This window comes from Lolium perenne, chromosome 2 (genome assembly GCF_019359855.2).
Source record: "Lolium perenne isolate Kyuss_39 chromosome 2, Kyuss_2.0, whole genome shotgun sequence".
NCBI classification, from domain to species: domain Eukaryota; kingdom Viridiplantae; phylum Streptophyta; class Magnoliopsida; order Poales; family Poaceae; genus Lolium; species Lolium perenne.
The window spans coordinates 297,111,503-297,182,350 of record NC_067245.2 but is presented as its reverse complement, the minus strand read 5'-3'; the positions used below and the strand labels follow the sequence as shown (position 1 = coordinate 297,182,350).

Sequence of the window (70,848 nt, the reverse complement as noted above, 5' to 3'; positions counted from 1 at the left end):
CGAGGCTATTAAACTCTATGATCTGAATGAGAAACAACATGTGTTCCCTGTTTATTTACACTGACCAAACAAGACAGAAAAGGAGACTTACTAGGTTCCAACAATTCGATGGGTAAGGGCTTGCAGTTGGTATTCACCGAAAATTCTAGCCATGCCAAAGTCAGATATCTTGGGGTTGAAACCATCATCAAGCAGAACATTGCTCGCTTTGAGATCCCTATGGATGATTTTTAGCCTAGAATCTTGATGAAGGTACAGTATTCCTTTCCCAATTCCCTGAATAATATTGTACCGCAGTTTCCAACTCAACAATGGTCTTTTAGTTTCATCTAATAAAGTTTCCATGAAAGGATCAAGATGTCAGCCAAAAAATTCAGTTACTAGTTTACTGCTAAAAGATTCACACTGTTCCAATCGCAAGAACCAAATCTGAACTTACCAAAAATAAATGAGTCAAGGCTGTTGTTAGGCATGTACTCATACACCAGCATCTTCTCTTCTCCATGAACACAGCAACCAAAAAGCCTAACCAAGTTTCGGTGCTGCAATTTGGATAGAACAGTGACCTCATTCTTGAACTCTTCCAAACCCTGACTAGAGCTGTTTGACAGCCTCTTGATAGCAATCTCTTGGCCATCTGGTAATCTCCCCTAGAAGTATTATCAACTATGCTGGTCAAGTGGCAATCTAGATGCATAACAAAAATCGATTCAGAGCTTAATAATATTCCTAGAACAGGATAAAAAGTTTAAATGACCCCACCTTGTAAACTGGACCGAATCCACCAGCCCCAAGCTTGTCGTTGAAATTATTTGTCGCCAAAAGAACCGTGCTGAACTCAATTAAAGGTGAGCTCAGAAATTCCCCTTTCAATGCATCAGTTTCAAATATGTTCTCATCTGCATATGGTCTAGCTTCTTCAATGACCCTTGCTGGTCCTTGAATTCTCCTTGTGACTGCAGTTTGGTGAAACGATTAAGGAGAAAAATAACTAGTCATTTATCCAAATTAAACTGTCAATTATTGATCAGAAACTACTACCACGGAAACGAAGCTGATATACGACGAGGTTTTGTGGAATCTCAACCTAGGATTGTCATACCGTGAACAACAGCATACTTTGGAAACTTATAAAACAGTTTGATATGGGGAACTGATAGTTTTGGCTGTTCATTTCAAAATTGAGAATGGACAAAGATAACATATCAAAAAAAGATCAGGTAAAGAAAAATGATTCAGATGCAGCCAAGAAAGAAGTTAGGACCCATTGAATCACCTATTTGCTTTATGATGTACTTCTTCAGGTGTCGAACTATGCAGAAAATCATGATGTGAATTGGAAAGTCAGCACCCTACACTGAATCAATTTGGTTCTTATACTTCGCACAATACAAATCAGAGATGAGATAGCGCGTTTTTTGCAAGCCGGTGCATTGCCATTTTGACAATGCAGTTTTCAACGGAAGCATTCAGTCAACAAGATGGAGATAAGGTGACGATTAAAAAATTGTAAGCCCCGTATGATTCTGCACGAATTGTGATATCATAATAGCCTATTGCTTCGTTGACATTTCCAATCTTCCATCTGGTCCAAATTCTTGGAGAGCTCAGCACTTGTTTATGATAATAAGATTTGACTATTGCGAGGTGTCACTGCCTGTCCATGACACCTGCAAATTTACGGTTTCTGAAGACGTGCATAAGAAGAGAGGGTTGGATGCCAGTGGTTGGTTCAGAAGAATATTACAGTGACATACATACGCAACCAACTAACATGGAACAACTTGGATCACTCTAGTCAAACTTATACTGCGTATATATATAATTATATATCGCAGCATTATGGCAAATCCTTGTGACCCTTCGCTGTAACGAAACGGCATGTCAAAACTGCCCGATCCCTAATGGCATAATGCAGGGATCGACCATCGATGTATGTATGAATAAGGGTATGACTGAAATGGGACTAAAATTAGAGAAACCATCCGCGTATTAGCTTCGCTCTTTATATCAGACTGTAGAAGAAGAAGAAGAAGAAGAAGAAAATTGAGCACACAGGGTGGTTACGGACTTACAAATCTGCCCGTGCTTGCAGGCTGCTGCCTGTGCTTGGAATGCCTCTCCAGTGGGGGATTCGAATCACCGAGTGGGCAAAGTATTGTCACTTGCTTACGGCGGGTTCCTCCTGTCTATCACCGGCGAGATACTCGCCGCCTCCGCGGGGTGTCAGTCGGTCGCCGGCTCGCCGCCGCCCACCCTCGAGCACGGCGAGCTGCGTAGCTGGGTTGGAGAACACAGCCCGAGAAGGTTGACTAGTCTAGCGGGCCAAGTCTTTATACGGCCCAGAGAGGCTTGATCCATTGATCCTGTGCGTACAGCCCAGAGACTCGAAAAGAGCCGGAACATAAGACAACCATTTTTACAAATCACTTCAATGAATCATTCTACTCCACACTGGCATCCTTCATGGTTCATTCCAAACTAATTAAATTTTCTACCCAAGATAACTTTTTCTTAAAGCTGCATATGTTGACCAAGCGGTGGTTACAATATACATCAAAGCCCCTACAAGTCAACAATTTTTTTTTTGGATAAGGATTGAACTTTTACAAAAGAAACCTTGGAAAAAATTGGTAACAAGCAATCGGGTGCTCCCAACTCTGCACCGCTTCTGATGGAACTCGTTAGGGGAGTGCTGGGCGTCCCCCGGGGGATTAGAAATCTAATCCCCCGGGTCCCCAACCGTCCGATCAACAGATCTGAGACGTTTTCGGCCGTCAGATCAAACCAACCAGCCCTCTCTCCCACTTTTGCTACCATGATGCACCAAAGTAGCAAAAAACGGTTCAATTGTAGCAAACTCTATTTTCACCTAAAACACACAGACCTCGCCGGAATCTCGCCGGAGACTCGCCGGAGTCTCGCCGGAGATGTCGCTGAAGACCGACCAGAAACCTCACCGGGGACTTAGTAGCAAATAATATATGCTATAGTAGCAAAAACACACAAAGATTGTAGCAACCTTTTTTTGTTATTGTAGCAAAAGCAACCTCGTCGGAGACTCGCCGGAGACCCGCCGGAGAATTTGTAGCAGAAAAATATACTATTGTAGCAAACACCTATAACAAAAATAGCAAATCCTAATTTCAATGGATTCTCGCCGGAGAGATTGTAGCAACAAAATAGAATATTGTAGCGAAACCACAAAACCAAAGTAGCAATTAAAATATTGGTATGTAGCAAAGACCTACTCGTGGAAATGAAATCCACAAAAGCGATGCTGCAAAAAAGGTTGTAGCAAACAAATTGTTCGATATTAGCATAACCGCTGAACAATTGTAGCGAAAAAAATAAAAATCCTATGGCGAGGGGAGAGGTTCCCGTTGACCAGCGATGAGGGCAGGGCGTGGGGAGCTCCTTCAAACGTGATGGGCACACGCCTGGGGTAGCGGGATCCCTGACCGGAGATCGAGTGGGCGTCGCCTCCTTGGATGGCGCTGCGGGCGGCGCGGGAGGAGAGGAGGAGGGAGGCCACCATGGATAGAGCTCGGGGCGGCGCGGGAGAGGAGGAGGGCCGGGGATGGCCGCGCCGGATGCCCGCCGGCGCGAGGTGGGCGGCGCCGGGAGCGGAGGCGCATCCTTGGGGAGCTTCCGCAGCCCATGGAGGCGGAGGCCGGCGGCGGTAGGTCAGCTTCCGCGACTCGCGTAGGCGGAGGCCGGCGGCGGTAGGCGAGCTCGCGTCTGGTCGTGGAGGCGGAGGCCGACGCCCCGCGGCAGGAGCTCGTGCGTCGGGAGGTGGAGGTCCAGGAAGGAAGACGACGGGAGAACGTTGCGATAGGATAAGATTTGGGTGGTTGGGGACGTGAGCTGGTGTCGTGGTGGGCCTTTTTTTTCTTTCACGCGTGGTACACGGAGGAGCCGGGGGATCAGAACGCTGTTCCCCCGGGGGAACCTCAGCCTTTTCCTTTTTTTTTGGCACAAACATCATGTTTGTTTGTCCTGAATTGTAGGTCCACCGAGTGCCACGTCGACAAATACAGCATGCTCCGGTCAGCGGTGACCGTATGTGAGCATGCAACTTGTATTCGGTGACCGTAACTTGGTATTCTCTGAGTACAGTGACATAACTGAACCCCATCGACAAGTTGGAGTACTTGCCATGCATTTTACTCAATATATGGATAGCCATAATTTTGGTTGAGGATTTGCTTGACCATGATTTGGACAACATTGGTTAGAAAAACAATCAATGAAGTCGCATCCACATGCGGAAAAAGTTGGCAACTGTCCAAGCATAACCATTTTTGGGGTTATGATAAAAATAAGCGGTAGGGTGCACTTTAGGCGGTATCCAAAAATACACATGCATCTTTAAAATAACTAGAAAAAATGACGAGCCACAAAGGTAATATATCAGGGTACACTGCAACTAAATTTATCACGCAAGTATAAATCTCCAAACCCAGCGAAAATTTGTCTCTCAGACGTACCAACACAGTCTACAGACTACAGTAAAATTACATAACGACAGAGGATGACAGTCTGGAGGCACAAAAATGAATTCTTCGCATTTCACCAGTCACGGGTGTTGTGTTTTAAAGCTTCTGAATCAGTCATCACCGAAAGTGATCTTCTTCCCTGCGAAAGGAACAAATGTATAGTAAGACTGGTGGTTCTGGCAACAAAAGACAACTGGAGCAATTTGCTATTTCATGAAAGCGGGAAGTTACCTGTACTAGCTGTAAGACCACTCTGCCTCTGAGGTGCACCACCCCGACCACGCCCTCTGTCACTACGGCCGCCCCTGTCACCTCGGCCAAAGGATCTGCCACGTCCGCGCCCATCACTACGGCCCCTCATAGATCCTGATCTTCCTCCTCTTCCATCACCACGGGCCCTGCCAGATCTTCCTCTGCTGCTACTAACAGCACCATCTCTGTTATCTGGTTTAGGCTTCGCTTCGTCGACAAACAAGCTGAAGCCACCAAGGTCAGATCCGCTCAGCTCCATGGCTTTCGACAAGGAACTGTTATCACTGAATATCATGTACGCTATCCTGTACAACAGAACCAAGCAGCCAAGAGTCACTGACAAGAGCGAGAACAGGGAGTAAATGCACTTTCATATAACAGAGCCAACTTACCCTTTGCTTGCACCAGTATCATAGTCCTTTGGAATTGAAACTCTTGTGATCTCTCCACATGAACTAAAATGTTTCTGAAGTGAACTTCGGATCTGGTGATATAAATAGTTAGTATAATACAGAAGGCATGGATGTCACACTTAAGTACCAAGAAAAAAATGCTTAGCACTTCTAATTACCTGATCCTCCCCAAGAGATGAATCAAACCCTCTAATAAAGGCAGTACTGTTAGAGCTTTGACCAGGCTTCTTGAAAGAATTGTTGTCCCTCCTGAACATTGAAAAATTAGGCTCGACAATGATTATCATATTCTTATCCAAGCAATTTTCAGGAAGATAATCACACAGACAGTGGGATAGAAAATCACCCGCTGCCAGGAGTAAACGCGCCTCGCTCTTGAGCAAAATTAAGCCTGACAGGCCGCCCCATCAAATCATGGCCATTTAATTCACATGCCTATCAGGTTCAGAACATGGTAACCAAATATAACTTAGATGGCAATTAAATGCTTGCTCCACGGATCAGCTGGTCTATAGATGACCAAGAAACGTAATAAGTACCTTCTGAGCAGCTTCAGTTGTAGCAAATTCAACATGCGCGAAGCCCTTGGATTTCCCATCTTCAAAGGCCGCAACACGAATATCAATAACTTCACCTGCCTCCTGAAAAAATTGCTTCCTGCGGGGTGTGGAACAAAATAGGTCAAGAACAACATCTCTCAGAAAAGTACAAAAAATGACATCTCACGAACTTACACTTGTTCCTTGTCCACATTGTACGACAAATTCCCAACAAAAACGGTCTTTGATGCAGTAGTAGCTTGACTACTCCTGGCAGGAGTTTTTGGCTGCAACACATAAAATTAAGAATGAAGTCAAATATCTATCAAACGAGAGAAAGCTTAGAACAACATAAATATACTCGAATCATACTTCATTCTGAGCGGATTTTTTCACTGATACTGATTGGTCATTTTCCTCATCACTACCGGAGCTTTCTTCAGAACTGTCATCATCACCACTGCTTTCTTTCTTGGCAACCTTAGAGGCTGGCTTGGCAATACCAGACGAATCCTGCAGAGAGAATAAGAAATGTGATATCAATAAAATCTTCAGAAGAAAAAACAAACACCAAAAAATAAGCACCTTAAGTTTCTTTTGTGGAGGCTCGTCATCACTCTCATCAGAACTATCATCAGAATCATCCTTGGACTGCAAAAGATTTTTCTGCTGAATTACAACAAGATCTGATGTACACAAGACAATGCTTTCAAGAAAATAAAGTTTTTAAGAATGTGTACATGTCCATTGTTTTTCTCTGTTGCCAAAGGTCTCTTCGCAGGGATAGTAGGTTTTGCTGGCTGCAAAAACATTGGATAGGAGTTTTAAACATTGAACAACAAAAAGGTGGCCAAATAAGCAAGTAGCAGGAAACTTACTACATCAGAATCTGATTCTGAGTCAGAATCCGAGCTACCACTAGATTCCTTCTTTTCACAAACAACAGCCTTGGAAGATCCAACTATTTTAGCATTGGTGTCCTGGACATAGCATAGCAAGTATCCACATTAGAAAGATACTCGATCTGTTCTAAAGTAAGTGTCGACCATTTATCTAGATAAAGATGTATCTACAACTAAAAGGTGTCTAGATACACCTGAAACTAGACAAAATTGTGACACTTATTTCAGAACAGAGGTAGTAGCATGGGTAACAAGATTTTGCTGACCACAAAACAGTGGAGAAGAAATACGAATGTTACACAACAGAAAGTTACCAAGAGAAAACAAGTCCCAGAACACTTACTTCATCAGAATCTGAGTCAGTATCTGAGCTATTGCTAGATTCTTCGTTCTTTTTAGCAACAACAGCCTTGGTATCCTGCAAGTAGATCGAAAATGTAAGAACATTATAAAGACTAAGAATGATGATGCCTCAATCTTAAATAAATAGTACTGTAAATGATTACCTCATCCTCAGAGTCAGCTTCAGAATCAGAACTATCACTGGATTCTTCCATTCTCTTGGCGACTGGCTCTTTAGTGGGCATATCCTACATAAAATTTAAGTTAGCGCTAAGAACTAATGACGGCTAAGAACAATGCTTGAGCATAATCCACATAATCCATAAGTTCAGGGAAATGGAGGTAGTGAGTATTCACATCTTATGAATTGGCAAGAATATGCTTACCTCATCTGATGAATCATCAGAATCACTTTCAGAGTTGTCTGAGTCCTTGTTTTTCTTCTGTACAGCGGAAACTGAAGAATTCTCCACTCGAGTAGCTGGCTTCTGAAAACAAATGAACAGTCAAATAAGGCAAAAGGATGTTAGAAAGACTGTGAATGATGAGGCTTCTATTTCGAAATCAGCAAAGTGATTACCTCATCCTCAGAGTCTGAACTTTCAGAATCAGAGCTTTCACTGGATTCCTCCATCCTCTTGGCTACTGCTGGCGCTTTAATGGGCATATCCTGCAGACATTGTTACACTCCGGACTAAGAAAATATTGATGAAGACAACTATGCATGCTCCAGAAAATTATGATCAGGAAATCAGGAGAACGGAGAATATGAGTATTAGAGATGTAAACTGACACGTATACGAGATGGTGTAGTACACCACTCGTATACGGGTCCAACTCTGTATTGCCCTGCGAGGGGCTATTCCTCGCTAATATTAACACGAACCCGGTGGACCGAAAGGTCACACCGTTCCACCCAAAAATAATCGACGAACCCGGTGGACCGAAAGGTCACACCGTTCCACCCAAAAATAATCGACGTTAACATGGTATCAGGAGCCCGTCCTCTTCCAATCGTCTAGCCGTCGCCGTCGACACCTCCCTCGTCGGCCTCAAGGATCAGACTTCGGATCGCCAGATCGATCCCACCAGGACGCTGCTCTTCTTCCCCTCGTTCAATTCCCGTCGTTTTTTTTTTTTTTTTCGATCCAACATCTTCGTTCAGCTCCCGCTGTCTCTGTCGCCGGTGACGTTTTCACCGTCGACGCCAGGACCAAACACCTCCGTTCGTAAGATCGGTCACACCAGCACGTAGATCTCATCCTCCTTTACCAATTCCCCAACTTCCCTTCCCCTCCAAACCCATACTCTAAATCGCCCACAAATCTGATCGAGTTCCCGTCCAACTTCTCGATGGCCTCGTCCTCGACCGCTTCTGGCATGGGTGCTGTTGGGGCCCCTCCGGCAATCAAGCTGACTCGTGAAAATTTCCTCTCCTGGCAAGCTCAAGTGCTGCCTACGCTTCGCGGTGCCAGGGTTATGGGTCTCCTTGAGGGAACAGATGTGGCTCCGCCCGAGATGCTTGATGCTGAGGATGAAAACAAGAAGAAGATCTCGGTTCCTAATCCTGCCTACGACACTTGGATCACTCGGGACCAGCAGGTGGTTAGCTACCTCGTGAATTCTCTCTCCGAGGATATCCTCTCCACCGTCTATGGCCTTGTTCATGCCGCTGAAGTCTGGAGCTCTCTTCATGCGCTTTATTCCTCTCAGTCCAAGTCGCGGGTCTCCACTCTTCGTGGCGCCCTCACCAACACGAAGAAGGCAGACATGACCGCCCAACAATACATCACCAAGATGAAAGGATACGCCTCTGAACTTGCTGCTGCCGGGAAGACGGTCGATGATGATGAACTCAAGGATTACATTCTGAATGGCCTTGATGGCTCGTTCAATAACCTAGTCGCTGCCATCAACGCTGTTCCGTCCACCACCCTTAACGACATGTGCTCTCAGCTGCTTTCCTGCGAGAATCGTGATGCCATGCTACAATCCACCGGCCAAGCTACTGGGAGTTTTACTTCTTCTGTTAACGCTGCCTCTCGCCGTCCTCCTACCTATGGAGTTGCACCTCCACGCCCACCACCACCTCAGCCATACATGCCCCCTACACCAACCTATCAGCCCCCATACATGTCTCCTACTCCCACCTACCAGCCACCATACATGCCTCCTACACCATACCAGCCACCATACATGCCTCCTACACCATATCAGCAGCCGTACATGCCTCCCCAATACCCGCAGCAGCCGACATATCCTCAATACCCGCAGCAGTACATGCCTCCCCAACCATACCAACAGCCATATATGCCCCCACCAATGCGCCAGCCTCCCCCACCGCAGCGCCCGCCACCTCCTCCACAAAACCGTGGACCACCTAAGCCGGAGCAGCAGCGTCGGCCCAAGGGAGGGCGCGGGAAGAAGGATCGTGTGGCCACGCCTTGGCAAGAGGGAGTTTTCTGTCAGATATGTAAGAAGGAAGGACATCAAGCTGGTGATTGTTGGTGGCGCTATGGTGATGATGATGATGAGGACACCACCAAAGGCGCCTATGGGGTAGACACAAATTGGTACATTGATACTGGAGCGACAAATCATGTGACTGGACAACTCAACAAGCTCCACATTCATGAGCCTTATCAGGGACGTGATCAAGTTCACAATGCTAGTGGACAAGGTATGGATATTGCACATATTGGTCATTCAGTTTTGCACACCCCAAATAGTTCTATTCAACTTCGCAACATTTTACATGTTCCTGATGCTTCCATGAATTTACTTTCTGCTCATAAAATTGTTCTAGACAACAACACATTTATGGAAATTCACCCATTCTTTTTCTTGATTAAGGATCAGGCAACGAAGCAAGTCGTGTTTAAAGGTCCTTGTCATGGTGGTTTATATCCTCTAGTTCCAGTTCCGTCGGAGTCTTCCAAGCATGCACTCGTCACCATCAAGCCTTCATCCTCCACATGGCATCGTCGTCTAGGGCATCCATCATCCTTTATAGTTCAGCAGATACTTAGGAAGCATAATCTTTCATATTCCCCAGAAATAAATCCTTACATATGTGATCCATGCCAACAGGCCAAGAGTCATCAGCTACCATATCCTGTCTCTACTAGTGTTTCCACAGTTCCTTTGGAACAAATTTTTTCTGATGTATGGGGTCCAGCTCCTCTCTCTATAGGCAAACATGCATATTATGTAAGCTTCATTGATGATTTCAGTAAATTTACTTGGATATATTTGCTTAGGAAGCGTTCTGAGGTGTTTCAAGTGTTTCTTGATTTCCAACAATATGTTGAGCGCCAATTTGGTAGAAAGATTCTCACCATGCAAACTGATTGGGGTGGTGAATATGAGAAATTAAATGGCTTTTTTCAACGTGTAGGCATTGTTCATCATGTGTCATGCCCCCATGCTCATCAACAAAATGGCTCTGCTGAACGCAAACACCGTCACATTGTTGAAGTAGGCCTTGCTCTACTCGCTAATGCTTCCATGCCTCTTAAATATTGGGATGATGCTTTTCTCACAGCCACTTTTCTCATTAATTTGCTTCCTACAAAAGTTCTCAATTTTGAGACTCCCAGTGAAAAACTCCTTCAGGTCAAACCCAACTATGAGCCTCTACGTATTTTTGGTTGTGCTTGTTGGCCCAACCTTCGTCCATACAACAAACACAAACTTTCTTTTCGTTCCAAACGTTGTGTTTTTCTTGGCTATAGTCCTCGTCATAAAGGAGTCAAATGTCTAGATATCACCAGTGGTCGTGTTTATGTCTCTCGTGATGTTGTGTTCGATGAGCATGTATTCACGTATACGAGATGGTGTAGTACACCACTCGTATACGGGTCCAACTCTGTATTGCCCTGCGAGGGGCTATTCCTCGCTAATATTAACACGAACCCGGTGGACCGAAAGGTCACACCGTTCCACCCAAAAATAATCGACGAACCCGGTGGACCGAAAGGTCACACCGTTCCACCCAAAAATAATCGACGTTAACAATGAGGACAAGCCCAACAAGTACTACTACCCCACATAGAGATGTGAAGGTATAAAATATGCTTGCTAACCTATCCTGAGAATTGATATCAACAGTTATTTGTACCATGTTCATATCAATAGATGCTTATGTCTTCTACCTGACTGTACAGTTTCGTAAAGAAAAGACATACAGTGTGTCCAAGATAAAATAAACAAAAACCAGGTCTCTCAAAAGAAATTTTTGAGATCGGTTTTTCTAACACAGGCCACCAAAATTGTATTTTTTCAACAAAACTTTACATTTGCTCATGGAACATGGACATAAACTTGTGTAATCTATTTTTGATATTATTTTCACAATTATAACACACTTGTTTTTAAACTCAAGATACAATAAACTCAAGATTTTAGAGCCAGGTTCAACTCTGAATTTTCGTTAATTTGAGATAAAATAAACTCAAGATACATTTTCCTTCAGCATACAAGAACAAGTCAAAGAAAATGTAGTGCTTTTAGTGCTCAAAATAATAATGCATTGTTGTGGACATCAAGAGAACCTATTTCATATCACATCTGCAAAAGGTCCATCAAGAGAAACAAACGACCAACGTATACAACATCTAACAGTGTAAGCTTGAACTTAACATATAATGAGTCAAGAAACAAGAAATGAAGACCATGCTTAAAAATGGAAATGCGATGTTGGCAAAAGAAAAGAAAGAAGGATTATGAAGATGTCTTGGAAACAGCACTCACTTCATCAGAGCTGCTGTCAGAGCTGCTGCTGTCGGACTCCACATTCTTTGAAGCTGCAGCAGGCTTTGCAGGTTCCTCGTCAGAACTGCTATCTTCACTGCTATCAGAGCTAGACTCCTGTTTAGCAGATTGTGCAGCCGTCTTTGGTTGGGCCGTCACCTGAACAGATTTATTCAGAAGGAAATGAAAAATGGAAGAAAAACGCATGCAGATTATGTAGAACAAGAGAAGGAACAATTATGAACATGTCATGAAAAAAACCGCTCACTTCATCATCCTCATCAGAGTCGCTGTCAGAGCTGCTGCTGTCAGACTCAGCAAGTGCAACAGGTCTCTTTGAAGAAGCAGCAGGCTTTTTTGCAGGTTTCTCATCGGAGCTACTGTCATCACTGCTGTCAGAGCTGGATTCTTGCTTAGCAGATTGTGCAGCCTTCTTCGGTTGGACCATCACCTGGAAAGATTTGTTCAGGAAGTTGATTTCAGAGGGTAGTGGAAATATATGCCTGTTTTACAATAATAACACAAAATAGAGCTCCGTAATGAATGCAAATAAGTACATTCAAACCAAATAATATTTGTAGTATCACAATTAAATAATGCAGCCTTCAAGTACACAATGGCATTTTATTATGTAGAAGAAGAGAAGGAACAATTATGAACATGTCATGAAAACAAACGCTCACTTCATCATCCTCATCAGAGTCGCTGTCAGAGCTGCTGCTGTCAGACTCAGCAACTGCAACAGGTCTCCTTGAAGAAGCAGCAGGCTTTGCAGGTTCCTCATCGGAGCTGCTGTCATCACTGCTGTCAGAGCTGGACTCTTGCTTAGCAGATTGTGCAGCCTTCTTCGGTTGGACCATCACCTGGAAAGATTTATTCAGGAAGTTAATTTCAGAGTGTAGTGGAAATATATGCCTCTTTTACAATAATGACACAAAATAGAGCTCCTCAATGAATGCAAATAAGTACATTCGAACCAAATAATATTATTTGCAGTATCACAATTAAATAATACGGCCTTCAAGTGCACAATGGCATTTTATTATTTATAATTAATCAAAATAGGCCAAAGAGAAGAGAACATGGGAAGCACCTCCTCCTCGGACTCTGAAGAATCCTCATCAGAACTGCTGCTCTCGGCCTTCTTTGGAGGGGGCTGCTTCTTGAGATCATTCTTCACCGGCATGAGCTGAGGTGCAGTTTTTCGTTTCTTGGCAGCCTTCTCAATGTCATCTTCCGCATTTCTCTTGCCTACAAATTGAGATTAAAAAAAGGACTTTGGCACCACAGAACTATGTTACATAGAAACCACGAGACATGTGTTACTCAAAATTACCAGATTTTCCAGCTACGGCCGACACAGCGGCAGGTTCAACCTTGACAGCAGACTTCTTGCTCAACTTAACCATAGTATTTATTGTCTGAGCTCTACAAAAGGAGATGAGCATCAACTTAAGAGCAAAGGAAAATACAGCACACCGGTTCTTAACTACACACGGGAAAACAATTTACCTACGCAAGCTACTCAATTCCTCATGGTACTTTTTCATCACACCAAGGATAGCCCCTTGTACCAACAACTACGCATAAACTCAACACAGTATAACGAAACAGAACAAAACAAACAATGGGTAATGCTAACTCAATGGCTAAGCAAAACCAGGGCATACTCTCAAGCTGAACTCTGCCTGGTTGATACTTGCAAATGATTCTCTATCACCTCGAGGCTAAACCTAAAATTCGGAAGAGTCGTCATAAAATACAACGATTCTAACTGCCGAAGTCGCGGCAAACACAACACCACCGCTACCAGGCACAATCGGTGCAATTACAAACTCGATTACACTACAATCGCTAGCACTAAATCAACAACAGTACAGCAATACATGTCAAAAAAAACAGTTCAGCAATACAGCACATCACTTCTTATGTACGGGAAAACAATTTATCTATGCAAAGCTACTCCAGGATATCCCATCGATACCAACAACTACACTAAAACAATATATCCATGAAAGCTACTCCAGGATAGCCCATTGATACCAAGAGCTACACATGAACACAACGCAGCATAGCGAAAGAGGACAAAACGACCCAATGTGTGCTACTAATCCAACAATGGCTAACCAAAGGGCGTACTATCAAATGCTGAACTCTGCCCGCTTGACACTTGCAGTGATTTTCTGTCACCTAGAGGCTAAATCCAAAATTCGGAGAGTTGCCATAAAACACAACGATTCTAACTGCCTAAGTCGCAGCAAACACAAGACCAGCGCCGTCAGGTACAATCGATGCAATTACGAACTCGATTACACTAGAGCGCTACGGCCAAAGCAACCACTCCCTCGAATTCGGGGTTGTCGAACCAAACGCGCCCAGGGCTCACCGATCAAGCGCCAGGACAACAGCTACGAACAGTACAGCGAGCATCGAACTCGACGAACCGCCGAGGGGAAACCCCGCAAGGACAAACGAGGGGGGAGAGGGGCGGCTCACCGGCGGCAGGAGGGGGTGGCGGCGGCGGCGGCGAGGAACCCTAGTTCCCGAATCGAGTAGGGTTTTGGGGAGGGTTTGGGCGGAAGACGGCGGCGGCGGCTCGGTGTTTATAGGGACGGCGCCGCACCGCAGGTGTCCTAATTGAGTTGAGGGCTCTCTCCGGCCGCGAGATATGCGATTTTCTCGTTTTGCCTCGCCTGCTTTGCCTGTTTTTTCTTGGCCCGCCCGTTTGCTTGGTTTGGGGATGGGATATGGAAAAACGTTGAATCCTGGGGTGTGATTTGTAAAAGGGACTTGATTTTCTTATTTGTGGGCCTCATTCGGCGTTGATTTTCTTATTTGTGAGCCTCATTCGGCGGCCCAACACGAGTCGAATGACCCAGACTCGTTTAAAATAGCATAGCATAGCTAGAGGATCCGCGCTAAATTTTACTAATTTTGCTCGTTGTTTGCGAACTAGTATCGCCGCTAAAATAGTGCGCCATTTTTTTCAGGCAAGTTCCTTTCACTTTTTCGTGGTGGTGAACTACAATCTGTTAGTTTCATTTCTAAATCAAACGATAATATCACTAATGCTAATAATTTTTAACAAATAATTTATACAATGTTGTTGCCTTGTGAAATGATTCTTCATTTGTTCTAGTAAAATTATTTATTTTTAGGCTATACTTAGTACAATATTTTAAAAATGCTATTTAAAATATACCACACTATTAGCACGATATAGCGTTCATAGCGTTTGAAGAAGACTGACCCTATTTCATTTAGCACGCTATTTTAAACCTTGCTTGAGGGCACCCGTTTGCTTTTGTTCTTGTTATCTAAGAGCATCTCTAGCAAACATCGCATCGGACCCCATCCGCATAATAACCGCTGTTTTCGGTTTTGGACGAAAAAAATGACCAGTTCAGACACTGCATCGGACTTCCATACTAAAAAAAAATCCGGGCCATCCAGTTTCCGCGCCGCGGAAACCCCAAGTTCCTGGGCTGGCGAGGCTATGCAAGCGCGAACCCCATCTTCTCCCCCGCGTTGGCGCGAAGGAACATTCAGCTCCTCCCTATCACGCTTCCATCCCACCAATCGCACCCGATTCCGCCGTCTCTACCCATCTCCAGCCACCGCAGCGGCGCGCTCGCACCGAGATGGAAGCCGTCAACCCGCCGATGTTCGCGGGCTAGGCCACGCCACGCGGATTGATTCCACCCACCGCAACCGAATCTAGCGCCGCCGCAGCAGCCGCCACCGAGGGGCTCGTGGTCGACACCCCGCAACAAGCTGCCCTCCCCAACAGCAAGCGGAAGCGGCTAGGGCAGCACGTCGTCGCCGCCCCTCCCGCACCCGATGTCCCTCCCGCTCCGACCAAGTGGGTGAAGCAGTCGGGCAACAAGCCGCCGGCGCGGAAGAAGCCGACGCCGAAGAAGCCAGCCGCAGCCAAGATGGCGCCGTTGACAGCGATGGCGAAGGCGCCGTCGGCGTCGGCTGCTGCGCACAAGGTGATCGACGAAAGTCCCGCCGTTTATGTTGCGTCGGAGTCGTACGTTGACATGCTCAACGACGCGTCCGTCGACATCGATTCACCACCGTTTGCGGATTACGGCGACTACAACAATGGCTTGGAGGAGGGACTCGAGGGCGATGAGTTTGGGGAAGAACATGACACCGACGGTGTTGAGGAAGATGAATTGGAGGAGATAGAAGAGGGGGCATTCAATGGGGCGGTGGCCAAGGCGAAGGGCGGTGCGATCAGGTCCGGCAACTACACCGAATTTGAGGATGTGATCTTAATCAGGGCTTGGGAGGCGGTTTCGACAGATGTCGTGACCGGTACCGATCAAACCGGCAAGAGGTATTGGCAACGCTTCGAGGACAAGTTCTTCCAATTGATGTCACCTCTCTTCTACTCCAACCCACTCCTACCGTTCAATCCAAGGTCGATGGGATAGCATCAAGACGACATGCAGCCGGTGGGCCGGTTGCATTGAGGGCGTGAGGAACTCGCCACCGAGCGGCACCAACGTCGGTGTTTGGGATGCTATCGCGCAAACAAGGTACAGGGAAATGCCCAATTTGAAGGGCAAGCCATTTACATTCTGTCATTGCTATACCCTTCTTGAGCACAATCTGGAATGGAAGTTGAGGGAGCAAGAAGCACCACCACCAAGGCATAAACTTGTCGAGTTGGAGGATGTGGAAGAGGATGATGTGCTTGAGAGAAAGAAGAACAAGAAGAGGCCGGATGGAGAAAAGATGACCAAGGACAAGATCAAGAAACAAGGAGAGGCCAAAACATTGTCTCTCAAGATCGATGTTATGGTCAAATCCAAAGAATTGTCGATGATGAAAACTTTAGAGGCAAAGAAGGAGATGATGGGGACGAAAAACAAGGAGAAGGAGGCAAAATGGAGCATGCTCCGGGAGGATGCAAAGCGCAAGGCCGACATCGAGAAGAGGAGAGCACGCGCCGAGGAGAACCGGGCCATTGCGGACCTCATCGCGAAGGAGAATGCGAGATGATGAACCCGACTGAGATAGATGAGGCCCGTCTTGAATGGTGGAATCTTGTGAAGACGGATATCTTGGCGCGAAGGAGGGAAGCTGCACGCGCTGCCATGAATGCCCGAGGTGATGATTCTACGGCGAGCGGTGGCGGCCATGTCGTCGGCAACCGACGGTGATGCTTGATCATTCTCATCCTTGATGATGTGATGTTTGATCCTCTTTTGATGATGTGTTTCATATATGATTGAGTATCTATTTACATGATTACGTTGCTATATTTGAGAATTATCGAATTATTTGCATAAACCATGTGTTTCTAGTTTTGTTTGCGGGCTAGAAAACCGTCGCGCAGCCTAGACGGTTTGGAGTGGACTACATACGCGTATTTGGGGTTTACGGTTTGGGGTGTCTGCTAGAGATGAATATAGACCATAAAAGATGTACTGTACTCCGTATCATATTTAAGAAAGACAAAAAAAAAATAACTTCTACTACAACGTAAGTAGGCCGATACAAGAAACACAAACACCTGCCTTCGTCGAGTCATCACCCAACAGCACAAACGTAGTTGCAAAACTTGCAATTGGGTGAGCATTGCCTGGTGCCACCTGGGACGGCACCGGCACGACTGGCTAAGCTAGCCCGCTCGGCGCTCGCACGGCCACACTGTTCTTGGTTGACCGGTGGAAAATTACCGGAGCCCGGGTCTGAGGGACAAGCCAGGCTTGTCACCCTCGAGAAAGGAACGGACGAGGTTTCCCTGCTCCACGGCTATATAAAACGCGGCGCCCTCCTCCCCCTCGATCACACCCCCTCCCGTCTATTTTCATCTCCACTTCTCCTGGTGGTCGCGGCTTCCTTCCCCTTCGATCTCTTCACCTCGTTCCCGGCGGCCGGCCGGGAAGTCGTCGGAATCCTTCGTGCTCGCGCGGGCTAGCTAGCTCTCGCCATGGCAGCGTCGACGGTACCTTCTACTCCTTTCTGACGTGCATTTGCTACGACTGGTTGTCCTGTTTGTTGTTGATGCGGTTCCCCTGACGTTTCTGATCGATGATTCGATGCTCGCAGAACAAGGGCCGGCCGCTACCAAAATTCGGGGAGTGGGACGTGAAGAACCCGGCGACGGCCGACGGCTTCACCGTCATATTCCAGAAGGCCCGCGACAACAAGAAGACCACCGGCGGCCCCGGGCAGTCCGGCATCCCGCCGGCATTCAGGAACGGCAACGGTTACGGCTCCGGCTCCGGCTCCCCGTACAAAACCGGCAACAGCTACCCGTACTCGAGGGTGGCATCGCCCAAACGTGTCAAGGTACCTACGTTGCCTACAGACATGCGGCCATGGTAAGAATTTCGCAGTTGTGTGCGCTTTTGTCTGACGGAAGAATATCTTTTATCTGCAGAAGAAGTGGTTCTTCTGCGGCAGCTTCTGATTGTATCGAACGCCAGGGCTAGCTGCTACTGTTGGTGAAAGAGATATGAAACCGTGCCACGCCAGAACCAGAAGCGCATATTCGATGGGAGGCCGGGGTGAAAGTTTTGGCAATCGGGTGGCGTTTTTGCTCCCGCTCGATCACCGCATTTGATGTGCAGAGCATCATCAATGAATGATGATTATGTATGACTCATTTCTGTCGAATAAAACTACCTGTAAATTGTGTCCCTTTTAGTCTGATGCAAATGTTCATGCTGACCATCGCTATCATTCATTCATCACCACCGCCACCTTCGCAAGTTTCATTCAGGTGCATATTTGAATTCGTAGTAATTATGAAATCCAACAGTTCGAACAGGCTCGTAAAGTAATAGGTACTTGGGAAAACAAACAAAAAATGGTATTCATAGTATTACACATGAGAATATATCTCCTGAAATCCGAGTCAAAATTTTAGTACTAACATCACCACCTAGAGAAATGAACAAGTATCAAGACCAGATATCACCAATAATCAGTTATTTACCGGACACGATCCAAGCAGAGACCAACTTCGTGTTTGCAGGAAGAAAGAGATATCTACTGTTAGGTATTCTGCATCATATGTAGCCAACAGATCGAGTACAGTGACCAACAGAAGTAAGACAAGCTTGAGCGGCTCGACAAGACCATGTTTGCATCTTTGGGTGCATGGCAGCGCCATCAAATGCAAATTGTATCAAAACATCAGCCCCTGGGGTGTTCAAACGAGAATGGTCTCACCCGTTCCCCCAAGCACCTGCACTGCACACCCATGATCATATGCCATCCAGGCATCCGGCATCATGAGAACAAAACTGTGCTATACTGCTACCCTCGGATCCACTTCATTTCCCTAGCTTTCATTATGTTCGTGCTTCTGTTCAGCCAAGGGACATTCCAGATTAGAGTTTCCATCACCTGGTTCAGAATGGCCTCCAGAACTAGCATCCGATGAATCTGGTGATATCTTTTCTACTGTGGTCTGGAGAACCGAGGATTCAACCAAATTCACACTTCCTTGTTCTTCTCCTAATTGTGTTGTGCCGGACATAACTCCACCGGTGGCATCCATAGCCTTCTCGTCTCCTGCCTCACAATTTACAACAGCAGTATTCACCAACACCTCAGCAGGTTCAGCATCTTCCTCTGTCCATTCAACAGACTCAGGTGGACTCTCTTTTACATCTGGGGTTGGCGGTCTGATGTCATCTTCCAGCTTATCAATGGGGCCATTTGTCAATACTGCATGACCAGTCTCTTCATTTAAGTCTCTGTCAGAACCAGCTAACAGTGGATCCAAACCTTTTGTGACATCTATAGGTTCACCAAGAATGACCTCATCCATATCCTCATCCACATTTGGTGACGGTAACTCCAAATTCGCGGAAAGGGAAGCTTCTGGGCCATCATTCAGTGCTTTGTCCTCATCAAACGCAAACCAGTTCGAGTTTGTAAAAAGGGAGCCCCTGCAAAGCATATTCTTCATCAGCCAGTTGTTGCAGACATCAAACAAAATGTACATACGAAAATAAATAATCAAATTGTATGGACAAGGAAAATACCTGTCATGATCATCACCAAAGCGAATATTGGAGATAACTACTTCAGCCGCTTCATCATCAAAATACACATCCTACAAAGGATAGTAACAATCAATACACAAACAACCACATTACATGTCCCGGAAATACAAATATCACCATGTTTGTACAGTATATAATGGTGCATGAACTTAAGAAAACAAAGCTGAACATACCTCATCATCTCGCTCTTGTGATACTTGAGCCTGCATATATAACCCACACATAAGTTATTAACCAAATAAATCTGAACACTGTATCCACTGTTTAAGCCATAATCATAATAGAAGATTATTATGCTCTAGAGATCTAATACATAGATTTGGCATTTTACAAGGTAGTAAATGTTAGGAATCAATATTTCTGCATATATATTTAGACAGAGATGTGTTGTGTGCATCTTCGGATGCAAAGGCCACAGAATAGTCCTGTTCTATTATCTAATAAAATACATATGCAAGAACTGATTCATTTACAGATCAGACGAGTTTGAAAGATCTAAACAAAATATAATAGATGGAAAATCCAGGAGCAAGTACAACTGTTTTACAACTGGTTAGCTATATACCTTGATAGAAGAGTGACATGCAAAAAGGAAATACTGACACTGGTAAAAAATAAAAGTAAAATACTGACCTCATCATCAACATCCTCATTACTGTGAATACCGTATTTAAATGCCTGGCTCAGATTGCTAGCAAGCGCAGCCACATCATAGTCCCTGTCTCGGAAGTCTTCATCATCGCTGTCCCTACCTCGATCCTGCAGTGATGTCGGTCGGCTATGACCAAAGAAATGTTTCAGCACATGACTTTTTCCCCATGGAAGAATGCAGGACATTTAACAAAGAGATAAGTTAAGCAAGTGGATAAAGTATGGACTCTGGAATACATAAATCACATTCTTAAAGCGATCATACTGCCTTGAATCATTTTCATTCAACAGAGCAAAGCATTATGATTTATAAGGAAGCAACATGAACAAAAAGAGAGCTCAACTAGGAACATACTATCAATACAGAAAAGCATAGACTAACAGTACAGAAGATGATTTCATGAGACGGAGTCAAATGATACTTACCCACAAGCCCATTGGTAAACATTTTCTACCGCATTACGCTTTGTTAGAATGCTAGAGTGCCACTCGCCCCAACCAGAGTTTTGCTGCAACCCAATCAAATACATAAAAGTTCAATGTAATGGCTTCAACCAAAGTTCAATGCGGAAATATAATAGGAATCAGGCCAACAAACAAGGAAATTTTGCAAGACATTATTACATGTCTACCATACTATCAGTGCACTAGGGGCCCATTAGATAATTAGCAAGGGACTAGTAACAAATCCAGTAGCATGTGAGAAAGGGTAATAGTAGCAAAATTTTGGTCTAGATAACAAAACAAATTAAACCTGCAAATGTGATTGGATTGTGCTGTCGCTGTTGGCCAGCTGAATGAGCTTGTTGGCTATGCGTGTAATATGCCCAACAAATCCATTCCTTGGTGGAATTTTTCCCTCTGCAGATAGCGTACGCTGCAAGGAGGGTAACAAGTGAATATATCAGTCGGAAAAGTAGACCTATCAGCCAGTTGGGAGTATATCAAAGACGAGACATTATTTGGTACCTTTGTTAAATCTACTGACAGCGCAGAGTTCTTCTCGGCTTCCAAAATTCTTGTAACTAGTTTACATTCGTCAAGAACATGTGCAATCAGCTGATCCTGCTTACTCTCTAAACAGGAAACAATTATGTTCTCCACATGATGATGCAAAAAGTTGTTGAAAGGGTACCTGATGATAAATACTTTGTCAGCTCTTTAACAAGTTTATGTGAAGCAAAGCTTGCAGTGTCTAACTTACTCAAAAAATAGATCTATAACATGCTTGATTGCTCCTAGGTGGATCAAACGCATTTCAGCAACTTCACTGCCAATCGACAGTAGGACAGAGATGAACTCAACAATCTGCAAAAGAACAATAACTGCCATCAATTATAACAAAGGAAGTAGAATTTACCTGAACACAAATTGCAGAACAAGGAGACAAATAACAACAATGCTTTGCATACATATCTCAATACTTGAGATTCTTCCGGTAAAAACAAAACAGTCAACTGTACCTCAAAATTCTGCCAAGACTATTAGACAAATTTCACTAATAGGTTTCGTGCGCTCCACCCATGTTAATTTCAGGACTAGTTCAAATAAGTAAATCTGATCAAAATTAATTACCACATACCTTCAAGCGATGCTTTCCAAGAGGAGGCTGTAAGCTGCCATATGTTGTCGGCAGTATAGCTTCAGCAGATGAAACATCCAGCAGCTTCAACAAATCACCTGAAAATTATGAGCACAAATTTAGAAATTTTGAGGATAATATACTTGGAGCATTGGTTTCTAACAACCGGTAAATATGGGCAGTGCCAGCACTTCATAGTTAATACTTAACAGAACCAAGTGTATGAAGAATGAACAGAAATAATCATGTAGGATTTAATTCAACAGATAACAGTATTCATGTTACTTCAGAGATGTATAAAACACTTTCTCTAAATAAGAGATATAAATCCTTGAATATGTGTATCATTTCCTATTTATTTTTCACTGTGGATTATGGAAGATACAAAATGTAAAACTGGCAGAAAATCATGAAGACCTAAATAACTGTAGCTAGAGTGTCTCTCCATGTGAAAAGATGTATAGACCACTAACCAAGGCTATCCAGCATGCCGTTGACTGTTTCTGGACTTGCAGTGACTAATGTTCCATGACTTAACTGACTACGGAAAGCTTGGTAGGACGCCGATACAAGTCTCTTAGGATCTAACAAAGATATGCACACTGACAATGAGTGGACCAGCACTGATTTAGGTCTTGAATCTTCAAAGGCATGATGAAACAATCTCCCCACAAAACTGCAAATGTGATGTAAAGAAGAAAAGAAGACAGAGATGGGTCAATACCAATTTGAAACGATAAAAGCCCTGAGACAACATATTCAACATTACAATGTAAGAGTGCACAAATCAAAAGCACCTAGGACTGGAAATTTTCGTAGCAAGTGCTGGAGGGGCATATCTAGTCACTGCACAAAGGATTTCAGCAGCATTTGCATGAACCTCAGCAGAATCCTGTAAAGAAAATTAAAAGGAGTCAGGTTGACAATAAAAGCATAAACCACAAAATCCCAAGAACAATGAAAAATTTCAACAGAAGAGACATAGCCACAATTCATACATGCTTTGTGAAAAAATATTGTGCCACCTTATACTTTGTGAGGATGTAACTACAGAACGATGCAACTGAATATCATTGCAGCATACATGGACATAGCCTGGTGGTTCACCATCTTAAATTCGTATGGGTAAAGAAGAGCAACTACTCAAGAAACATGTGGATGTGAAGCAGAAACTAGAAGGCAAGACTAACATCTGAAGGTGATTATGTATTTCTAAAGAGGACTTCACTAGCCAAGCCTAAGTAATGGATGAGAGGAGATAAACCCAAGTCAATAGCTAGTCAATCATGTGGCATCAGACAAACATAATGTATGTCAGTGTTATGTAGAACTCTGCGCAAGTTTCTTGCTAGAAAAAGACGATTCAAATTTCAGATAATTCACAAATGGTGCCTTTGGAGAATAATGCATTTTGGCTAATTAATTAACATCCAAAAGGCAGGCTTTCCAGGACACGCCTTTGCTAACAGAGTAACATGGTGTGGATAAGTATCAGCATAGACAAATTTGAAATAGTTTGAAAATTGAATAAACAGCGCAAGTGAGCGAATGACATGGTTAGATGCTAAAAGTAGTGTTTAGTTCTTACAGATGAGCTGAACTTGTCAACAATCATCTCAAGGACTTGTATGTCATCTAACCATTGCATGGAATCTGCATAACTTGTATACATAGTTTCATCAGCGCCGATTAAGCGAATTAACACCTGCATTACAGACCAACATACTATCAAATTATCTGGTACGGTTCAGTTAACTTACTGCAAAAAGTCACAATTTTCAAAATATTAATGAGGACCAGGGCTCCTTTTTGAGTCAGAACCACAGATAGATGGTAGAATGCAATTAAATTTGTCCTCAAAACTAACCTCCATGATAGAAGTGATCCCAATAAGATCGACAAGTTGGCTAACTATTTCAGGGTGGCCCTGCAGGAGGAATACAATAGCACGCAAAAATTTAAATGTTAGAATGAAATGCACACAAACAGAAAACCAATTACATGGATACTCTGCACACACAACTTTTAAATAAATACGCATGTAACAAGGAACTGGCAGAAATGGGTTAAACATATATAAACCTTGAGCGCTCGTAAACCTGAGATGGATATTTAAGTCATTTACAAGTATAGTTTTTGTTCCCAGTAATGGACTAGTGTTTGATTCTATAATTATCCGCTAAGTTGATGATTCTGGTATTAGTTGACTACCCCATATTTGAGCTTTTTAATACTATGGTACATACCACATATATGTAAGGTACATGAATGGCTGAAGCGGGAAATCTCTGTATCAAACAAATTATGGAAGACCAAAATAGGAGATGGCAAATAAAAGCAAAACTACACAAACCTGTACATAATTCATAAGTGGGAGTGTCTTTCTCAGCATCAAGCAAATAACCACCTGCAGCGCAGTATGTCAGGCTCAAAATCAGGGCATTGCCAATTAATCAGCCAAGAGAGACCAAACTTTTCCAGGAGCTAAGGATTGCATAAAAGTACCTTGCCAAAGTAGCCAGCCAATAAAGTCCCATGAGGATGGTCAGGCTTCAGGAAGGAGAAGAGTAAATTCATAAGCTGCGCAGAGAGCATAACTCATCAGTTGCAAAGAAAAAATACACCATACTATGGTAATACTGTTGCATCAACAAAAAAGCTAAAGCTAAATGTAAAACATACATCTTCATCCTCCACTAATGTCTTCAAGATGACATCCACTTCGCATATGAATATTTCACAAGCTATAAAAGGAAACCTGCAAACCAGGCACTGATGGTGGTGAGCAAAGTCCATGGTAGGACACAACACAAAACGTTTCATTTACCTAAATATCCTCTTCTTTTCAGCATCTTCAGGTGTCTCTTCCACAATGTAGCGGAGCAGTAACTCCACTTGAACTTTGTCTCGTAAACTACAACATCCAGAATGAACTTGTATTTATTATCAAATAATTTATTGCTCTCATAATTCTAATATCTTAAATATATATGATTTTCTGTTAAGGACATTCCGTTTTCTGGTGCATAAGCATTATAAGGAGGTCCAGGTAACAAAGATGTGGACAGTGAAATTAAAGGGCAAAACTCAATGTGGTAACATTTAGAGATGATTATATACCAGTCGAATTTAATACAAACTCAAGTAGAAACTTTGAGACAAGTTAAACACATATATTTAGGTACAGAAAACATGCACAGCAGTCATAATAAATTAATAAGTCCATATATATGCAAAGTTAAAACAATATCAGCAAATGAAGAGGTTCCAACGAAATCCAAAGCTCAAGAGAAATGAGAAAAAGAACACAAAGAAGTGTTCAGGAAGAGAAGTAGTACAAATTAATTAGTCTGGTGTTAAGTGCTTTGCACTCCTGGATTATTTCATCCTCATCTAGAAGGTCTTCCAACTTAAAATTTTCCTTGTCTAAAATAGTATCCACCTGAAAGAATCGGCAAGATGTCCATTATTAAATCAAAATTCAAAACTGTCACCTACACAGTACATATTCGAAAGTGCAAGCACTCACTGGTGATGCGGCAGAGAGTCCAGGTACGTGCCAAAACATCTTCAATGACAATTCCGTAAGTATCCAGCACGGTCAAGATCTCACAAACCAAGCAGATTTAATACTCCGATTTCCACTTTGCAGACTGATTCATGCCCAGAGTATTGAGAACAGACCCTGAAATAGCTGACCGTGAGACGTCAGTCGGTAAAAGATCAACCACATGAAGAAGAGTCAGCTTTCGTATTAATCATGCATCATTTGTCCACTACGATCAACCCACGAATTCCAGTGAAAATTAGTATCAGTGTTGCTACAGAATGTGTACATCCGCCTATATTTTTGGAAAATCATAATGCTTCAATCAACACATAGAAAAGGGCAAGAGCACAAAATGAAAACACGGACTGAAAAGGCCACCAAACATTCCCTGTAAGCACAACCTCGAAATACCAGGAAAACTAAAACCCCTGAAGAGAAGAAAGCCTCCCCAAAAATAAACATGATGTTTGTATTGAGCACCAACTACTACTCAAAAACACCCACCTCAACATACAAAATGCATTCCCCAGATGTACAGCATCCGAATCCTCAACATATATGCATCACAAAATGCGTTCCCCAAACGCCCACTCTCCAAATCCTCAGACAGCCGCACCTAGAGAGCCACGACCAAGACAGCAATCATCCCCCAGAATCACACGGATGCTCCTCAGAGTAGAAAAGCGAACCACGGAACCTGGAACCGATCGCATCAAATTCGGAAGCGCATCAACTCGGCACAAACAGATACACCCCCCGAACTACCCGCTTGCTTCCCAGTCCCCATCCGCAAAGGCAGCCTAAACCGCTTCAGTAAAAAAAAAAGGGGGGCAAAGCAATCCTACGAGCTTCCAGCTCCACAAGCACCAACTCCCGCAAAGCGAGGCAGCTAGTAAAGCGATGACGGGCGGGCGGGCTGACTGATTGACTGACACAACAACGCCACAGCCGCGCCCACCCACTCGGACATGACATGACACGCGGTAAAGCTAGCGCACAAACGCGGACGATGTCGTCATCCCCCAACTAGCTTCCAGTCAGGCAGACCAGCTCGCCCTCCGACGCATCGAATCGAGCCCGCGGCCAGATACAGCACGGCGCGGAGTGGTAGTTCAGACTTCAGACTACAGGGCCAGCAGCGGCATGGATAGGATTCTCACCGGATGTCGACGGAGTCGCGGCGGAGATTCCAGCGCGAGCGAGAGCAGCCGGTCCTCCTCGTCGTGGCGGCGGCGGCGGCTGACGAAAAGGGGATACAGCAGCGGGCGAGCGAGCGAGGCGCGGGCTCTCACGCGATCCGAAGCTTTTAGAGGAGCTCCGTGGATCCGCGCGCGAATCCCCGAAACCCTGGATGGAATTGGGCAATCGCGAGATGAGGAGTGGGAGGAGGAGACGACGGGTGGGGTGGGGAAGAGGGCGAGGGCGAGGGCGAGGGTTCGATCGCGAGAGAGACTTTGCGGAGAATAATAATGTAGTACTAACCTTTTTTTTTCCCTCTCGCTTCGTCTCGATGCGGCATGGGGAGCTGGACTCGGGGAGTCTCCGCCCGGCCGTGCGGGTATATGCGCCCGTCTCGCTGCCGCGTGGGTCCGGACAAGTTCCGGTCCCAGCGGACAGTCACCGTGCGGTAGATTCCTTGGTGCCGCCGGAGGTTTTTGGGCGGGTGAGGTGCGGTACAGTCACTCGTGCCTCGGTCCTTTAAAACGCAGGTTCGTGGCTGACGGGTGGGTCCGTGTACCTGGTGGGAACCACGGCACAGTGTAACTGCCGGTGGTGCGCGCGGTGCGTGGCTGGAGATCCGTGACGTGGCACGTGGGGCTGGCAGTGGGCGGAGAGCTCGTACCGGCGCGGGCGTCCCCGTCCAGAGCGGAAAGGCTGTAGTCCTCGTCACTCTCTGCCGGTGGGTCCAGGCGAGCGCGGGGTCCACGTGTCCGTGGGCCGTCGCACTGGCAGAGCATGGAGATTCGATCTCGGCGGATTCCGCAACGCTACAGACACTCGTTTGGCGTACGGGCAGCAGTGCCTGCCCAACCCGGGCTGCTCCGACCGACTTTTTCTCCACACACTGCCAAGGTGGGGCCACGAGTTTTGGGCCCCAGTGAGCAGCTGGTCACGCGAGTTGTACGGCCGTGTTCAGGTGTTGGTGCATCTGGGAGGCAACTCGGGGGCCACCGGTCACTGGGATAGCAACGGCTAGAACGATTTTTTTTTTTCAAAACGAATAAATTATAGTTTTACCGATTGGGCATGAAGATTTGAACTTTGATTTAATCTAAGAGACTGCTTGATTCGTCTGCTACGTGTGTTAAGTACAATCTCGATGATTCAGATGGTTCTTTGTGTAGGAGTATGTAAAAGTTGATGTGTATGTGGACACGGCCGGTTGGATGCGTGTTGCTCCAAGGTTGAAAAAATCATAATTGCCACTTCATTTGCCCTCTTGTTTACTCAACGGGTACCTATCGGTTTATTGTAGTTCGCCAGGTGTGACGTGCGCCTCCGTGGAGGTATAAATTTCCACATAGTAAATTGTCCCAACACCCCTTACATATGTACTAGTTTAAATAAAAATATATCATTGTTTCTTTGTTGACTGGACTATTCTCGCAAAATTAATAGTTGCACCAAACTCAACTAGAATATCAAGTTCAAGACATTGGAATACATACAATTTATTTCTATCGCACGTGTAAAGTTATTTGGAATCAATGGGAATATATGTCATCTAGACCTTGTTTAGATCATGGCCGCCATTTTTGCATGCTCTTGTCGGTTATTGGTCAAATCTTCTTATGCACCACATGCCTTAAGGTAAAAATTCCAACCGATATTCTCTGTGCGTGAATGTGCGCTAGACTCATTATTATTTTGGATAATTGTTATAAGCTTGAGCTTCGTATGCAATTACTATGTGTAGGTTCTCATCACGGACATTTGCACTTAGGCTGGTGCCAACGCGGGAGAGAGCGGGGGCGGTAGCGCCTGGCCTGGGGCGGGAGGCGGGCGGGAGAGGGGCGGGACGGGAGGGCGGGGCGCTGGCAGGCGCCCGGCGGTAGCGCCCGCTGCCGCCCGGCTACCGCCCGCGTTGGCGGCGGGAGTGAGGCGGGAGGGAGGCGGTAGCAGGGCGGCAGCGCTGGCGACGCGGGCGAGAGTGGGGGCGAGAGGTAGGAGACGACCGGGGGTTTTGCAGAAAACCCCCTGGACTTTAGGATTTGCTTAGGAAAAATAAAAAACATGGTAGGATTTGGCATTTTAGGGTGTTTTGAGCCAAATTTTGAGGGGCTTTTTGCACAAAAATTTAAATAGAGCTGGCACTATTTTATGATGTAATCGGTAACAATTTTAGTTCAATAAAATAATTTCCTTGCATTATTTATATTGTTGTAATGTGAAAATGAAAAGCTGATGTCGAGGAGAGAGAAAAGCTGACGTGAAGGAAAGAGAAGTAAAGCTGGCACTACAGCCTATGCATTGGCACCGTGTGGTGAGAGTGGGGTGAGAGTGGGGTGAGAGTGAGGAAAAAAGCTGACGTGGCGGGTGAGAGTGGGGCGGTGCATTGGCACCAGCCTTATGTTACCTATTATTTTCGCAACAACCACCCCCAACATACAACGTGCGCAAGACAAAACATTTATCAATATCTCTTATAGAGCAACAAAAAAACACTATCATGCATTAGTGATACTCTATCTCGACATTCAAGGAATCCACATCATCATTTTTAAAACCATCCTTTTTAGTCATATAATTGATTAGATCACACCATGTGACTACACAATTATAGAATTAAATCATGTGCAACTCAGACACCGCAATTTGTTTCGTCTTTAATCGTTTTAGCCAACCAAGTGATATCTCTACCAATTGTTTGAAATGATGAAATCATGTAGTTGCATTGGCCATTGTTTATTCTTCCACATGTAAGTGCTAAGGACATTTGCAAAAAAAAAGACACCGACATGGATATCTTCTATTCATGTCGGCTATCCACATCATCGAGTTTTCAATCCATTAATGCCATCTTCTATACGATTTTAACTAAAGAAAGATGAATAAGGTGCATTCTTGAACTTAATGTCCTGCCTCTAATTGATCAAATATACGCAACCATTCAATTTTGTTGAAATTTTAGCCTCTTGACTATTGTGACTAATTGAATCTTGCATATTCATGTGCAAACCTTCATGTTTCATGCATCTTCTACCCTATCTTTCACACACAAATTTCTTTAGTAAGAGGTAGAAAAATACGCAAAATTGACAGCCTATATTCTCTAAAAGAAGATAACCCAAAGAAGAAGGTTCCTTCCTATTTTTTCAAACTTGAAAAAATCCAGCACCCATTTTTCTAGTACATGAAACTAATACCCTCAATATGGCATTACGGAGAAAGAAAAAAATATTAACACTCTTTTCACCCATGCATCCAACCCAAAGACTAGAATATCAATATATTCCTTGTTCCTCCGCCTCTAAAGTTCATGCGATCGACAAATATGTACATGTATAGTTTGTTTAGCATAACTGATGACTGGATTTGAATCAACCTAGGTCACTCGGTCTTGCCAAATCTAGCTTTGCTCGAAATGTAGAAGTAGGTGCATGAAAGGAGATGAAGGCTTGGTCAAGCTTTAATGATTGTTGAAGATGTGTCATCGACCACTTGGGTGTGGCAAACAAGCATGTTACTTCGAGGGATACTTTGGAAGAGTGGATCATAGTAATACCAAGTGTAAATTATAAATACAAAACTTTGAATAATTTACATCATCTCACTAGTGCCATATTGAAAGTAGATTTTTCTATTTTTAGAAGAATGTAACAAAGTAGATTCGTGTTAGCTCACAACTCCTCCAGCTCCCCCCTCTCCACCCCCCCCCCCCCCGCCACAATATCCTCTTTCACGAAGTAAGTACATGGATCGCGTTGCCATGATCTCACTATGAGCTTGAGTTGGAGCTCAGAACAAAACGTTACAACCCCAACGAGCTTGGCTATGATGGTGGGTGGGAAAGGATAGTTACGGGCGTTCAAAGTCCGGTGGTGGCAGAGCTCCAAGTATAGTATAGGGGATCGCAACAGTCTTCGCGGGAAGTAAAACCCAATTTATTGATTCGACACAAGGGGAGACAAAGAATACTTGAAAGCCTTAACAGCGGAGTTGTCAATTCAGCTGCACCTGGAAACAGACTTGCTCGCAAGAGTTTGTCAGTAGTAACAGTTTTATAGCAGTAGCAGTAGTGAAATATCAGCAGCAGTGTAACAAAGACAGCAGTAGTGATTATAGTAATCAACAGGATTAAAATACTGTAGGCACAGGGATGGATGACGGGCGTTGCATGGATGAGAGAAACTCATGTAACAATCAAAGCAGGGCATTTGCAGATAGTAATAAAACAGTATCCAAGTACTAAGCAATCCATAGGCATGTGTTCCGTATATAGTCGTACGTGCTCGCAATGAGAAACTTGCACAACATCTTTTGTCCTACCAGCCGGTGGCAGCCGGGCCTCTAGGGAATCTACTGGAAATTAAGGTACTCCTTTTAATAGAGTACCGGAGCAAAGCATTAACACTCCGTGAACACATGTGATCCTCACATCACTGCCTTCCCCTCCGGTTGTCCCAATTTCTGTCACTTTGGGGCCTCGGGTTCCGGACAGCGACATGTGTATACAACTTGCAGGTAAGATCATAAAACAATGCATATCATCATGAAACAATAACATGTTCAGATCTGAGATCATGGCACTCGGGCCCTAGTGACAAGCATTAAGCATAACAAGTTGCAACAATATCATCAAAGTACCAATTACGGACACTAGGCACTATGCCCTAACAATCTTATGCTATTACATGACCAATCTCATCCAATCCCTACCATCCCCTTCAGCCTACAGCGGGGGAATTACTCACACATGGATGGGGGAAACATGGCTGGTCGATGGAGAGGTGTCGGTGGTGATGATGGCGATGATCTCCTCCAATTCCCCGTCCCGGGGAAGTGCCAGAACGGAGTTTCTGGTCCCGAGACGGAGTTTCGCGATGGTGGCGGCGTTCTGGATGGTTTCTGGCGACTTCGACTTTTCGTCTCGCGTTTTTAGATCGAAACCCTTAAGTAGTCCAGAGGGGGGCGTCAGAGGCCGGCCGAGGGGGCCACACGCTAGGGCGGCGCGCCCCCTCCTGGGCCGCGCCGGCCTAGTGTGTGGGGGCCTCAGGCCTCCACCAGGCTCCGTCAATCTTCTGGAAAAATAAGACCTTCGACATAAATTCCGGGGATTTTCTTGAAAGTTGAATTTTTGCACAAAAATGAGACACCAGAGCAATTCTGCTGAAAACAGCGTTAGTCCGTGTTAGTTGTATCCAAAATACACAAATTAGAGGCAAAACAATAGCAAAAGTGTTCGGGAAAGTAGATACGTTTTGGACGTATCAGTTGGCGAGGTTGGTGCCCCCAGTTTATTGATGATGAAATGTTATCAGTTTGAAGAACTTCTTTGTTGCATAAGTTCATTTGACATGTTTTAAGTTCATATAGGATCTGCTATATACACAAAAAAGACATGTTGTAATTATGGGTGTCCAATGTGAATGGTTGTATTCATGTTGCAAAGGTGGTTTGCGGCTGATGTGTCCATTAGTTTTATGTTGCATATATTTTTATAAACCATATGTTTGTAAACTAGGTGAGTTTTTTCGACAGGTGTAGTAAATTGAGTGTAGATTTCTTCTCGACATATGCTATTTCGGTTTGGCTTGTTCTAAATATTTCGACTATTTTCCACAACCTTTGTCAAATGACAGAACCGATGCCTATATGTTGTGGTGACGACGGATCAAAATTTGCACACATAGGCTATTTTTGGCACCACTGTATTTATAGGGAACTAGGGATTGGTGAGGATAATTTCCATTGAGTTGGGTGAACCTTTGTCTTCACCCAGTTTCTTTCCCCTAATCCCCAATCCATTAGGAAGAGTCACTTTTTTTTTAAATCATTCGGGTGGAAATCCGACAAAGCTGCATTTAATAACTGGAGTACAAAGAGACCCAAAGGGATACTAAGAATTACATAGGGGTCAAGAATTACAAAGAGGACCCTAAAGAGAAAACAGAAAACGCGACCAGGTCCTCCATCTTCCTCCTCCAGATCGAGCTCGACCGACGGACTGTCACAGCATCTCCAGGGACACACCACTTGGAGACGAAGCACAGGAGAACCCCGTTGGTTGGAGCAGACCCTACTGTCATTCAGTCCGACGCCAAACAGCATCGGAGAGGAGCTCCTCAACAAAGCCGCCACCGCCGTCAAGCAACTCCCACAATCAAGTCACCACCATGGTGCTTGAACAAGCAAGAGAGAGAGCCGGTCGCGACTATTACTGCGTCATCAGCAAGAAGGAGAAGCAGAGCTGTGTGGCACCTCCCGCCTCCTCACCTCCACGGCCGGCCAGGCCGAAAGAGACCAAGCAACCCACCCCCTTGCCCACTTCCCTCGCCACCATGGCCGGCCAAGGAGGTAAGGGCAATCTTCTCGCCAGCTGACGACTCCTAGGCACCTTATCGAAGAGCGTAGCCGTCGACGAACTCCAGACAAAGATCCACCATGGATCTGGAGGGAGGTCGCCGGCGACGGGCCACCTGGTGCCGCGCCAGAGTACCAGAGAGGCACTCAGCCCCTGCCACCTCCAGATCAAGCCTTTGACTACCACTCCGACCGCTCCCCCTCACCACCAAGACTGGCTAGGAGCGGATGAAGAGGCGCGAAGAGAAGCTCGAAGGAGATGACGCGGGCCTTATTGCTGAGATCGGTCGAGGAGGGGCTTCCTGGGCTCCGTCCGCCGGAGCAAAGAGAGATGCCGCCAGCACTCGGCCCGCTCTGGCCCCGAACCAGAGCTTCTACTCCAAACCTAACCGGCAAAACGCCGGGAAACTACTCCTAACCTAGGAAACTAACTTTGGCGCCTCACCTCCGGCCGGCAACGGAGGGGCTTGGGATCGGGCCAGATCTCGTGGGAGTGTCACGTCTGATGGTGTGCCTTAGGCATGGATGGGCGCCACCGTGAGCCAAAGGCGTGTGTGTGGGTGGCGCCAGCAGTGTGTGTGTGTGTTAAGTTAACGGGGCCCACTGGGCGTGTGAGAGGTAGGGCTAAGGGCCAGCTGTGTGGCGTGGTGTGTGTGGCTACATAGAGGGAGATCTGCTGTAACCGAATGAGTTAAGTCTGAAGAAATAGAAACGAAGCAAACTATCTCCTTCTCTCTGCTTTGTTTTGTTTCTCCTTTCTTCCTTCACACGATTTCTGTGTGTAGATCTGATCCTCACGCTGATCATCATACCAGCAAGGGGGATATTACACTTGTTGGTCTTGGTACAACCCTCACTATGACGAGCAGTATTTCATCACGCAGTTCATCCAGGGCCTCAAACCTGAATTCCGTCCGATGGTGGAAGCACAAGTGCCGGTGTCCCTGGAAAGAGCTTATCTGCTGGCTCGAGTACAACAAGAAGTGTTGGAGACAACAAAACAGAAAGGTCCACGCTATGCTGCAGCAACGCGAACTGAATCTTCCTCAGCAGGGGGTGAGGCGTCGAGGCCACCACTGAAATTGGCAACAGGAACACTCTGGAAGGATCGGCAACTCCGGGATTATCGTCGCGCCAACAATTTGTGCTTTAAGTGTGGTGACAAGTATGATCCTACACATCAATGTGCTCCCAAACCTGCTGCAGTGGTCAATGTCATGGAACAAAATGAATGCCCGATACTGCTATCTGAGGAAGTGCTGAACCTTATTGAGATGGATGACATTGCTGAGGCCAAACAGCTGAGCCTATCGATCAATGCCATGGCTGGGTCAGAGAGCTCCAACTGCCTTCGCCTTCGCGCTCTGGTGGGAAATCAGGTGATGCTCATCTTGGTGGACTCGGGCAGCAGCAACAGCTTTATAAACGCCAATATGCTGGACCGGATAAAGTGTGAAGTTACAGACGCTAAGCCAATGCCTGTTAAGGTGGCAAATGGTCAGTACATGTACACCTCCAAGATCGTACCAGCATTGTCATGGTGGTCGCACGGAGCTACATTCACTACAGCTATGCGTGTGCTCGACCTGGGTGGCTATGACGCCATCTTAGGTATGGACTGGCTCAAGCAACATAGTCCAATGGTGACTGATTGGGAAAAGAAGTTCCTCTCGTTTCCTTATGAAGGAAAACAAGTCACTTTGCACGGCGTAGCAGCCAATCAACAGACTTCAGTCCGCGAAATTTCCGTGGAGCAGCTGGCTAAATGGACAAAGGGTAATGAGGTTTGGGCAGTAGCAATTATTCATCCACCTGATGCACACTGTAGCGTTGACAACCAGCATCCACCAGAAATCGCAGCACTGTTGCAGGAGTTCAGTCCAGTGTTTGCAGAGCCAACGACACTGCCACCTCCACGACAGTATGACCACGCAATCACCTTGCAGCCAGACGCAGCCCCATTTAATGCTCGGCCATACCGTTATTCACCGGCACACAAGGACGAAATTGAGCGCCAAGTCGCCGCCATGCTACAGGCTGGGATTATTGTGCCAAGCATGTCGCCGTTCGCGTCCCCGGTCTTGCTGGTGCAGAAGAAGGACGGCACCTGGCGGTTCTGCGTGGATTACCGCCGGCTCAATGACCTCACAGTGAAGAATGTGTTTCCAATGCCGGTCATCGATGAGTTGCTCGACGAACTTGCTGGAGCCAGGATCTTCTCCAAGCTAGACCTGCGTGCCGGTTACCACCAAATCAGGGTGTTGCCGGCTGATGAGCCCAAGACCGCGTTCAAGACTCACCAGGGACATTATCAATTTCGTGTGATGCCCTTCGGTCTCTGCAACGCGCCGGCGACGTTCCAGTGTGTGATGAACACGATTCTGCAACCCTGTCTTCGCCGCTCTGTCCTAGTGTTCATGGACGACATCCTCGTGTACAGTCCTTCCATGGAGGAGCACGTGAAGCATCTGCGCGAGGTCCTTTCTATACTGAAGGCGGAAGAACTTTTCATCAAGAATAGCAAATGTTCCTTCGCGTGTGACAAACTTGAGTACCTCGGACATATTGTCTCGGGCGCCGGCGTGGCCACAGATCCAAGGAAGACTCAGGCCATGCAAGACTGGCCACAGCCCACCACTATCACCGAGTTTTTTTAAACTTAAGGCCTTAGCCCTGCTTTAAATTAATAAAGCAACGACACATACAGAGTTATGAGTTATGCAACACACTGAGCCACCGCTCCCAAAACCACACCATCGACCAGAACAGCGAGTACCCGCTCAACCACGACACAAAGCCTACCAGGTCCCCAGACCGAGCCACACACCACAGGATAGAGTACAACATAACATATCCAGAGAGCACACGAACACACACACTCTGCCCAGGTACATGGCGATGTCATATCACCGCCGGCGCCGCCAACTCCGCATGAAGCCTCCGCAGGGTCTGAAAGGACACGGATGTTGCCTAGAGGGGGGGGGGGGTGAATAGGCGATTTAAAACTTTTACGAGATGGGCTTAACAAATGCGGAATAAAACTAGCGTTTACTTTGTCAAGCCCAAAGCCTATATACTATGGTTCACCTATGTGCACCAACAACTTATTCTAAGCAAGAGTTCACCTATGTGCACAAACAACTTATGCTAAGCAATACAAGCAAGTATATGATAACAAGATATATATAACTTCAAGCACGATGGCTATCACAAGGTAAAGTGCATAAGTAAAGAGCTCGGGTATAGAGATAACCGAGGCACGCGGGAGACGATGAATTATCCCGGAGTTCACACTCTTGCGAGTGCTAATCTCCGGTGGAGAGGTGCGGTTGCTTAGTGCTCCCGAACGCCACAAGAGGCTCACCTTGAGGTGTGGTTGCTCGATGCACACCAACGCCACAAAGGCCTCACCCCAAGATGCGGTACTCACACCACACACCGAACGCCACGAAGGCGCCTCACCTAAATCTCCGGTGACCCTCGCCACAAAGGCCTAGGTCACGGTTCCACTAAGGGATTTCCTTCGAGGCGGAAACCGGGCCTTACACAAAGATTGGGGCACACATCCACAACTTAATTGGAGGCTCCCAACAAATCGCCACAAAGGCCTAGAATCCGTCTAGGGTTCCAAGAACCCAAGAGTAACAACTTCCTTGCTTTCACCTCCACGAATCACCGTGAAGAACTCAAACCGATGCACCAAATGCAATGGCAAGAACACCACAAAGATGCTCAAGTCCTTCTCTCTCAAATTCCAACAAAGCTACAAAAGCTATTGGGGGAATAAGAGAGGAAGAACAAAGGAATTCACAAAGAACACCAAGATCAAGATCTAGAGGATTCCACTCACAAAGAGATGGATTTGATTGGTAGAAAAGTAGATCTAGATCTCCTCTCTCTTTTCCCTCAAATGGGGGCAAGAATCATGGAGGGATTGAGAGATAGTGCAAGCTTCTCTAGTTCAACAATGGAGGAGAGAGAGAGTGAGAGAAGCTCAGCCCAAGGAGGAAGAAGGGGTGTATTTATACCCCCCAAGAAAATCGAGCCGTTTGGGCAAAAACAGGGCCGGATATTCCGGCCCAAGTTGGGGCCGGATTATCCGGGGGCCGGATAATCCGGCCTCAGGGACAAAACCTGGACAAAATCCGGCCAAAAATCCGGCCCCTATCCAGAGCTGCTTTTCTTCCGGTCCTTAGACGATTTCGGGGGGCCGGATATTTCCGAAATATCCGGCCCGGATAATCCGGCCCGGATATTTCGAAAAATCCGGCCTGCAAAGCTGAGAAACACCAAAACTAAAACGGGCATAACTTTAGCATCCGGACTCCGATTTTGATGATCTTGGGCTTGTTTTGAAGCTAGGAACAAGCTCTACAAGATCATGCAGGAAACCATCATAGTCCAACAAGGTAGGATAGAAACAAATGATGAAAGGTTTGACCTATCTAAAAAAGACATACCGGTAAAACCTCCAATCTCGAAAATGCAACAAGTTGCCCATGCAAAAACCATTCTCAATGAACTAGAGCTTGTCATGAGAATAAGCACAAGCTCTAAAACATCACATGGATAAGATTCAAATAATAACCAAGAAAGATGATGTAAGGATGCAAAGGTTTGAGCTCTCTCCGAACGATACGATCGAGTTACTCACTCGAGAGCCCTCTTGATAGTACGGCAACTAAACTATAAACCGGTCTCCAACTACACTATGAGACCGGTGAGAAACAAACCCTATCAAGAGCAAACCTTATACTTGCGCATTCCACTTGAGCTCGATGACGACGATCTTGACCTCAACAAGATGGAACTCCTTTCTTGCTTGTGCTTGCTTGACGAAGTCTTGTGGATTGCTCCCCCATAATCCACCATGGGAGAGCTTCTTCTTGCCAGCATCTTCACATAACCATGACCACCATGTGGATGGCAAGACTCAAGCAAAGGACCTCTTCGAGATGGCTCATCTTGAACTTGCACTTCATTTCTTCATTCTTCATCATGTTGATGTCTTGAAGTAACTTGAGGGCTCACTTCATCTTCATCTTCAAGACATACTTGACACTTGATATCTTTCACCAATTTCTTCTTATTGCAACCTTGAAGCCAACATATGGTTCAAGAATTGCCTATGGACAACTCCTACAAATATAACTCAATGCAAACATTAGTCCATAGGGATTGTCATTAATTACCAAAACCACACATGGGGGCTCCATGCACTTTCAATCTCCCCCATTTTGGTAATTGATGACAATCTCTTTGAGAGGGTTTATATAAGGAATTTAAGTAACAAATAAGTTGAATATATAGAGCAAACTCCCCCATAATATATGCATGTGTGAATGATCTTGACTTTCATTGCATATATTGGCATTCAAAGCCTAGTGGAGTTTCCTCTAAATATTCAACTATGCAAAGCAACAAGATGCAATGCAATAAAGGCACATGCTTAAGCACAAAGCAAAGACATAACCAAATTCCCTTAAACCCTCCAAACTTCTCCCCCATTGGCACCAATTGCCGAAATGGGTGAAAAATTTAGAAGGCTAATATAGTGAGAGTTCCTCCATAGCGTGTGCATTTCTCATAATTTGAGTGGAATCAAATGCACATATCCAATGGCGAATATTCGGAAGGAATCACACTATAGATAGGATCAAAGATTGCAAAAAGATAACAAAGTCAAGAAGCTTCAACAAATGAAGCAAGCAACCAAATGAATCACAAAGAGGATACCAAAAGAAAGATAGATATTATGATAAGATCAAGAAGATTGCTCTAAATAATATGAGGAAGCTCCCCAAGGTTTGTGCACAAAACTAGACAATTTGCATTGGAGTATAAAGTGCACAAACATGGAATCATCACTCCCTCATTACCATTTAAAACACAAACATTTGGAATAGATCATAGATAGAGAAATAAGCTTAACACTTGCAACAAACAAATAGTTGAGCAATAAGTAAGAGGCACCATAATAAAAGGCTCAACCAAGAGGATATGTGAAAGGCATGATAAAGCATATTATAAGACTATTATATGGATGAGCAAAAAGCATCATCATAGTCTTCAATGAATTATATTCCTTAGCATGACCAATCAACATGCAACAAATAAATAAGATATCAAATGGAGATGTATCATCTCTTATGTGTATGAGTTTCTCTAAGTGGACAATATCACAAAGATATTTATCCACAAAGAAACATGCACACACCAAATAGATACACAAGAAAAATAGCATGATATCCAAGACGAAGTCATGCAATATACCAATAAGATTTTTGCTTAATAGCATGGCCAAAGGCTCAATATTATCTTATTGTACATTCATGAACTTCAACCACAAACAACTAAAATACATCACAAATATCAACAAGGGATAGAAGATAGTTGGGATGCATTTGAGAAAGGCAACAAGTATCACAAACGGGGATACCAAAAGAAGTAACTAAATTTGCACTTTCATCTATATTGCACATGTGAGAGCCTTGAGGAATTGATATGCAACAAAATTGCTAGATAGGCATAGTTGGGATGGATGAATCATGAGCATGATTTAAAATACTTCCCAACAAATGCACTCATCTCAAATTACTCACATTCACAATAAAGAGGTTTCATTAAGACTTTTGCAAGAAGCACAACATTTGCAAATCAAGAGATTCATGCCAAGATGCAACCATAAGGTTGGATACAAGAAAAGTATGCATGAGAAGATACTTGTTACCAAGATAGCATTGGTGTGGATGTAGTAGATATGTGTTCGTTGATCATCCTAGCTTGCCTCACGTTACCATTGAGTCACCACTTCTTTCCAAGAGTGAGACAAGCATTCAATGCATATCCATTGTACCTAACACAAAGGTAAGTACAAAATGGTCCCCAAACTAATTGGGTCCGAAGTAGTTAGACACACTACAACATATAGGACAAACTCCACAATACTATGTGCATATAGATATGAAATTGAATTTCATGCACATCTTAGCCAAATTAGGATTTGATGGAGTTTACCCTATATATTGACTCAAAGGAAGTAACACATGCCATAAGATATACATATATTGAATATGCATGCACAAAACTTTCAAGAACCAAATAAAGATGTAATTTGTACAAAACACCAAATAAATTAAGAGACAATGGTTGTCCAAATTATATCAACGAATCAAATCAACACAAGATTGACTCCAAAGAATTATCTCATTATAAGAAGCTAATTAAACCTAAACACAAAGGAATGAGATAACCAACTCCCAAGAGAGCAAGGTTCCAACAAATAAACCAAACCCTCGACACTTTTTATGATGGCACAAAGTACCAAAAAGAAAATTTTATATCTCCCAAAACCAAATTTTTGATAAAGATCAAGAGATGTTAAGCATTCTAACAAATATAGAAGAGCTCCCCCAAGATTAGTGCATTATCTAGGATTTTTCATATGAAGACAAAATGCACAAAACTAGGATCATCACGCTACCTATATATACTAAAATGCTAAGAAAGTTGAATAGACAAATTAGATCCATAAGATGCAAGGAAGACATATGGGAGTCAAAGCAAAACAAATTCATGGCAATAAATAAGGCAATTTGAACACAAGAGCCAATGTAAATATGATCAATAAAAATCTACCTCATAATAGATTACCAATTGTCCTAGGACAAGAGGTATTTAGGAAATATTTCCCGGTGGTAGTTTGTAAGTAAACGAAAGATCATATTTACAACGAATAAAGCATATGGTAAAAGATAAGAGTTAACCATCATGCAAAGATAGTTTCTTGATAGCTTCATTTAGTCATACCAACATGCAAAGCAATTAATAGTATTCATACCAACATGCAAAGCAATTAATAGTATTCATACCAACATGCAAAGCAATTAATAGTATTCATACCAACATGCAAAGCAATTAATAGTATGACTTGAAGCATATGGTTTTCCAAAAAGTATTGAGGGACACATTGTGAAAACCATGCTAAGGACCACTTTCACAAATAAGATCCACAAAGATATTAGCAATGAAGCCATTTAAGCAAATTGGAACTTGTTTGAGAAAACATGTCACATATGAGAGATAATTTACAATATCAATTCTATGTGACACAACCTCAAATGTTCACATTTCCTAGGATTGTAATATGCACAAAGCTTATTACTCCCCCATAATGTGATAAGGAATTTATTTTCACAAGAGGCAAATAAGATCCAACTAGAGATATTAATGGACATTAGAATTTGAATTTCTCATGAAGATGACATACCACATAGCGACTAGATAATCTCGCAATATCAATTCTAAGTGATATTCCTCATGTACACACATTGTTTAGGATTATGAAATTCCCAAAGGAATATCACTCCCCCAAAATGGGATTGTCCATTAATCGCTCATAAGAGCCATATAAGATACAACAAGATGCAAAGAGGCTCCAACACAAACACAAATACATGGTGTGCAACCCAACATGCATAGACTTGATTTCTCAAGCAAAACTATTAGGAAGCACAACATATACAAACACATGTTAGGAACAAAACTAACACATGCAAAGGGGCGAGTAACTTTCAATATAAATGAGTTGAGAACATGTTACCGCAAGGAGGAACATTGAATATATGATAGAAGCAAGATAACCAAAAGACTTGGCTTGAGATAATATAAATGATGAAGATCCCTTAATTCTTCATGATGTAGCCAAGTCTCCAAAGCCCTCCAACAAGCACCTATTGATCAAATTTTGGATTGTTGGTCCCCAACTAAGTTGGGTCCTAAGAGGTTAGTCACAATAGGCTTGGCAACCCAAATGGTTCTTTTCTTGACACCACATTGAGCACCAACATATTTGGCAAACACATTGCCACCCTTATCCTTACGAAGAGAATAAACATCATTAATGATGATAGAGTTGGATGAGGTACCAATAGTGCACAAGGAGGAGATGTGGCCCTTCTCACGGCATATGTAGCAAGTTCTTTTCTTCTCCTTCTTCTCACTAGATTTCTCCACAATGGGAGCATTGGCTTGATTCTTCTTGGGAAGTGGAATTTCTTCAACTTGAGGTTGAATATGAGTTTGAGCTTGAGGCCGCTTCCCTTTTTGCTTCTTCTTCAAAGGGCAAGATCTAACGTGGTGCCCTTCAATTTTGCACTTGAAGCAAACGATCTTGGCCGGGTCTTTGACTTGTACTTTGCCCTTCTTCTTCTTGTTGTTCTTGGACTTGATCTTGTTGTTGGAGTTGAATCCAAGTCCACTCTTGTCATTGGGGGATTGTTGCACACTTAACATCTTATCAAGTTTGCATTTCCCTTCATGACCCTTTACCAAGTCGTTCTTCAAAGAAGAGACTTGGGCCTTGAGCTCTTTGATTTCCTCTACATGGTTAGTAACAACACAAGTACTAGAGGAAGTAGAACCTTCATTGTTAGAGCAACAAGGCAATGAAGATAATTCATCACAAGATTTAGCAATATTATGAGTGGATGAATTACTAGGACTAGCACATGGCAATATAACATTTTGAGTAGTAGTGCTAGTACCCACATGAGGCTCACAAGGTGTTGCCTTAGATATTATAGCCTCATGAGCTAACTTTAGCCTATCATGAGAGGCTAGAAGATCCTCATAGGAGCTAGAAAGCTTTCCATGAATTTCTCCCAATTTCCCATAATTGCTAGTTAGCAAATCAAGTTGAGCCCTTAGCTCAACATTCTCCTTCAAGGTAGATGCTTCACAAGAAGTAGAGTTAGTAGCACAAGCATCATTATCAATAGCAATAGGAGAAGGCAAGTTGGCATGCACTTTTAGATAAGAAGCTTTAAGTTGCTCATGCGACTCGGTGAGTTTGGTGAGCGCACTCTCAATGACCCTTGAGCCCTTTTTGAGTTGCTCAAAATCCTCAAGGAGTTTAGCATTAACAAACACAAGCTTATCATTTTTTAGCTTTAGTTCATTTGCCATCTCAAGAGCTCTATCATGGTTTTCCTTTTCTCTAGACAATTCTAGAGCAAAGGTCTCCTCAAGAGCTTCCTTGATGGTTTGTTCTTCTTCAAGTTCATTCTTTAAAGATGCTACATCATCGGCATACTCTCGTTCAAGAGCACCCTTTTTATCAATGGTGTTCTCATGCATCCAAATAAGTTTTTGGCTCTCAATAGCGGTAGTCAAGATTTCAAAGAAGTGAGTGCTAGCAATTTTATCTTTGCAAATAATCTTGAATACACTCTTACCCTTATCGCGTAGAGAGACAACCCAATCCTCTTCTTCATAAACATCCTCATCCTTATCACCACGAGAAGTATGAGGTTCCATGGTAGGAGATACCGTGGAACCCTTGGCCATAAGGCACATATGAGAACCGTGAGATAAAGATGAGGAGTTACTTGAGGCTCCTTTCAAGATCTTGTCTTGACCAATAGAATCTTTGGTTTCCTCTACAATGTTAGTCACACAACAACTAGAGGAAATAGAAGCATTTTTATCATGGCCACAAGACAAAGCAAGCATATCATCATTAGATTTATTCAAGCAACTTACACATGATATGCAAGGACTATCAACACAAGCATGTAAATCATTTCTAGTGCTAGATGTGTTTGAGTCCGTAGATGAAACATTGCATTGAGATAGAGATGAAGAATCATCAATAGAAAGCTTAATATCAACATTGCAATTTTCATCACCACTCACCATATCATTACCTTGTGTCTTGACACACTTTGGTGAAGTGGATGAAGATGAGAACTCATCACGGCCGGAAGTGGAAGCAATGCAATCATCCTTAATAATATTGGACACATCATATTTATCTTGAATTTTTGTCCATAACTCATGAGCGCTCCCAAAAGGCATGATTGAAGAAGTAACTACATTGCTCACAACAATGGAAAACACATGAGAAGCAAGAGCATCGAGGCAAGAGTTTTTCTCCTCCTCAAGAGATAAATTTTGAGGATCCTTAGGAGAAGAAAAACCCATGCCAAGAAATCGCTCCATGTCCGGAGACATACGCCGCAAAATATTAAGCACATAAATTTTCCATAGATCATAATTTGTGCCATCAAATATAACCAAGTTATTGTGCGCTAATCCCCTAACCGACATCTTTACTCTCAAGGCGGTGAAGCCTAAGAATGAGAGACCTTGCTCTGATACCAATTGAAAGGACACGGATGTTGCCTAGAGGGGGGGGGGGGGTGAATAGGCGATTTAAAACTTTTACGAGATGGGCTTAACAAATGCGGAATAAAACTAGCGTTTACTTTGTCAAGCCCAAAGCCTATATACTATGGTTCACCTATGTGCACCAACAACTTATTCTAAGCAAGAGTTCACCTATGTGCACAAACAACTTATGCTAAGCAATACAAGCAAGTATATGATAACAAGATATATATAACTTCAAGCACGATGGCTATCACAAGGTAAAGTGCATAAGTAAAGAGCTCGGGTATAGAGATAACCGAGGCACGCGGGAGACGATGAATTATCCCGGAGTTCACACTCTTGCGAGTGCTAATCTCCGGTGGAGAGGTGCGGTTGCTTAGTGCTCCCGAACGCCACAAGAGGCTCACCTTGAGGTGTGGTTGCTCGATGCACACCAACGCCACAAAGGCCTCACCCCAAGATGCGGTACTCACACCACACACCGAACGCCACGAAGGCGCCTCACCTAAATCTCCGGTGACCCTCGCCACAAAGGCCTAGGTCACGGTTCCACTAAGGGATTTCCTTCGAGGCGGAAACCGGGCCTTACACAAAGATTGGGGCACACATCCACAACTTAATTGGAGGCTCCCAACAAATCGCCACAAAGGCCTAGAATCCGTCTAGGGTTCCAAGAACCCAAGAGTAACAACTTCCTTGCTTTCACCTCCACGAATCACCGTGAAGAACTCAAACCGATGCACCAAATGCAATGGCAAGAACACCACAAAGATGCTCAAGTCCTTCTCTCTCAAATTCCAACAAAGCTACAAAAGCTATTGGGGGAATAAGAGAGGAAGAACAAAGGAATTCACAAAGAACACCAAGATCAAGATCTAGAGGATTCCACTCACAAAGAGATGGATTTGATTGGTAGAAAAGTAGATCTAGATCTCCTCTCTCTTTTCCCTCAAATGGGGGCAAGAATCATGGAGGGATTGAGAGATAGTGCAAGCTTCTCTAGTTCAACAATGGAGGAGAGAGAGAGTGAGAGAAGCTCAGCCCAAGGAGGAAGAAGGGGTGTATTTATACCCCCCAAGAAAATCGAGCCGTTTGGGCAAAAGCAGGCCGGATATTCCGGCCCAAGTTGGGGCCGGATTATCCAGGCCGGATAATCCGGCCTCAGTGGACAAAACCTGGACAAAATCCGGCCAAAAATCCGGCCCCTATCCAGAGCTGCTTTTCTTCCGGTCCTTAGACGATTTCGGGGGGGCCGGATATTTCCGAAATATCCGGCCCGGATAATCCGGCCCGGATATTTCTGAAAAATCCGGCCTGGCAAAACTGCAGAAACACCAAAACTAAAACGGGCATAACTTTAGCATCCGGACTCCGATTTTGATGATCTTGGGCTTGTTTTGAAGCTAGGAACAAGCTCTACAAGATCATGCAGGAAACCATCATAGTCCAACAAGGTAGGATAGAAACAAATGATGAAAGGTTTGACCTATCTAAAAAAGACATACCGGTAAAACCTCCAATCTCGAAAATGCAACAAGTTGCCCATGCAAAAACCATTCTCAATGAACTAGAGCTTGTCATGAGAATAAGCACAAGCTCTAAAACATCACATGGATAAGATTCAAATAATAACCAAGAAAGATGATGTAAGGATGCAAAGGTTTGAGCTCTCTCCGAACGATACGATCGAGTTACTCACTCGAGAGCCCTCTTGATAGTACGGCAACTAAACTATAAACCGGTCTCCAACTACACTATGAGACCGGTGAGAAACAAACCCTATCAAGAGCAAACCTTATACTTGCGCATTCCACTTGAGCTCGATGACGACGATCTTGACCTCAACAAGATGGAACTCCTTTCTTGCTTGTGCTTGCTTGACGAAGTCTTGTGGATTGCTCCCCCATAATCCACCATGGGAGAGCTTCTTCTTCGGCGCATCTTCACATAACCATGACCACCATGTGGATGGCAAGACTCAAGCAAAGGACCTCTTCGAGATGGCTCATCTTGAACTTGCACTTCATTTCTTCATTCTTCATCATGTTGATGTCTTGAAGTAACTTGAGGGCTCACTTCATCTTCATCTTCAAGACATACTTGACACTTGATATCTTTCACCAATTTCTTCTTATTGCAACCTTGAAGCCAACATATGGTTCAAGAATTGCCTATGGACAACTCCTACAAATATAACTCAATGCAAACATTAGTCCATAGGGATTGTCATTAATTACCAAAACCACACATGGGGGCTCCATGCACTTTCAGGGTCTCCATCGCCGCGTCCAGCAGCCCTCTATCCTTCCACTTCACCAGCATCCGCCATTGCTGCATGTAAATGATCATTTTGTACAAGGCATCAGCCGGTTTGCCAATAAGAACACCCTCCATAGTAAGCTTATTACGAATATTCCATAACGTCCAAGCTAACGCCGCGAAGGAAAACCAAACGATCCTCCTATACGCCCCGGATAAGCCATGCGATATAGCAAGGAAATCCCCTACCCCGGCAGGGTTCCACGAGCAATGCAGGAGTTCCCTAACTCCCGCCCACACTATCAAATCCCCTACCCCGGCAGGGTTCCACGAGCAATCCACTATCACCGAGTTGCGTGGCTTTCTGGGATTGACTGGGTACTACCGCAAGTTTGTCCGGAATTACGGCATTATTGCTAAGCCACTCACAAATCTCCTGAAGAAGAAAGGATTCCTCTGGGATGCCTCGGCAACGGCTGCGTTTCTCGCACTCAAAGAAGCTATGATGACCACACCAAAGGTCTTGCAACCGCGGACTTCACGAAGCAGTTCACTGTCGAGACTGACGCCTGTGACACTGGCATAGGCGCGGTTCTGATGCAAGATCACCACCCCCTGGCTTTTCTCAGCAAGCCGTTAAGTGTGCAGCATCAACATTTTTCGATATATGAGAAAGAATTTCTGGCTCTAATCATGGCAGTTGAGCGTTTGGCGCCCTTATCTTCAGAGAGGAGAATTTGTGGTAAAAACTGATCATCATAGCCTCAGCTTCCTGGAGAATCAGGACCTCCAGTCCCCGCTACAGCGCAAGGCAATGGCCAGGCTCATGGGCCTTCAGTTCAAAATTCAGTATAGGAAGGGCGCAGAGAATCACGCGGCGGACGCTCTATCACGCGTTGGCCACTTACTAGCCATCCAAGCCAGCTCATCAGTGCAGCCGGCGTGGCTCCAGGAGGTGCTCAATTCGTACACCACGGACAAGGTGGCACAGGATCGTCTCGCCCAATTGGCATTGGCCAGCCCGGATGAGCATGGGTACGAGTTAAGCCAGGGACTGATTCGATTCCATGGACGCCTCTGGATCGGCGACAATGCCGCGTTGCAGACCAAGCTCATCGCCGCGCTCCACTCCAGCGCCGTGGGCGGTCACTCCGGCGCCCAGGCCACTTACCAGCGCGTCAAGCGGCTCTTCGCGTGGACTGGCATGAAGACGGCGATTGAAGAATTCGTGCGCCAGTGTGACACCTGCCAGCACGCCAAGCACACCCACTCGCACCCTGCTGGGCTGCTGCAACCACTGCCGGTTCCAGCGGGCGCGTGGCGCGACATTACGATGGACTTCATCGACGGCTTGCCGGTGTCCGATGGTTTTGATGCCATCCTGGTCGTCGTCGACTGCTTCACTAAGTACGCGCATTTCATTCCACTCCGACATCCTTACTCTGCTCCCAAGGTCGCCAGAGTCTTCGTCGACAACATCGTCAAGCTTCACGGGATGCCCCACTCGATCACATCTGATCGCGATGCCATATTCACCAGCAACTTCTGGAAGCTGTTGTTCAAGACTCTGGGCACCAAACTTCAGTACACAACGGCGTACCATCCGCAGACTGATGGACAGAGTGAGCGCGTCAATCAGTGTCTCGAGATGTTCCTTAGGTGTGCTGTGCAGGACAAACCCAAGCAATGGCGTGCCCTGCTGCCGCTCGCTGAATTATGGTACAACTCCACCTTTCATACTTCTTTGGGCTGCTCCCCATTCAAGGCTCTGTATGGACATGAACCAGATTTGGGTGCACTGCCGGCTGTCGAGGAAGATTCACCAGTGTCAGGCATGTTGATGGACCGTGCTGCTCAAATAGAGATACTGAAGCAACGACTGACTGAAGCGCAGAATAGGATGAAGATGTATGCAGATCGCAAGCGGTCCGAGCGGGAGTTCCAAGTTGGCGACATGGTGCTGCTGAAGCTTCAGCCCTATGCACAAGCATCAGTGGTAAACAGACCATACCCTAAACTTGCCTATAAATACTTTGGGCCCTATACTGTGTTGGAAAAAATTGGTCAGGTGGCTTATAGGCTGGCTTTGCCGGCTGAATCCAAAATACACAATGTGTTTCATGTATCTCAAATCAAGGAGTACCATGCCAATCATACACCAGTTTACAAGGAATTGCCAGAACCACCCGAGCTTGACACAATTGATACAACTCCAGAAAAGGTTCTGGATCGCCGGCTGGTTAAGAAAGGGAATGCTGCACTACCTCAAGTGTTGATCAAGTGGAAGAACTTGCCCGACGATGCTGCTACTTGGGAGAATTGGGAAGCACTCAAGGTTAAGTTTCCATGTGTGCTGACTTGGGGACAAGTCAGTTCTGCTGGAGAGGGTACTGTCACGTCTGATGGTGTGCCTTAGGCATGGATGGGCGCCACCGTGAGCCAAAGGCGTGTGTGTGGGTGGCGCCAGCAGTGTGTGTGTGTGTTAAGTTAACGGGGCCCACTGGGCGTGTGAGAGGTAGGGCTAAGGGCCAGCTGTGTGGCGTGGTGTGTGTGGCTACATAGAGGGAGATCTGCTGTAACCGAATGAGTTAAGTCTGAAGAAATAGAAACGAAGCAAACTATCTCCTTCTCTCTGCTTTGTTTTGTTTCTCCTTTCTTCCTTCACACGATTTCTGTGTGTAGATCTGATCCTCACGCTGATCATCATACCAGCAAGGGGGATATTACAGGGAGCGCCTCTGGTTACTGTAGCGATGGAGAGAGGAAAAGGGGAGGCAAAATCGAAGAGTCAGTTTACTGTGTACTCGCGATTACAAATCCCACAGGATTTCCAAATATCACAACCGGCCTAAAGTCACTGAAATCTCCACATAAGGTAATTCTCAAGTCCGATCCGATTCCAAGCTTTAAATTGTTTACCACAATCTTTCTGCAAGGGTTTCGATTTAGATCGGTTCCCGTTTCCTTCTAACCTTTCATCGGCATTCAAATGGATCACACGCCGAAACGCATTAGCTTAAGAATCGGGAGAACGGCTGTCTGATCGAGATATTGCAATGTCGATGCGCGGCATGTGCCCTAGCCTGTCGCACATGTCGACCAGTACCTGGCTATCTGCCAAAAACAAAACAAAAAAAAGCGATTCTGCCCTAGTCTGTTGCACATGGCGCAATCGTAGGCTGCCGATGGAACCGCGGTCGCATTTCCTGACCGGAGACGTGAGATTTTCATGTGCTTCGGTGATCTACATGATTGGGACCTGAACTGCGCTGAGCAATCGCCGTAGTTTAGTTCCAGACTTGCTTAATAATGTAGCACTGTTGAGTGCTGCCACTTGTGTCATTGTGTGGTTTAGTGTGAGGGTGAAGATAGTTCGATGTTGAGATTTCTCACGATGTCATGTAAGATTTGAGGTCTGGGACATGTAGCTCAGCTCGGGTACTCGAGTATGTCCATATTCCAACTGTTCAGTGCTTTATGCAGAGTCACTTGTCCATCAGTCGTTGCTGATCATCGTACGAATCTGCACAATACTTGCCGGATGGAGTTCAGCTTGGTTCTATTTGCGGCTCTCCGTTGTAAATCATACCAGGACTCTGCAATTCTGTAACTTAGAGCATCTCCACTCGTGCCCCCGACGAGGCCCCCGAGCGACGTTTTTTCCATCCGGACGGCGAAATTCGGCCCAGTCACGCCCCCGGTTCCTCGTTTTCGTCCGGATTTGGCCCTTCATCCATCCGGCGAGCCCACGCCATCCCCGGCCCCCCGGGGCGCGCTCGGGGACTCCGGACGAAAGATTTTGGCGCGAAACGTCGTGTGGACCCGCGTAGTCGGCGACTGGAAAACCAAATCCTGTCGATTTTCCCTCCAATTTGCTTACATATCCCCATTCCCTCCAATTTGCTTGCATATCCCCATTCTCTCCCGCCGAAATTCCCCAATCTCCTCGTCTTCCAGCTCCAGTTCCCGGCGGCGTCTTCTCGTCCACCACCACTCTCCTCCTCGTCCTCTCGTCCACCAAAATGCCGCCGAAGGCGCCGGCGAGGAAGATGCGGGCGAAGAAGACGAAGCCGCCGAGCATGTCGAACGCCGAGTGGGCGGCGGACGAGAAACGGCGCGAGGTGGAAACAAGCGGCAGCCCAGGACGAACAAGCGAGGATGGTCAGCATGGCCATGGGCGGCGGCAGCATGTTCCCCGGCCAATGGCCGACGCAAGGTACAACCAGTTCCCCGTCGTCCTTCTCCCCTTCGCTGTACTCGCCGTCGCCGACTGCCGTGTTCCAAGAGGGCGCCTACGTCCAACCGTCCAGGCCCACGCCGTCGCCGCCCGAGCTTGACGTCGGCGGCCAGTTCGTGGACACCTCGCCGGCCATGCGACGAGGGCCGCTCGCGTTCGGTGCGATGGCGGCGCCGAACGAAGAGGAGATCCACGAGATGATCACCTCCGGCTCCGCCGCCGCCGCTGCGAGCCCGGGGTTTTTCATGGCCGCCGCCGCTGCGTGCCCGGGGTTCTTCACGCAAGAGGAGCAGAGGGCGACGGCCGCTGTGGCGGCGCGCAACGAGCATCGGGAGGATGTTGCCGATGGAAGCCAAGCCGTCGAAGAAGAAGACGAGGAAGAAGAAGAGCCAACACAAGCCGCCGCCAACCTGTCGAAGGGGAAGAAGAAGAGGAAGAAGGACTCGCCGCCTGCCGAACCGCGTATCAAATGGACGCTGAAGGAAGAGGAGTGCCTCGCCGAAGCTTGGAAGGCCGTGTCCATGAACGGCATAATCGGGGCCAATCAGTCGTTCGACACATATTGGCTTCGAGTGAAGCAGGCGTACGAGGAGCGCAAACTCGTCGATCCCTACTTCAACAAGACGAACATGAACGTGTTCCGGGGAGACAAGGCAATGGCCACCCATTGGGGGCTCATGCAGACGGCGTGCGCAGAAATGGCACGGCATACGGGGAGGAGTGCGAGAAACGGCCGATCAGCGGCCACGACTTGGAGCAAAAGGTATGCTCCGTCGACCCTGCATCACCGAGGTACATCGTCGTTAGCTGACCCGTATCGCCGTGCTCTTTTTTCCCCAGCTGCGCCGAGCTTTGGACATGTACACGGACGACACCGGCCTGCAGTTCAAGTTCCTCAACGTCTACGCCCGCCTCGAGAAGTGCGAGAAGTGGAAGGAAGTCCGCACGACCCTCTCGAAGAGCAAGACCGAGCAGTACAACCCCGACGCTCCGGCGGCAAGCGCGGCGGAAGGGCGCCCTGAACTCGGCCAGAAGAAGCTCAAAGAGCTCAAAAAGACGGGCAATCCCGCCGACAGGATGCAGGCGTCGATCGACAAGTGCTCGGGCGACGGGCGGACGCACGCCGACGGGAGGACCGTCCCGTGCGACGGCAGGTGGCGGGAGATGCGCGCCAACCCAGGCGTCCGGATCGCCTGTCGAAGACGACGGCGGCGGCGAAGAAGAGGAACACGCACTTGGTGTTCCTCATGGGCGGCGGCGACATGGAACCGATGGACGAGGAGACGAGGAATTGGTACTGTGGCCACCGCAGCGACATCCTCCGAGCCACTCCGGCCGCTCCTTCGTCGTCTCCGCCGCTCCTACCTCGTCTCGCCTCACCATCTACCTCGTCGATCGCGGCCGCTTCGACGTCCACTGCCGCTGCTTCATCGTCGGCCGCCGCAGCCGCTTCGGCCACGACGTGTGAGGAAACTGGTCCGTCGGACACCGCCGTGCCGGCCGGGACTGCCGACGAGCCTGTCTCCGTGTAATTTCCCTCCGATCGCCGATCTGTGGCTAATCCTTTTGCTCCTTTTGCCGATCAACTGGCCGTACTTGTAGCGCGGGACGGCGGTTTGTTTGAATTTAAACTCTATCCGCCGAACTCCGGGTGGACGACTGGAAAGACGGTACTCCCCACGACTTATTTTCGTCCAATCCGGCGGTTGTTTCGTCCGGATTTGGGCGTGGGGAGCGCCAACGAGTGGGGATGCTCTTAGATGTTCAGAGGAAGGATGCACTTTTTTTTTTATTGTGAATATTCATGCATTCAGTTGCATGCCTGGTCAAATACTCCACATTGTCGACGTATAAATACCAGCATCACCGACCACATGATTCCAACCGTATATTGCAAGGCTAAATAATGATTTGTTTCGGCTCTTTTTGCAGTACGGAGGGGTGAAGCACGATATGAAATGTCAACTGTAGATAGATTCAGTGAGTAGTGACAACCGGGCTGCTTTGCACAAGGACTGAAGGTACGGCACTACGGCTACACACGCTACCAGCTAGAACCCTTGCTGACACCAAAGTGACTCAGCCAGTCCATTGTTTCAGGTTTCACGAACTGAAAGTACTTTCCTCGCACCTTTTATTCATCATCAACTGCTGCCCGTTGGTCCTTCTATTCCATAACCATCTCTCTCTGGTCGATTTCACCCACGGCATTCGCTATTCGTTTTGCTGTTCACTGCGTCATGAGATGTACCAATGTACTGCTCTCTGAGACCCGTGAACGTTTCTGTCTAAAGAGACCCGTGAACAGTAACAGAAACAACAATGTAGATCCCAGACATGGCATGACCTGCAACTTGGTTTATCGCGAAAGGAAAGAAAACCAAATGAATCCATTAGTCATTTATAAATGTTTTTTTATACATATGGCCAGCCCATTGTGCTTCTTGATTCTAGTGATTGAAGATTCACTGACGAACAGCTTAGCACATTTTCTTCAAAAAACAACAACTTGGCACATTTCACACTGAGCAAACAAATGTAGGCACTCAAATTATTTATATAAGACACTCAAGAATGTGTACACCTGAATTACCTAGCCAGACATTCTCTTTTCCATACTAAAACCAAGGAATGCTGACTACAGAACTTACGAGGAAACTAGATTTTTCTCACGACAATATTTAACAGCCTACTAGGAGTTGCTAAACATATGCTAAGGTTCACAGAAACAGCCGCAGCATAGGACATGTGACCGTGGGATTCGTCCCGTCTCGCGAATCTGATCGGCCTTTTGAACCGCCCTCGCTGCTTGCTTGTTCATCTTGGCGTTGGCAGAGGCCAGCTTCTCTTCGGCCAGACGGCGTGCCATCTCGAGCTTTTCAGCCATCTTTGCCATCGCGTCGCTTCTCATTTTCTCCGCACGTTCCTGTCACAGAACAACATTTCAGTAATTGTTGGTACAGTAAAAGAAGATATTATGCAGGTGATCAAAATTGACTGAAAATGCACCTCTAGTCTCCTCATTTCGAATTCAACATTTGTTCTTTGGCGGCTCTCCCATGCTTCGATCTTCAGCTCTTCCTTCTTGAATCTAAGTAGTACAAAATACATTTCAGAGTAGATACAGAACTCATCATCCAAAAGATTTAAATATGTGTCTATCTCCCTTTCAAGCTCTCAATACTAGAATAAACGACAAGGTATTAGATAGTCTGACCAGTATACCTAGCTGTATGCTTAGAATTTTCTGCGTCCTCGAATGCTGCCGCACGAGCTGCATATTCCTTCTTCATCCGCTCGAGATCAGCAATAGTCGGTGTTGCAGAGACTAATTCTAGCTCCTCTTTGCTAGCCCATGTTGCAATGTTCATCTTTCCAAGTTGTACACCTAGAGCGGCAATTTCTTTCCTTGCCTTAAGCCTGATTTCATCCTCAGACATTTCATTTGCGCCACCTTTTCTGTTGAAATAAGGACCATCATCTGCATTGTCTTCTCCTATTGATGCTGTCGATCGTCCTCCTACTGGAGTTGATGGTATCGAACAATTCGGGCTCCGACTTGGTGTCATAGACCCAAGTGGTGTTCCGGTTCTTGAAGGGTCCTGACTTGGTATTGGGGTCATTTCTGTGCCCACATCTCTCACAGACACCGATTGAACTGTAGAAATAGCTGCATGCAATAACTCATATCAGTTTTATTTTTTGCGGGAGAATAATTCATATCAGTTGACAGTTAGGCGCACAAATTTAACTGTCAAGCTCAGATCACTTGCATTATTATTAAGATGCTTCCTGTAGTGCTAATACAATAACAAGTGTGAAAGCTACCTTCTGGTTCATTGCAGGGCTGAATTGCAATTGAGCTGGTATGAGTTACTCCCTTCTGATATTCTGCAGTGGCACTAATAGAACTTTCAACTGGACAGATATCTGCATGCCGGACCACCTTCGGCTGATGTGAAGCAAAAGACAGCCTCTCCAATATGCTTCGAGAAGCCGACGAAGCCGGATTGAATCTTTTCATGTTCTGAATGGGCCGAGCAAATGCGCCTCGGTTTGGATGCTTGGGCACAATGGCACCCCTGGGTGCAGCAGAATTCACCTGGTACGCACTCTGGTTCTGTGATGCGCCCTTGGTGGTGTTCTGCTGAACAGTTTGCTTGTTCACGATCCATTTCTCCGCGTCATTCCACTTGGAGGAAGCCTGTCTAGAGAAATACCCTGCCGTCGGATTCTGCGCCCCCGTTTTCTCGCCCCCATGGAACTCAAAGCTGCTGGTACTAGCATTGTCAAGACCGCTGTCACACTCATTACTGTCTTCCTCGACAATTCGTACCGGATGTATCACACTTGAGCTGCTAGGTGCAGGTTGGTGAGCTGAATTCTTGGGCATGTTTTGAACTTTGTAGCTATCCACTGCTGGATCCTTATCTAAAGCTTCAGTGTTGCCAACTGCTGCAGGGCATTTGGAGGCACCAGAGTTGTCTGAAACTGTTTTGCACACCAAGATGGATGTGTGATTTTTTTTCATCAGGAAAAAAGTAAGTTAAGCATAGATAGGCTAGCAGTATGTCTGTACCTTCTTCAAGAACATCACAAACTAACAGTCTGTTCTGCGCCTGTGATGGCTCAACGCTCTTTGAAGGCGATGTCCGCGCCGAGCTGTTGCTGATGACCCTCACGCGATTTTGGGCTCCCAGGAGCTTCATCCTAAGCTTTGTGGGAGAAAGGGCACCTGCCTGCATGAACACCAAAGAGGTAAGTATTTATCTGTGGAGGCACTATTAACTTAAAGTGTCTTGATTTCAAGGTGGTAATTAACCTCTATTATTATACTACTATTTTGCTCTTTCTAGATAGGAATCTTGGAATTTTGTAAACCGTTAAGATTATCGTACTCAAAAGTAGCAGTGTCATGCAAAGATTTTAGACATTTGATTCTACTATTTCCTGACCGGGGGTACCGGGGTAGTGAAATCATCACTGTTAGCCTGTAAATGGTACGAAATGCCGAATTCTTCAGGATGGGCGCTCGTGATTTCCACTATATCAATGCAGAAAGGGTAGTTTTCTCTACACATATTTAGCAATACGCTTACTTTAACTATGCTGTTAGCTGCCCTTTCATTGATAAAACAGATATACCGAAAGAGCGAAAACTCTAAACCGCTAATGAACCTTCTGATACTCTTAACAAAAAGTGCTCAATTTGTCCCCAAATTGCTCAACTCTGGCATTGTTACAGCAAGAGAATAGCTTTAATCTTCTTATAGGAAAAAAGGAGGACTACCAGCACACTGGAGGGGAAAAAGCACATCTATACCCCGAAAAATGAAATGTTTCCGGAAAAGCAAATCAAGGGAAACGTAAATGAAGCATAGACAGAGGCGTCAGAGCAATGAGAACGAGCCACTGCGGTGGCTTGGATGGAAGCTCGTACCTGGACCTTGTGTATCCTCTCGTACTCCATTGCTCTGTGTGCCTCTGCCTGGGCGGCTGCTGAGAGTGAGTGAGGGGGAGGGAGGGAGGAAGAAGAAGGGGGTGGTGGGTAGGAGCGTGAGGGGAGAACTGAACACTACAGCGGTGGGGACTTGGCTACTGTAAGCAGAGATCTAACAGGCACGCTGTGATGCTTGGCCTTTTTTAGTTCTTTTATTACACCCACTGGACAGGAGTCCACGGACCACAGGTCAGTTCACTGGCCATGACAATTTCCTTGCTAGAAATGCATCATCAAACGAGTAAAAAACACAATGCTGCCTGCTAGTAACAGGCACAAATAGTGAGTACCAACAAACTTAGAGCACCTCCAACGAAATACGTAAAACCAAAAAACCTACCTTATAGGGCATATTGATAAAAAAAATTGGTTTCAACAGATGCCCAAAATAAATGGCTCAAATATTTTACAACGTTCCCTAAAATTTGCAGTTGGTGTTGCAATATACAAAACCAACCGGCTACCTCAAAAGAGAATCGGACACTGTCCGTGCGCATAAACTGCCAACACCGGTCACACGCGACTCCAATTCGCTTCCCAGAATGACCGCTCCCCGCGGCTGCCGACCAAATCGTGGACATGGATGCTGCCCCTGGCTAGTCCAACACCCTACCCCGCCCCATCCATACCGCAATCGAGTGCCACCGCGGCAAACCCTAGCCTCGCCACTCCGCCTATATGTTTTTACGACGCCACACACCAACACTCCCTCGAACTCCGTTGTCGTGGCGTGACCGAAGTCGAAGGGGACGCGGCCCACGGCCAAGACTACCGACTCGAAGAGCTGGCGTTGTCCATGTCGGCACGGCCACTCAACCCCTGCCTCCACCCTAGGGAGCAAGAAGAAGGTCGTCGACGGTTGTGAAATGCATGTCGGCTACCATGGATCACCACCAGCCAATTCGTGGTCTCGCTGCTGCCGCTGCCGTGGTTGAGGAGCCAACAACCCCATTCGCGCCGGCCGACCGCAATATGATCAACGAAGTGGCCCAAAGGTAAAATAAAAATCGTTGTCCTTGTTTTTCAATTTTAGAAAATAATGTCCTCATTTCAATGCAATGTAGAAATGACCTTTGTAAACTTAAGTGTTTGTAGTGTTAACGATGAAACTTGGTGCCCTCTTTTACATCTTTCGGAATTTCTTTCCGAAAATTGGTGCCCCAAAAAGGCGTAAAAAGAAATGACACCGTATTTTACATCATTTGTTGGAGATGCTCCTGGACACAATTTTTTCCCTCCTACACACAAAGTGGCCACCCTCTTTGCACGCTCAGCTTTCTCTAGATTAACATAATCACTCTCTCATTACAGAAGGTTAGGGCATGGCCAACGCTACACCGTGGACAGCTGCTCCAGCTGCCATGTAGGTTTGGATGGTCCTAATCAACACATGCAGATTAAAGTGGTCTCTTGCAGGAGATCCCACCTCCTCAATGCTAAAGTTGAAAAAGTGTGAGAGAGTGAGGAGAGAGAGGAGAGGGGATGAGCCGGTGGTGTAGAAAAGAGGTGGGGGAAAAGTAGTTTGAGTCAGATGTGATATCTCGGAATGTTGTGGTTGATTTTTACCTCTCATTTTTTTCTTTGCTTACATGAAAATCTGGGGAAGTAGGTAGGTGCTGCCCCCATTGTACATGCCCTTATCTCCCTCTGTTCTGCAGATCTAACAAAATGGTTAAACATAATCTCAGCTCCCCTCGAGATGCGTGCGCTTTTAACACTCCAAACCCCAAAGCCCCTTTCGGAATAGTATTATTCGTCTAATCAGAGCAGCACGGTGGTGGTCAAACAGAGGTCCCAATGCCGGTGGACTGGACTGGACACCAGCCCTATCCGAGCATCAGCAGCCCCACTCTGAAATACACGACGCAGAGGGAGGGATGGGGCGGCGGCCCCGCCACAGCACACCTCGCCGTGGCAGAAATATTATTGCTCGGATCTCTTGGCGCTTTTCACCGTCCCGTCCCATGTCATCATGCCCTCACCCTCGTCCCCGGATCACGAGGCTGCCATCGGTGTCGTCACCGGATGAATATACTTTTGTCTTCTACCCTCGCTTCGCGTTCGCCAAAGTTGACCGGCGCTTTCTCCGCACGGCTGAAGAATGCAATGTACGATGTACTCGCTATGTTTTTGTTGCATGTATCAAAAATAAATTTTCTATGTATATAAAATAAAGTGTCTTCTCAATATATAGCTATATCTAGACGTGTTTTTAGTGTATAGATATATCCATATCTAAAAAAAAGTCAAGTCACTTATTTAAACAAAGAAAGTATATGAGAAATTTCACTACATGGAAAAATCTTGAAGACGATCTCGGAGCGACCCCTGTGTCGCTCTAGAGCGGGCGACCCGGGAGGAACCCTAGCGCCGATGGCCTCAAGCCTTCGAGCATTCTCCCTCGCCGCCGTTGCCATAGGTCCCGCCAGATAGAGTCGAAGCAGTGACAGCGGCGGCAGGGCCTTCTCCCTCGCGTGCAGGTGGTGCTCTCCCTCGACGACGGCGGCGCGACGACGATTTGGCGGTGAGTAGCCACATAATTCCTGCGAACCTACGCGACCCGGCGCTGATAGGGAGGCGCGGCCTCCCCCGGCGAAAGCGCCCATATGGCTGCGATCGGGGGCTCTGGGCTCGCTCGCGGCCTAGATGGGCCTAGGCGGGCCTGCTACTCTTGGTCATGTGCTACAGGTTGGCGCGATGGCGCCTCTCGACATCGGTCGTTGGACACCATGGTGGTGACGACGGCTAGCTAGGCGGCAACGGGCATGATCCTCACCATCCTGTCCCGTGTGGTTCCGATCGTGGTGAGACGGTTGTCGCCTCCTCCTGCTCCCTAGGTGGAGGTGGTAGTGGTGATGTTGTGGTGGTTGATGTCCTTCTCCTACGGCGGTGTTCCTCTCCTGTCGACGGTTGTGGATAAAGATGACGGCTTCAATCCTTGTCAAACATCTCCAATCCAGCTCGGGCGCCATCTGCGTCACGCTGTATGGTCGGGGAGAAATCCCTGCTCGGCGGCAGCCATAGCTGACCACGGCGGCGCCTACGGGCATCGTTTCCATCTTGGAGACGTGTTCATGGCCTACATTGTGCCTTTCCTCCCCTCGCTCGGGCAGCCTTCCGACCAAATAGATATATGAGGCAACGAATGTAATTTTATGATCGCAGCCCAACCCAAACGGCCGAAACGAACACTTTTCCTGTCCAAAATATATCGAGTCCATGCCCTTGATGCTCATGCTCTGTGGGAACGGCATTGATTGGTCTCGTTCATGTGTTTTGGATTCACTGGTTATGAATGAATTCTGGACATGTGACTCGGGCGAGTCACGCTACATGTTAGTAGGTCACGTAGTGCTAGTGTGCGGTCTACTCCTGCTAGATGATTGAATCGGTGTTGCATGATTTGTTGTAGTCCGCGGGACTGATTAATTGGTTCATCATCAGTGGTAGCCTTAAAACCGTGGTCCAGCGTGGTGGCCAGCCAGCATCTGTACGAATGGAGCATATATTTTGTCCAAATTTTATACGTTCGACTGGTCAAACATGCTGATGATTGAGCACCCAACTTGTTTTGCATTTACCAGGTGTTCTTAGAGCATCTCTACTCGTTGGTGCTCCCCACGCCCAAATCCGGCGATTGTTTCGTTCGGATTGGAGGAAAATTAGGCATGGGGAGCGCCGAAGTTCCAGCCGTCCCCCCGGCAGGACACCCCCAACTTGGGGCATTTGACATATTTCAAACAAATTCGACAAAAAATTTAACAAGTTTGGCAAAAAGCAGTACAATGTTTAACAAGTGTTGAAACAAATGAAGCACACAATTTCACAAGTTTTGAAACAAATAAATAAAGACAGACTAGTTGGCGCCGGCGTTGGCGTTGCATCGGAGCGTCCATATATACTCCACCAGATCATCTAGCAGCTGTTGATGCATTGTAGAGTCTCGGATCTCCTGGCGCATAGCAATGAAGGCGGCCCATGATGTCGGCACCTGGTGATTAGGCTGTGCAAACCCTCTCTCTCATATGGTGCTTGTTGCTCAGCCAGAGGAACCGGATGTTTTTACTCATTTTCAATAATCATATTGTGTAGGCACACACAGCAGTTCATCACCTCCCACATCTGATCTTTGGACCAAGTCATAGCGGGGAACCGGACGACAGAAAATCTCTGCTGGAGGACACCAAATGCACGCTCGACGTCTTTTCGGCAAGCTTCTTGTTTCTTCACAAACTCGCAAAGTTTGGGGGTGCTAGGTTTCGAGATAGTCTTCACAAATGTTGCCCACTTTGGATAGATACCGTCTGCAAGGTAGTATCCTTTGTTGTAGTGCCGACCATTGATCACATAGTTCACCGGGGGAGCATGACCCTCAACAAGCTTGGAAAAGACCGGGGAGCAGTTTAGGACGTTGATGTCATTGTTGGATCCAGACATACCAAAAAAAGAGTGTCAAATCCAGAGATCATGGGTAGCCACTGCTTCAAGTATCACAGTGCAGCCGTTTTTGTGACCCTTGTACATTCCCTGCCACGCAAACGGACAGTTCTTCCATTTCCAATGCATGCAGTAAATGCTTCCAAGCATCCCTGGAAAACCCCTAGCTTCATTTGTTGCAAGGATCATCTAAATGTGTTCGACAGTGGGTGATCTCAAGTAAAAGTCCCCGAACACTGCTATGACGGCCCTGCAGAACCGGTAGAAACAATCAAGGGCGGTGGACTCCGCCATCCGAAGATAGTCATCTGCACTATCACCAGGAGCTCCATACGCCAGCATCCTCATAGCCACTGTGCACTTCTGCAGTGACAAAATTCCAACCAAACCAGTGCAATCCGCATTGCATCTGAAGTAGGGGTCAAAGTCTCGGATGGCATACACAATTTGCAAAAATAGCTTTCTGCTCATCCTGAAACGACGCCGGAAAACACTCTCATCATGCAATGGATTGTCGGCGAAGTAGTCGGCGTACAACATGCAGTAGCCCTCCATTCGTTGTCTCGGCTTGCACTTCCGGCGACCTGGTGCCGACCCACCACGTCGACCAGTTGCCAGTCCGGCGTACATGCTTGACAAGCAACCGAGAATCATCATGTGCTCCTCGTCTTGGGCGGCGGCTGCCATCTCTTCTCGCATAAGCTCGACGAACATCTGTTCCTCCTCTTCGTCCGAGTCCATGGCCGGCGAGGAAAATGGACGAACACCTGACGGGCGTGGTCGAGGCAACCCGAGCCGCGAGCGACGAGGAGTAGGCCAAAGTCGGAAAACAGGCCGGCGGAGGAGCAGCCAGATAGGCCTTCGTCGAAAGACGACGGAATCTGGGCAACAAGCCGGCGGGGTGGTGCCGGCGGCGAGAGAGATACGAGGGGTGGGGGAGATTTTGAGCGAGGTGGCGGTGGGGTTCGTGTGTCGAGCCGCCGACAGATCGGGCCCTTCCCCGCTTTTCACTCGTCCGGAGTCCCCGATAGATCCCCGGGGGACCGGGGATGGCGTGGGCTCGCCGGATGGATGAAGGGCCGAATCCGGACAAAAACGAGGAACCGGGGGTGCGACTGGACCGAATTTCGCCATCCAGATGAAAAAAACGTCGCTCGGGGGCCTCGTCGGGGAGACGAGTAGAGATGCTCTTAACTAATTAGGGATGTCCCGTTTTGTCTCTTGCTTGTAAGACAGAGATCGGACGCTGATCATTTGTACTTGCACGCATACAAAGCAATATGAAACTTTTAACCAAACTAAACCAAACAAAGCAGTATATTTCCTCCATTGTTGTACAATTATCTACATTCATATGTATCTAGACACGTTTTAGTGTGTAAATAAACACGAATTTGGATAAACTCACAAACTTATTTTGGAACAGAGGGAGTACATTCAAGCTTGCAAAGCTATACGTGAAGTTCAACAAAGTTATGTATTGTATTAAGCTAGATCCATATTTTAGTTGTTCCACTACCAACCAAGCATTGTATATCAAACCAGATATACAACAACAAAACATGTACTCTCTCTACCAAAGTATAGCATAATTGTTTTGAACAACTTAATAATGTCAAAGTCAATTGGATTATTTAAATTTGATTATTTTGGAATGCTTGATTTTGGCATGATTGAAACTGGTTCATGTCCTACTTTCGAAACCTTGTGGGGTTGTGGATTGAAGTTTGGAATAAGCCAAACGAGCTATTTATTTCTCCTTCAAAGGAAGGCAAACCAATCCCTTAGTTGCTTCTCTTCTATCTTGGAAAAGTGAGGCGAATGACGGGAATTGAACCCGCTCGCATGGTGGATTCACTATTTCTAGTACATATGAGGTCTCTTAATCCAACCCATGGCATACAAAAGGATTTTTCCATGTGTTGTGCGGTACAATGTTGACCACCTAAAAAGCTTACCGTCCGCTTAGCCTCAGCCAGCCTACAACGTGAAACCATAGAACATGGGAAAACGATCTTAACCGTGTGTGAATATTCGCAAATGGTTTCAAAGGGAAATGTTGTCAGCCAATATCTGCAAGTTCACAAGCAAAAATTGTAATAATTTGTGTTTGTATAATTACCTATGATTTACTTATTTCTGGTGTAATTTTTCTTGACAGCCATCTCAACCGCCTTTTGTATTTTGATCGTGTGTAGGGTTTCCCGCATAATTTTGTCCAGATTGGTTCAAAAATAATTTTCAAACAAATTAGGGAAGAATGGTTTTATAATACTTTCTACCCGAAGTTAAGTAATTTTGTAGACTAAATAAATTTTTTTTGACCGGGAACTGTGAGGCAAAAACCCCACAGCAAAATTTAATTACTCAAAACTCAATTCCAAAGAAACAAAAAGCAAGAAACAAAAATGTACAGATAGGAGAAGGACACTAAGGCAGAGACCTAATCAAATTTAACAGACTATCCTTTTGTTTGGCTTTGATTTTATATTGCAAACGGGATATATGATGAATAAACTTCCCCTTCCATCTGGTAATGATACTTGCTCCTGTCTGAACACTTTCCCATTCCTGATTAACCAGATATTCCAACAAGCAGTAATTAGTACCTACATGAAGAAAGGGTGACCAAAACTCTTCCTAGAGTTAAGTATCCTCTGGATATCCTCATCAGTGTTGCTTCACTGACTGTAAATAATTCCAGATCCTTACACTGAAATTGCACTAAAAAAGGGTGAATTCTGTCTTCGCAGGCATGTGAGTGGCAAAGTACACAAGGATAGTATTCAGTTACATTCCAATGGCGCCTTTTCAACAAATCCTTGGTATTTAGCCAACCAGACAATAGCACCCATGCAAACATTTTTGTTTCATCATACAGGAGGATTTCCACAACCACTTATATACACTTGTGATGTCTACGCACGCTTCTTTTCCTGTAGACAGTGTTGGGCCTCCAAGAGCAGAGGTTTGTAGAACAGCAGCAAGTTTTCCCTTAAGTGGATCACCTAAGGTTTATCGAACTCAGAGAGGAAGAGGTCAAAGATATCCCTCTCAAGCAACCATGCAATCACGATACAAGAAGTCTCTTGCGTCCCCAACACACCCAATACACTTGTCAGATGTATAGGTGCACTAGTTCGGCGAAGAGATAGTGAAATACAAGTGGTATGAATGAATATGAGCAGTAGTAACGGTGCCAGAAAATAGCTTGCTGACGTGCAGTTGATGGTAGTAATATTGCAGGAAGTAAAGATGCAGTAAAACAGTAAATAAGCGATGATTGCAGTATTTGGAAACAAGGCCTAGGGATCATACTTTCACTAGTGGACACTCTCAACATTGATCACATAATAAAACCACTCTACACTCTCTTGTTGGATGATGAACACCATTAATTGTGTAGGGCTACAAGAGCCTCAATGCCGGAGTTAACAAGCTCCGCAACATTCGATGTTCATATTTAAATAACCTTAGAGTGCATGATAGACCAACGCAATTATACCAAGTACTAACATAGCATGCACACTGTCACCATCAAACTATGAAAGGAGAAATAGATCACATCAATACCATCATAGTAATAGTTAAGTTCATAATCTACAAGAGATCACAATCATAAACTACGCCAAGTACTACATGATGCACACACTGTCACCATTACATCATGGAGGAGGAATAGAGTACTTTAATAATATCACTAGAGTAGCAAAGAGATGAATAGTGTTACAAAGCTCATTGCAATCGTAAAGGAATATAAATAAGCACTTCACTATGCTATTCTGAATTACTCTCTGGCAAGATAACATCCAACTCAAATCATAACTCAGTGAATAAGTATTCTGTGAAATATAGCCTAAGAGACCCACACGGTGCACACACTGTCACCTTTACACACGTGGGACAAGGAGTCTCCGGAGATCACTGATACGTCTCCAACGTATCTATAATTTCTGATGTTCTATGCTTGTTTTATGACAATACCTACATGTTTTGCTCACACTTTATAATGTTTTTATGCGTTTTTCGGAACTAACCTATTAACAAGATGCCACAGTACCAGTTCCTGTTTTCTGTTGTTTTTGGTTCCAGAAAGGCTGTTCGGGCAATATTCTTGGAATTCGACGAAATAAAACCACTCTACACTCTCTTGTTGGATGATGAACACCATTAATTGTGTAGGGCTACAAGAGCACCTCAATGCCGGAGTTAACAAGCTCCGCAACATTCGATGTTCATATTTAAATAACCTTAGAGTGCATGATAGACCAACGCAATTATACCAAGTACTAACATAGCATGCACACTGTCACCATCAAACTATGAAAGGAGGAATATATCACATCAATACCATCATAGTAATAGTTAAGTTCATAATCTACAAGAGATCACAATCATAAACTACGCCAAGTACTACATGATGCACACACTGTCACCATTACATCATGGAGGAGGAATAGAGTACTTTAATAATATCACTAGAGTAGCAAAGAGATGAATAGTGTTACAAAGCTCATTGCAATCGTAAAGGAATATAAATAAGCACTTCACTATGCTATTCTGAATTACTCTCTGGCAAGATAACATCCAACTCAAATTATAACTCAGTGAATAAGTATTCTGTGAAATATAGCCTAAGAGACCCACACGGTGCACACACTGTCACCTTTACACACGTGGGACAAGGAGTCTCCGGAGATCACTGATACGTCTCCAACGTATCTATAATTTCTGATGTTCCATGCTTGTTTTATGACAATACCTACATGTTTTGCTCACACTTTATAATGTTTTTATGCGTTTTCCGGAACTAACCTATTAACAAGATGCCACTGTACCAGTTCCTGTTTTCTGTTGTTTTTGGTTCCAGAAAGGCTGTTCGGGCAATATTCTTGGAATTCGACGAAATAAAGACCCAGTATCTTATTTTTCCCGGAAGATTCCAGAACATCGAAGGGGAGACGAAGATGGGCCAGGGGGGCCCCACACGACAGGGCCGCGCGGGCACCACCATGGTCGCGCCGGCCTAGTGTGAGGGCGCCCTGGCGCCCTTCCGACTCCGCCTCTTCGCCTATATAAGCCCTTTCGACCTAAAAACGCGATACGATTTGACGAAGCTCCAGAAAGACTCCAGGGGCGCCACCGCCATCGCGAAACTCCAATTCGGGGGACAGAAGTCTCTGTTCCGGCACCCTGCCGGGACGGGGAAGTACCCCCGGAAGCCATCTCCATCAACGCCACCGCCTCCATCATGCTCCGTGAGTAGTTCCCCCATGGACTACGGGTTCTAGCAGTAGCTAGTTGGTACTCTCTATCCCATGTACTTCAATACAATGATCTCATGAGCTGCCTTACATGATTGAGATCCATCTGATGTAATCGGTGTTGTGTTTGTTGGGATCCGATGGATGATACATTATGATTAGTCTATCTATAAAGTTTGTGAAGTTATTGTTGCTGCAATCTTGTTATGCTTAATGCTTGTCACTAGGGCCCGAGTGGCATGATCTTAGATTTAAGCTCTATATGTATTGCTTAGATTGTATCTACAAGCTGTATGCACATGTCTATGTCCGGAACCAAAGGCCCCAAAGTGACAGAAATTGGGACAACTGGAGGGGAAGGCGTAGGTATGAGGATCACATGTTTTCACCAAGTGTTAATGCTTTGCTCCGGTGCTCTATTAAAAGGAGTACCTTAATAGCCAGTAGATTCCCTTGAGGCCTGGCTGCCACCATCTGGTAGGACAAAAGATGTTGTGCAAGTTTCTCATTGCGAGCACGTATGACTATATATGGAAAACATGCCTACATGATTAATAATCTTGATGTTCTGTCTTAATGCTTTCAATCCTATCAATTGCCCAACTATAATTTGTTCACCCAACACTTGTTACTTGTTATTGGAGAGTTACCACTAGTGTAGATCGCTGGGAACCCCGGTCCATCTCTCATCATCATATACTCGTTCTATATGTCATTGGAAGTAGTATCAACTATTTTCTGGTGCCATCGCCTCTGTGTTATTGCTACTGCTCCTGTGTTATTGTTACTATTGCTCTCATATTACTGCTGCTTTCACATCACCCCTGTTACTAGTGCTTTTCCAGGTGCAGCTGAATTGACAACTCAGTTGTTAAGGCTTATAAGTATTCTTTACCTCCCCTTGTGTCGAATCAATAAATTTGGGTTTTACTTCCCTCGAAGACTGTTGCGATCCCCTATACTTGTGGGTTATCAATCACATAAGTAAAATCCACTTGAATAGCATAACGACATCTAGATTACAAAGCTCATCATATGGATCTCAATCATGTAAAGCAGCTCATGAGATCATTGTATTGAAGTACATGGAGAGAGAGAGATTAACCACATAGCTACCGGTACAGCCCTTAGCCTCGATGGAGAACTACTCCCTCCTCATGGGAGACAGCAGCGGTGATGAAGATGGCGGTGGTGTCGATGGAGATGCCTTCCGGGGGCACTTCCCCGTCCCGGCGGCGTGCCGGAACAGAGACTCCTGTCCCCCAGATCTTGGCTTCGCGATGGCGGCGGCTCTGGAAGGTTTCTCGTACCGTGGCTTATTCGTCTCGAAGATTTAGGTCAGGGGGCTTCTTATAGGCGAAGAGTCGGAGTCGGAAGGGCTGCGGGGCAGCCAGACAATAGGGGGCTCCCCCCTTGGGCCGCGCCGGCCACATGTGTGGTGGGCTTGTGGCTCTCCCTGGTCCCTCTCCGGTGTTCTGGAAGCTTCGTGGAATTATAAGATACTGGGCGTTGATTTCGTCCAATTCCGAGAATATTTCCTTACTAGGATTTCTGAAACCAAAAACAACAGAAAACAGGAACTGGCACTTCGGCATCTTGTCAATAGGTTAGTTCCAGAAAATGCATAATAATGACATAAAGTGTGAACAAAACATGTAGGTATTGTCATAAAACAAGCATGGAACATAAGAAATTATCGATACGTTGGAGGCGTATCAACTGGGTACTTGAATATGAGCATGAATATGATCATAGAATCCTTTAGTCGAATAGCTATCCCCCCAACAGTATTGTCACTTATCTTTCACTTATAATAAAGGATTATCCTACATCAAACTCTTGAGTTCAATAAGTTCCTGGAAAGTCTGTGATGATAATGGGCCATAGAACAATTCAACATATCCTCCATCTGATAAACTTCTGCAATAGAAACCTTATCTCTCAAAGAATAGGAGAAAAGTTGGGGAATCTCACACTCATAGGCTGCTTGGACCCTGACAAATTCCAGTTATCGTGCCAGAAAGAAGTTGTATCTCCTGCATCAAGATTTACATATGCAATCCCTCTGAAGTTATCCACTTTCTTACACACATCATGCCACCAAAAGGAACCACATAAATTTTCTTCATGACGGACTTTCCCTTGATAATAAGCAAACCATATCAAATGTACCCAGGGAATATCCTTCTTGTTGTAAAATTTATCTAAAAACTTGGTCAACAAGGCTGCATTTTGCTTTTGAAAATTGATCACACCCAGGCCTCCTTTAAGTTTGGGTTTTCATATCATTTTCCACGCATCCAGAGACTGTTTGGGTTCCCCGTCTTGATCACGCCATAGGCATGTAGGATAACATTGCATAGAAAACAAAAAATTTCCTACCGCGAACACGCAATCCAAGCCAAGATGCAATCTAGAAGACGGTAGCAACGAGGGGATTATCGAGTCTCACCCTTGAAGAGATTCCAAAGCCTACAAGATGAGGCTCTTGTTGCTGCGGTAGATGTTCACTTGCCGCTTGCAAAAGCGCGTAGAAGATCTTGATCACGGCGCCACGAACGGGCAGCACCTCCGTACTCGGTCACACGTTCGGTTGTTGATGAAGACGACGTCCACCTCCCGTTCCAGCGGGCAGCGGAAGTAGTAGCTCCTTTTGAATCCGACAGCACGACGGCGTGGTGTCGGTGGCGGTGGAGAACTCCGGCGGAGCTTCACTAAAGCACGCGGGAGCTATGGAGGAGAGGGGGACGGCTAGGGTTTGGGAGGGGGTGGCCGGCCACTCAAGGGGGTCGGCCAGGCTGTGGTCTTGGGGTGGCCGGCCCCCTCCCCTTGGCCCCTCATTATATAGGTGGAACCCCAAGTGTTGGACTACAAGTCTCCAAATAAGACCCGAACCCAAAACCTTCCATGTGATAGGGAAACCTACCCAAACTAGGACTCCCACTAGAGGTGGGAGTTCCACCTTCCATGGAGGGGGTGGCCGGCCCCCCTTGGGGGAGTCCACTTGGGACTCCTCCCCTTCTAGGGTTGGCCGGCCATGGAGGTGGAGTCCCTCTGGGACTCCACCTTCCTTGGTGGTTTCTTCCGGACTTTTCTAGAACCTTCTAGAACCTTCCGAATCATTTTAATTCACATAAAATGACATCCTATATATGAATCTTATTCTCCAGACCATTCCGGAACTCCTCGTGATGTCTGGGATCTCATCCGGGACTCCAAACAAATATTCAAACTCCATTCCATATTCAAGTTCTACCATTTCAACATCCAACTTTAAGTGTGTCACCCTACGGTTCGTGAACTATGCGGACATGGTTGAGTACTCACTCCGACCAATAACCAATAGCGGGATCTGGAGATCCATAATGGCTCCCACATATTCAACGATGACTTTAGTGATCGAATGAACCATTCACATACGATACCAATTCCCTTTGTCACGCGATATTTTACTTGTCCGAGGTTTGATCTTCGGTATCACTCTATACCTTGTTCAACCTCGTCTCCTGACAAGTACTCTTTACTCGTACCGTGGTATGTGGTCTCTTATGAACTTATTCATATGCTTGCAAGACATTAGACGACATTTCACCGAGAGGGCCCAGAGTATATCTATCCGTCATCAGGATGGACAAATCCCACTGTTGATCCATATGCCTCAACTCATACTTTCCGGATACTTAATCCCACCTTTATAACCACCCATTTACGCAGTGGCGTTTGGTGTAATCAAAGTACCTTTCCGGTATAAGTGATTTACATGATCTCATGGTCATAAGGACTAGGTAACTATGTATCGAAAGCTTATAGCAAATAACTTAATGACGAGATCTTATGCTACGCTTAATTGGGTGTGTCCATTACATCATTCATACAATGATATAACCTTGTTATTAATAACATCCAATGTTCATGATTATGAAACTAATCATCCATTAATCAACAAGCTAGTTTAAGAGGCATACTAGGGACTTCTTTGTTGTCTACATATCACACATGTACTAATGTTTCGGTTAATACAATTATAGCATGATATATAAACATTTATCATAAACATAAAGATATAAATAATAACAACTTTATTATTGCCTCTAGGGCATATCTCCTTCAGTCTCCCACTTGCACTAGAGTCAATAATCTAGATTACATTGTAATATACCTAACACCCATGGCATTCTGGTGTTGGTCATGCTTTGCCCTAGGGAGAGCTTTAGTCAACGGATCTGCTACATTCAGATCAGTGTGTACTTTGCAAATCTTTACTTCTCCATCTTCGACGTACTCGCGAATCGAGTGGTAACGCAGCTTGATATGCTTCAGCCTCTTGTGTGACCTTGGCTCTTGTGCATTGGCGATGGCACCCATGTTATCACAGTAGATGATTAATGGGTCCAATGCACTAGGAACCACACCGAGCTCTACAATGAACCTCTTCACCCATACCGCTTCTGATGAAGCCTCTGAAGCCGCTATGTACTCGATTCCCGTTGAAGACTTCGCCACCGTGCACCGCTTCGAGCTTGCCCAGCTTACTGCGCAAAGACCATTCAATATAAACACGTACCCAGACCGTGACTTAGAGTCATCGGGATCGGTGTTACAACTTGCATCTCGTGTAACCGTTTACAACGAGCTCTTGGTCACCTCCATAACAAAGAAACATATCCTTAGTTCTTTTCAAGTACTTCAGATATTCTTGACCGCTGTCCAAATGTTCCATTCCCGGATCACTTTGATATCTCGCTAGTCAAACTAACAAAGATGTGCTATATCCGGTCTAGTACATAGCATGGCATACATGATAGATCCTACTGCCGAGGCATAGGGGATATTACTCATCCTTTCTCTTTCTTCTGCTGTAGCCGGTCCTTGAGTCTTACTCAAGACCTTGCCTGGTAACATAAGTAAGAACCCTTTCTTACTTTCGTCCATTCTAA

The 70,848-nt window shown here is 45.6% G+C and overlaps 5 protein-coding genes across 7 annotated transcripts in view; 1 reads left to right on the top strand and 4 right to left on the bottom strand.

Moving 5' to 3' along the window:
- The window catches only part of LOC127336126 (G-type lectin S-receptor-like serine/threonine-protein kinase At1g11410), a 2,149-nt gene extending 747 nt beyond the window's left edge, over window positions 1-1,402 (bottom strand). The window contains exons 1-4 of the mRNA XM_051362895.2: window positions 1,277-1,402; window positions 763-956; window positions 440-650; window positions 92-329 (exon numbers count right to left, since the gene is read on the bottom strand). Of these exons, the coding sequence (XP_051218855.1) occupies window positions 92-329; window positions 440-650; window positions 763-956; window positions 1,277-1,328 (695 nt within the window). The 5' untranslated portion in view covers window positions 1,329-1,402. The remainder of the gene's footprint in view (window positions 1-91; window positions 330-439; window positions 651-762; window positions 957-1,276) is intronic.
- Window positions 1,403-4,347: 2,945 nt separating this feature from the next.
- LOC127336127 (uncharacterized) lies at window positions 4,348-14,341 on the bottom strand. 3 transcript variants are annotated; one of them, XM_051362899.2, is made up of 21 exons: window positions 14,196-14,341; window positions 13,036-13,120; window positions 12,793-12,950; window positions 12,383-12,562; window positions 11,968-12,150; window positions 11,700-11,858; window positions 7,528-7,617; window positions 7,334-7,435; window positions 7,112-7,195; window positions 6,949-7,023; window positions 6,582-6,683; window positions 6,444-6,503; window positions 6,289-6,354; window positions 6,076-6,216; window positions 5,899-5,990; window positions 5,704-5,821; window positions 5,511-5,599; window positions 5,323-5,413; window positions 5,144-5,235; window positions 4,731-5,056; window positions 4,348-4,638 (listed from the first exon to the last, which is right to left on the bottom strand). In XM_051362899.2, exons 2-21 carry the CDS (start codon window positions 13,106-13,108, stop codon window positions 4,610-4,612), a joined length of 2,310 nt encoding a protein of 769 aa, XP_051218859.1. In that variant the 5' UTR covers window positions 13,109-13,120; window positions 14,196-14,341; the 3' UTR covers window positions 4,348-4,609. The 3 variants fall into 3 exon arrangements, with proteins under 3 accessions (XP_051218859.1, XP_051218858.1, XP_071682845.1); XM_051362898.2 differs by having other exon boundaries at window positions 13,036-13,127; window positions 14,196-14,338; XM_071826744.1 differs by having other exon boundaries at window positions 11,700-11,840; window positions 13,036-13,127; window positions 14,196-14,338.
- Window positions 14,342-17,528: 3,187 nt separating this feature from the next.
- LOC127336130 (uncharacterized) lies at window positions 17,529-18,365 on the top strand. Its single transcript, XM_051362905.2, has 3 exons — window positions 17,529-17,661; window positions 17,766-18,008; window positions 18,100-18,365. The coding sequence occupies exons 1-3, from the start codon at window positions 17,647-17,649 to the stop codon at window positions 18,127-18,129; spliced, it is 288 nt and encodes a 95-aa protein (XP_051218865.1). The 5' UTR covers window positions 17,529-17,646; the 3' UTR covers window positions 18,130-18,365.
- A 129-nt stretch (window positions 18,366-18,494) lies between these two features.
- LOC127336129 (uncharacterized) lies at window positions 18,495-25,657 on the bottom strand. Its single transcript, XM_051362903.2, has 19 exons — window positions 25,498-25,657; window positions 25,307-25,410; window positions 24,796-24,882; window positions 24,651-24,726; window positions 24,474-24,548; window positions 24,322-24,375; window positions 23,836-23,895; window positions 23,557-23,673; window positions 22,766-22,860; window positions 22,442-22,644; window positions 21,969-22,066; window positions 21,591-21,694; window positions 21,356-21,521; window positions 21,141-21,263; window positions 20,813-20,895; window positions 20,369-20,513; window positions 19,909-19,938; window positions 19,715-19,785; window positions 18,495-19,618 (listed from the first exon to the last, which is right to left on the bottom strand). Exons 1-19 carry the CDS (start codon window positions 25,534-25,536, stop codon window positions 19,006-19,008), a joined length of 2,343 nt encoding a protein of 780 aa, XP_051218863.1. The 5' UTR covers window positions 25,537-25,657; the 3' UTR covers window positions 18,495-19,005.
- Window positions 25,658-53,249: 27,592 nt separating this feature from the next.
- LOC127336131 (uncharacterized) lies at window positions 53,250-56,330 on the bottom strand. Its single transcript, XM_051362906.2, has 6 exons — window positions 56,151-56,330; window positions 55,290-55,449; window positions 54,539-55,201; window positions 53,936-54,380; window positions 53,720-53,801; window positions 53,250-53,636 (listed from the first exon to the last, which is right to left on the bottom strand). Exons 1-6 carry the CDS (start codon window positions 56,178-56,180, stop codon window positions 53,424-53,426), a joined length of 1,593 nt encoding a protein of 530 aa, XP_051218866.1. The 5' UTR covers window positions 56,181-56,330; the 3' UTR covers window positions 53,250-53,423.
- Window positions 56,331-70,848: the final 14,518 nt, after the last annotated feature.

Excerpts from the sequence above, each read along its gene's own strand:
- LOC127336131 (XM_051362906.2), bottom strand. The coding sequence starts at position 56,180 with ATGGAGTACGAGAGGATACACAAGGTCCAG. Across the intron at positions 55,450-56,150 it reads AGAGGATACACAAGGTCCAG|GCAGGTGCCCTTTCTCCCAC; the intron begins GTACGAGCTTCC and ends GTGTTCATGCAG. Across the intron at positions 53,802-53,935 it reads AATTCTAAGCATACAGCTAG|ATTCAAGAAGGAAGAGCTGA; the intron begins GTATACTGGTCA and ends TGTACTACTTAG.
- LOC127336129 (XM_051362903.2), bottom strand. The coding sequence starts at position 25,536 with ATGTTTTGGCACGTACCTGGACTCTCTGCCGCATCACCA. Across the intron at positions 22,645-22,765 it reads ACGAAAATTTCCAGTCCTAG|TTTTGTGGGGAGATTGTTTC; the intron begins GTGCTTTTGATT and ends TCACATTTGCAG. Across the intron at positions 21,695-21,968 it reads TTGGAAAGCATCGCTTGAAG|ATTGTTGAGTTCATCTCTGT; the intron begins GTATGTGGTAAT and ends GTTCTTTTGCAG.
- LOC127336127 (XM_051362899.2), bottom strand. The coding sequence starts at position 13,108 with ATGGTTAAGTTGAGCAAGAAGTCTGCTGTCAAGGTTGAACCTGCCGCT. Across the intron at positions 7,618-11,699 it reads CTGACAGCAGCTCTGATGAA|GATATGCCCATTAAAGCGCC; the intron begins GTGAGTGCTGTT and ends CAATGTCTGCAG. Across the intron at positions 5,600-5,703 it reads CAACTGAAGCTGCTCAGAAG|GCATGTGAATTAAATGGCCA; the intron begins GTACTTATTACG and ends TGAACCTGATAG.
- LOC127336130 (XM_051362905.2), top strand. Across the intron at positions 18,009-18,099 it reads CATCGCCCAAACGTGTCAAG|AAGAAGTGGTTCTTCTGCGG; the intron begins GTACCTACGTTG and ends TTTTATCTGCAG.